This window comes from Tyto alba, unplaced genomic scaffold, assembly GCF_018691265.1.
Source record: "Tyto alba isolate M040663 unplaced genomic scaffold, T.alba_DEE_v4.0 Super-Scaffold_17, whole genome shotgun sequence".
NCBI lineage: Eukaryota > Metazoa > Chordata > Aves > Strigiformes > Tytonidae > Tyto > Tyto alba.
This window is the reverse complement of record NW_024881279.1, coordinates 5070924-5143012: the sequence shown is the minus strand read 5'-3', so window position 1 is coordinate 5143012 and position 72089 is coordinate 5070924.

The following is a 72089-nucleotide window of genomic DNA, read 5'->3' as shown; positions in this document are numbered from 1 at the left end:
CTGTGTATTTAGTAAAGGTATTTAATATTAATAGTAACAGTCAAGATGGTCTTATACCTGCTACTTACAATAGCAAGATAGATGTTCCCTACTGACTTTTTAAATAGAGACTTATTTCCTTGACCTACACTGTACAATACAGTAGAACTCTTCGGACAGAGATAGTTAAAATAAAATCTTCTCTTTGAGATACTTCACTGGGTAATCACAGTTCTTTTGTCACACAAATAATTTTTATCCAAATGCTTTGGAATATTAAGCCTGTGCTTAGGAAAAACAGATTCATGTTCCCGCTCCTGAGGGCTGGCTTTAAATGTGATACAGAAAGGGAAACAGATTCTCTGTATTATTCTATATTTTCCACAGTAAATCATCAGGAAAATTGGAAAGGGGTTGCTTTTTAGAAAAACTATATTCTTGTTCTGTGCTGGAAGAATCCTTCTAAATATGTGGAATTTTTCACTTCTGCTTTGATAAGGTGAAGTGTTGAAACTTTCACTGAAAAAGCTTTTCAGATATTTGTCAGGTATTGAAGTTTTTTTTTAAAAAAGCAATTAAGTGTGAATGAAAAATTATTGTGTCGCCAGTCCTGCAAAGGATAGATCAAAAGTGAATCAGCTGTCAAAGCTCTGGTGAAGTCAATGATACTTCTTCCCTACGTTTCTGCAGTAATGAAGTAAAGGGGGAAATGGCTCATTGCACACGTCAGGACATGAAGGGGAATGTGGGCACATACATTTATTTATTTAAACCAGGAAAATTCACTATGAATTCTACAAAATCCTTCCACTGGATAAATTTCCTGTGACTCTATTTTTGTACAATTCATACGCCTTTGTGTTCATATACTTAGGCTCCATATGGAAGACTGATTTAGATATAAAAATTATGCTCTGTTAAATCTGTCCATTCTGTACAGGAAAGCAAGCAAGGAAAAAAAGGAAACCCGCCTTATATTTTAGCTCTGCAGTCATCAGACAAGAATACTGCAGCTAAAATTCAAATTTTAGTTTGAACACATACTGCGCTAATAAATGGTCAGCTTAGAAGCATTTCCTGTTTATACACTGTGTTAATAAGCATCCATCACCCATGTCACATATACGGGATACCAAATTCAAATGTCAAACAAAATGTAAGAGGTCACACATTTTCCTTTGCTAACTAAAAGTGTAATTCATAAATATTATTGCTACCAAACTCTCCATCTACAGCACTTGTTTAGAAATATGCACATGTAATATAAATTGTGATTAAGTTAAATGGGTATATTATTTCCTGTTTTAAGGGTGAACAACAGCATGAATTATGTTTTACTCAATAGGCATTTCAATAAAAACCTATAGCCTAACAAGCTGCTATCATACAGTTCAGCTGCGCAGACTAACGTGAGAAGGGTCTTATGATCCAACACTGATATTTAAGCTGTTTCTCTGTCTGTTATTTCTGCTGATGCACATAAAAAACATTTCCTTAGCTCAAAACCTCTTTCAATTTTTTTGTTATAAGAATAAAGCCTATTTAATTGTAGGGGGTTTCTACATGCAGAATAAAGAAGATAAATATAATCAGCTACCCTCAATCTTTTAATTTTTACTGTCTTAAGAAATGTAGGACTTGAGAAAATTTCTCTGTGAAAATAAACAACTCCCATATCTTGAAATTACTCATTTTCATTTGTAGAAATCAAACCCTCAAAGAATAAAATAAAACAAAGATTTTAGAAATGGCTTTAAAAGATTTTTTAAAGTGGGAAATGCACTTTCAGTGTCATGTAGCCATTAGATTTTGTAGAATTTTCTGGCTAGCCTTCTCCTATGTCTCTTTTTTGCTTTATACTGTATTTTCATTTAGTTTGAAGCATTTTAGGGCCTGATTCAGAATTCTCCAAGGTCATCTTAAAGACTTGCAAAGCTATGGTAGATTAGACTTAAATGAATTTGAAGTTAAAAAATGTAGCTCTGAAATTGCAAGTAATAATGCTATACTGACAAAATGTTTTCCCTTCAGGCCCAGTTAAAGATTTTTCTAACAAACAAACACAATGAAAACATTAAAATTTAATTAAAAATATACCATTCGCACCACTGGTATATAAAATCTGCCAGAGTTACTTAGCTCTCTGAGCGCAATTAAACAATAGAAGCAAAGGCACATTTTGCTGAAGAAATATCTCAGATTGTATGTAAAGAGGGTTATTCCCACCAAGGAGCTACATAGCCCAAGATAAGCAAGCCCAGTCACTGCTTGTCTTAAACTGCATACAAAACGTGGTTGCAAATACTGTCAAATCAAAGGCTTTCAAGGCAAATAAGAATGCCACACATTCCCAAGTTATCTACTCTTTTTTTTTTTTTCCTCAGCTTTGGTAGAAGAGATTTTACCAAGTCACTGGAGTCTGGTGTTCTGTTAAAAGCTTGTAAAATGGGAGTCTGAATATTTTGTTTTATTAGGAGGAATATAGTGCATAGCAAATGCAAAGAAGATTACTAAAAAGGAAAGGGTGCTAAGTCCTTTAAGATACTCAGAAATGAAAATAAGTTCCATATTCTGAAAATCATAGGAAAACGGGCATATAGGAGCACTGTACGTTAATATAATTGAGACTATTTTACAGTAGTGTAAAATCTTTGATGTGTCCCTATTTATGAAGTGAAGGAGACATCAAGGCAGATACTATCAAAAAGGTAAAACGCTATTCCATTCAAGTATTCCAGTAATGGAAAGAGAGTCCTATTCATTAAAATTCAAACACTAATGAATAACTAATTGTGTTAATTGTACTCTCCATGCTTTGGCCACTGAATTTCCATAGTTAATATCTTAATAAATTGAGTGAAGTTATATGTCATTGATATGTACTACTGAGTGATTTCCTTTAAATCAGCCAACAAATACTAAAGAATTCCAAAATCTATGTTTAGAAGTCCCTGTGCTGAGTTTGTTTTGCTGTGGGGTTATATTGCTTATTTTTCACAACTGTTTAGATTTTTGGTATTCCTGAAAAATTCCCAGAAAGAATTCCCAAGAAGGGGTCTGCTTTTCTACCTTACCACATGGGGACCTGTATTGTCTTTCCATCTCCAGGGTAGAAAGAGAAACCCCGAGGTGGTCCAGCAAGCACACTCTGGCAGTCAGCTCCAGCAGGAGAAGATGCTGGGTGGAAGGAGCAGCATCAAGACTCTAGAGGTGATCTGGAGGAAAAGGGCTCCTGTGGGAGCAGCCAGGCCTTCCTGGATCCCAGGGGGTCCCTGGAGCTTGTCAACCACAGTTCAGTCCACGAGGGAAGAAAAAATGGTGGAGGTGGGGGAAGAGGAGGGCAGCAGCTACTTCCCTCTTGACTGGATGATGTATGGGAAAGACCAAAGGGAAAACCTCTCCCAGGATTTAATAGGGGAGAGGTGGAGGTGTCATCCAGCCCCAGGTTGGGAACCCTTGCATGTTCAAAGGAAAGCTTTTATGAGTAAAGACAATGCCCTTACATGAGTGAAGATCAAACCCTTCCTAATCTTCTGTTGCGATAGACAAATGACTTAATAACTGTCTGCATTTTCTCCACATAAGCTTTTTAAAAATAACTGAAAAAGTTAGTAGAATTGGTATCCTTAACTGTTGAAAAACAGAGACTGGAGTAAGTAAAAACACATTTTCTTTTCTCTCCAAGAGCCCAAGTCATTGCTTTTTTTTCCCTTCCTCACACAAGCAATACCATTTTCTTGGGAGAAATAAATTTTCCTGAAGACAAATAGAAATAATGCAACAGCATGTCTTTCTGATCCAAAAGTGCCCTATGCATGTTCCAGCTGATCCCAGTTAGCTGGCAGATCTTCTACAAAATTTGTTCTTTTTTTGTATGCTTATAGCTAAAATCCCTATTCACGCTCATATGAACTTTTTATACAGTTAATGAAATCTCTTCTTTTTCTAGACATTTTGTGAATGTGCACTGATACACAAGCAAATTTTACATAATAATTTATACAAACTTTGTGAAAAATTAACCAGTGTAAACACCACAGATATTTATAGTAGAGTGGTGTTTTAATGATGCTCATTTCCCCTCCTCCCCAAGATCTGTTTTAATTAAAATGAAAACTCAGTAATTTTAATAGGTTGTAAAATAGCTTTCTGATGCTTTCATTTCATATAGACAATTGTTTAAAGCGCCTCCTCCACTGGAGGAGGCAAAAGTGCTTAACTACTAGGTTTCTTTTGCAGAAGGTAGCTAAAAAGGATGCATCATGTGAGACAAAGTACAACCTCCATGGTTAAAGGTGATTAATATATTATTGTTAGGTATGTTTGTTGGAAAGCTAACTAATTGGAAATTTTACTTTCATAGTTATAACTGGCTTGGAGTTCAGTAAACTGCTGTTGCAAGGCACAAAGGCTGGAATGGACCAAAACTAGAGAGAGGCTGCCTCCAGCAAGGAGCAACTTTTGTCCTTTTTCCAGTAATGTCGGGGCTCTTCCTCTGTGTCAGAGACAAATGATGAATTCTAGTGAAAGGAAGGTTGTGGGACACAAATTTTACAGTAAAAGCCAAATTATATTTCTTCATGTTTGTAACTGCAGAACTCTTCCTCAGCAATGCACCGACTCTTCCCAGGCACTGAGCACGTATACGGCAGAGCTAAATCTGCATTAAGCCCTTAGATGGCACATGTAACACAACTGTCAGCTAACAAGAGAAATTTTATCCATCCATGGTCAATTAAGCTAATTTAATTCCCCAGCAACTCCGTGCATAATGTTTAGCCCTTTCTGTCACTTGTTTTGTTCCTCTGACATTTGATCACTTATTTATCTCTATTGCTAAAGGGCCACACCTGAGTTCTGATTTATGGAGTATAGTTGCAAAGGAAGAGCAGCCTGTTTGATTGTTGATTATTACATTTCTACTTAGTGAGTAACAGGTTCAACCTGCACCAGTAACTTGAAGGGAAATTGGCAACTGAAACTTCAATCCCTCTACCTGCCCAGTTGCATTCCCTGCTTTTGTTCTAAGTAACAAGTTTTTCTTGTTGCCTGTGCAGGCTTTTCATGCACCACTCATTTACCTTGCAATATTTATTTCCAGATATCAATTGAGTGTTTTCACTTTTAGGTTTATTTAACAAGCCTGATATTTCTGGGAAAACTCAGTCCTTCTGTACATGCATTGGTACAGGAATCCCACAGTGTCTTGAACACAACATGTTTATCACTAGTGTAGACTGCATCTGGAGCCCCTAAGCAGTAGGTCTGACTATCCCAAAGCACTTACCTCACTGCACATTTGTGATTGCTTTGATCTAATCACAGACAATGGACAGAGCTGAAATTTCAGGGTAGCCAGCAGCTTAACTGGCAGAATAACCCAATTAAATTGCCAAACATCTGGATATCCACCCCTAAAATTAAAAAAAAAAAAAAAAAAAAAAATCTCTAAATTACCCGCAGACAAAATTTCAAGGAGAAAAGGGAAAAGATGTCCAGGGAAACCCAGATGTAGGAGTAGCTCTAGATTGGATGAGGTTTAGATTGGTGGGGCGGGAGCAATTAGTAATTTTTTAATAGGAAAACAAGGTTGTAAAGCAAGATGAACTAGCAGTGGGCTTCAATGAATAAATGTAGGCTTCTGGTTTCTGGCCCTGTTCGTGGAGGTTCTGAGCACTTATAATTCATATTTAAGGCAAATATAGCTTCAGATGTTCAACTGTGTTAGTCATTGAAGTCTATTGTGTCACTTGAACCCTGAGACATAGCAGCCTTTTAACTGCAACTTCCCGTGGCTCATTTCCAGTAGAGAAACATAAACATGTGAAGTCTGCTGACTCTCTATCTCTATTTAGACTCCGGGAACTTGATAAATGCAAAACATTTGCTTACCTTATGAGAAGAGGAAGTCATGCTCTCTATTGCAAAATTTTGATGGCAGAATGAAGGACTTGCTGCTGTAAACCAAGAAAAATAATGCTAGAAAACTGCATTTTCAGACAGATTGCATGGATTATTTTTTATGATTTCTGACTGTTTTGACTTGGCAAAGCAGGAGTCTAACAAAACAAGTGATGAAGGCTCCTGGCATGTGACTTCTCAAATATGTAGCAAGTATTTGTAAGCTTTATTAAGTCAAGATGACTCATCCATCTTGACTTGCTTACATGTATGTTTCATGTACTATGTTATGTAGACCAATAGAAAGTGTTAGTCATTTGTTTTATTACTGCAGGGTTATATTTCAGCAGAACTATCTAGTTTTGATGCTGTTTATTTTCAGAACAGCTCGGGGTGAATTTTGTAGGTCTACAAAGCCACTGGCCTTTCTAGCTTTTTTTCTTGGCACAGGAGACCTAGAAATGTGAAGTAGAATCTCAGTTTTCAGTTTAAAATTAAAGAATAAGTTGCTTTCCATTTTCTTTAGGGACTGCGTTCTTGGAAATGTAAGTCTGGTAAAGGCAGAGCAATTACTGTTGCCGAAAGTCTTTCACTGCTCTTTGCACAAGGCCAGGTCTTTTGCAGCCAGGAAAAAAGAAACCCATAACCAAAGGTATTTTGATTTTGGGAAAGCCTCCACGTGAGGTAACATTTAGAGAAATGAGAGATAATGGCACAGATATTTACCCCAGGGGATATGGCCATTTTTAATCCTTTTTTTTACTTCAATTTGTCCCATTTAAATGCATTTACATAGGCTCTTCAGAGCTGTAGCAGCCACTGGGTTTGCACAGATCACCTTGCAGTATGTACCTGGTGAAATCAAGTCCACAACACAAATATGGGATTTCTCTGCCTACAACCATATCAAAACTGTACCATATTATTGTGCAACCATTGGAGTAGGGTTTATATCCAGTCCTGCTATGGCTGCATACACTTACTACTTCCATAACTAATCAATGAGGTGAGTCTTCTCCTTATCACAAGTGGCTTGAACAGTTTTTTGACCAGAAAAAGGGGTCAGCCCACTCTGAAGATGGAGGCATGATCTAACTAACTGTTTATCAGTTTGACGAAGGGATCAGATTGTGCTGGTGAAACATTATGAAGTCATACAGGCCACAAGGCAATAATCTGGGACATGAGTGTTCAACATATGACCTAAATCTAACTGAGTTTTGTTCATCTAGCCAGATATTCGTTTAAGACAGTTCTGGAATTACTGTGTGAAGCCAGAAAACCACACAGCTAAACCTTATTTGAAATAAATAAATAATCTGGTTTTTTCTGTGGAAAATTGTTTTTCCAACTAAAAAAAATTCATGGACACCATTTTCCTTCTTCTAAAAGCTTTGTCTTTTCACTAGAAAAAGGAAAAGCTGGGCACTGAAATATATCTGCTGAAAAGTGCAAATTTTTTGTATTAGTTCCTGCCAACAAGTTGCTCTTAATGGAAAATTTGTTTTCATCACATTTTCTGCAGAAAAATCTTGCCCAATATTTTGTCAGCTCCACACATCACTGATTTCTATTTGCAAAGTCTATGCTACATTTCTTCATTCATGTCTCCATTGTATAAACAGTCATTTTTATTACATTCTCTTACTCTTGCAGACCAACAGCACATCTTCAGGAAAGAGACTAAGGGGAAATTAACTGTTTTCAGTAGACATGTCTTTTAAATCTGTAAAAGGGAACAGATGGAATGAATGTGAAAGGTTCTTGAACTGAAAAATATTTCAGTGGTACGTATACATATATATGTATATAAACTGATATATATGAACCAACAGGCACATGTGTATGCACAGATGTACATGCACACACAAATAACATATGCATGCTACAAGGTAAATAAATGCAGATGGAAATAAATTTACGTTTTGTAGCCAAACGCACTTGACAGTATCCAAATGAACCCTGAGAACAACATTGTAGAAGTATATTGTATCTGCAATAGCAATCTCCTTAATCTATTCTGGACCTCATAGGTTTTTGGCTGATGTTTCAGGGTGCTCTAATGCTGCCAATTGTGCAGTAAATCTGCTGGGTCATATTACTAGACATATCACACCATTCACGATACAAATGAGCAATCAGCAAACAGCAAACACCAATATAGATGATTGGGTAAAAAAAAAAAAAAAAAAAAAAAGACAGTAATAAACAGGACTGCCCTATCTTCTTACAGCCGTGTGAGTGAAAAATGAGTTATAATGCAGAACACTTGCGCCACATAATGAAAGTCCTGGAAAGCAGTTATGTTTCAGGAAATCTGGCTTGCGAGCTTAACGTATCACTGCATCCACCATCCAGGAACGTAAAGCACAACAATCAAACCCAAAACAGCTCAGACCAGACACCGCATTTGCCCAGGTGTTTTTCTGATGACAAAGAAGCAGGAACAGTTCAGTGTTTAAGGTGTTCTGGGGGGAACCTTACTAAAAAGACTTATCCAACTCGGCCTGGCAAATGGGTACTGACACAAAGTCACCCCTTTTGAAGGGCCTAGGGAACACAGAAATAAAGGGGGCTGCCCTTCTCTTCGCTCAAGTCAATCGTTCTTGCACCAAGATCAACAGCACATGGCTGAGCTACTGGATGTATTTTTCAGAACGTACGTCTTGAAGAAGCACAGTCTGTGAGGAGAGGAGATGCTTCTTTATTAGAACAAATATTATTGGAAAACAATGGAGAGGTTTGGGGGCACAAAAGCTCTTGCAGAAGCAGCCAACATCAAGCCCAACACAGGCTGAGAAAATCTTCTCTGCATGGTGTCATTTTGTTAGTCATTTTGTTAGTCTGAGCAAAAAGGGTGGTTGGCATATGAGGAGATGAGGAAGTTTTTAACCCTGTGGGACAGAGAGCTGGAGTTTTGGAGGGTTAGCTGGGGAAGGGAGAAAAATCGTAATGGGCAATAAGACCAGAGTTCAAGTTATGGAGACTCTACCATATCCCTTGGGAAGCTGTTCCAGTAATAACTTATACTATGTTTAAAAGTTTACCTCCTAGTCCCAGTTCTGATTTTTACATTTTTGGCTTTGAGCCAGGGAGTTTTGTCTGCCAACATTAAATAGATTTTTATTTGTGATATTTAAGGATTGGTAGCACAGCCCAGAATTTCATTTCCACTTATGGATCTTCCCTTCCACTTAAGGGTCTTTCTACCCCTTTTATATCCAATGTCTTCTTTTGTATGAGAAGAAGGAGTCCCTAATTTTATTCTTTGGGGATCAATCATAATACAGAACAGATTACATAGAAAGGTACTTAGAAAAAGCATATGGAAGGTCTAGAGAGATCCTGAAAAAGCTACAAAACTTTGCAATGAACACAAACCAGAACCGCTTCATGGAAGCTTCTAAAATAAAACCGATGCCTTATTAAAAATTAATATTCTAAACCTAAACCTCAGTTCAAGTGGCAAAGACAGAATAAACCCATCAAAACTGAGAAGTAAATTGGTTTTCAAGGGGCTGGTCCTGCATAGTCAGCTCACTGGCAGAGTGACTGTGGATCTATGCTGTTGTAAATAACAGCAGAATTGTCCGCCTTATCAGGAGATTTAACTATATTGTGCCTTGCACTCTTGTTATTCTTTGGAAGTCCTTTATGTAATATTACTGGTTGTCCTGAAAAAAATGGGATTAACTTGGAAGACATATGTTGCAGATTGGATTAGACTTCAAAGAGGTGTTGCCCAAGAGAACTTTTAAAAGGCTTTAAAAAATGAATTGTACCGATACAGGCTCATTCCCTTTGAACATGAAGAAAAAAACGGCAGTTTAATATTACTTAAATATGTCCACCAATTAAGTTGCTTGATACTCAAGCAAACCACACAGGGAGGTTTTCAAAGGAAAGTGGATATTTTAGTAACTTATCAATGGCCCCATTTCTCCTCAGATTTCCTGCGTTTCCTGCAGTAAAGGCAGTCATTCCCCATTAACAGCCCAGGATGAGCGTGCCAGGGAAGAGAATGGCATGGAAAAGGGAAACTGGCAACCTCTCCTCCACAGGGCACAAACAATCCCCCAAAAAATCAGCCAAAGTGGATAATAAATGTTAAACTTTTGCAGGACGAGGCAGACCCCGGAGGGAGGCGGGCAGGCCGCAGGCTCACCTCAGGCCCTCGCAGGCCCGATGGCAGGCCACTGCCCCTGGGCCGGCGGTGGCCCCAAGAGCCCCGGAGTCCGCCTCAGCACCCGTGTCCGACCCTGCTCTCAAAATATAACACTGATACCTCCATCAGTCACACAGCTGCTCAAACATCTCCCGCCCGATATGGATGCCTCAGCCAGCTTACAGCTTCTCGCAATGCAGAGAGGACCACTGAGATGTTGGAGCCTGAGACTTGGCCCAGGGACTGCCCTTTCCTATTTGGGTGCAAAACGGCCCCTTTGTTTTTCACTCTTTCCCCTCAGATTGTGGCTACCCACTGCTGAGGCTCTGCAAAATGAGCTGGGGGCTGATGAATGCACCTGACTGTGCCAGCACCTGCGGCTCTGAAACACCGTATAGGGTTCAAGCTGGGGACATTGCAAAAGCGGTGGGTTAATTTCTGGCCAGTGCTTCATGGCCAGTGTCTGCTCCAAAACCTCCACGTGTGCCTTGGCTCAAAGGAGCTGAAGCGAGCAGAGAGGAGGTTTGGCTTCACATTCCCCCATGTCCCCCAGCCCCGGTGCTGCTTTCCCTTGGCCATTGCTGGAGGGGACGGCGCAGCATGTTTCATCTGTGCAGGCTTGCACAAGGGATGCCGCTGGCATTTCCAAATGAACATTTATGAGTTGTTGTTGAGCTTTCAGAGTTGTTGGCCGGGCCCTGCCCTTCTGTAATGCTCAGCTTGGAAGCAGCAGGCACAAGAAAGACATGCCTGGGCTTCACCAGCCGCTGTGTACCAAGCGGTCCTGCCTCACCTGCCAGATTTCAATACATGTGTGGGTTTGCCCGAGATGTGGCTCCAGCAGCTCCTGGGTTTCACATGTGGGTCTTTGAACGGTTTTCTGCTCCTCTCCCTCTATTTTTAACCCATCTTTCTTGGGTTTGTTAGTGGGATTATTTGTCAGTAAGGCTCTTAAGTAATTCAGGGAAGGTGAAGCACTGACTGGTGGATGAAGTAAAGTGCTTCTCCAAGCATATTTGGTTGTTTGTAAAGGCATGTGAAATGCATGGTAGAAATGTAAACTGTTGTTATGATAGGGACCTTGGTCTGCTGCAGATTTTCTACTGGAAGAGTAAATACAGAGGGTAAAATGTCATAGTTTTTATAGAACATAATAGCTCCCTTTTGTTTTCTCCCAAGAAGCCTGGGAAATCCAAACACATTTGGTGGCAGGTTTATTAAATGAAAATAGTCATGTATTATATATCTTTCTAGCCCAGCCCCTCATCTTTCTAGCCCAGCCCCTCAAAAGGTCAGTTTAACAAACTGCTCTCTCAGGAGTTGAGGAGGAGTTATGAGCTCACAGTAATCCTCCTAATTGCACTCTACCTTGGTTTTTCATTTCGTTAGTCAGCAGCCAACAAATCCCAGCTTTCAAAACTCATTATCAACCTGCTCCATACTATTACCCCTGCACTCTCCCTTTGGATACACACTCTGCACATCCTTCTGGCTTAGGTATCCACCATGTTGCCTTCTGCGTCTTTCTGGTGCACAGTCATAACCAAATTTTGAATATAGGTCAACTATAAATAACTGGGGTGCTGCTGCACGTATGGATTAGTGCCAATGAAGAAGCAGAACAGAATGAATGCTGGTGGCCAGCTTCGCTCCTGAGGGGAGCTTTAAAATCCAGTCTGGGTTCCAGAAGATCTCTGCCAGTGGAAACTGCCCAGGCCCAACACTTCATCACTGTATCTCCTGGCTGGGTCAGCCCCACCCAACTTTATTAATAGACAAAATTTTACAATTGGAAGCTCAGGTCAATTTTTCACAATCTGCAAATTAAAAAAAAAAAAAAAAAAAAAAAAAAAAAAAAAAAAAAAAAAAAGCAGGTTGAATTCTCTCCAAACTTTACATGACCCTTCTCCCTTCCCTTCAGAGTAGATCTGGCAATTTTCAGGCCTAATGAGTTTTCCAAGTCCCAGTAAAAGGAGAAGCTGCCTGCAACCCTGCCTACAAGCTTCCAAGCCTGCCAGCTCCTCAAAGCTCAACAGTGCTTTCCACTGTGGTGCCTCTTCATGGTATGTACAGTAAAGGTCTAAGTTTCTCCTGGACTTTCTTCTCCCTCCTCTTTTTTGGTTACAGTGTGTCTCAAACACACAAAAAAAAGAGGATTAGAAGTGGAGTTTGGATGAAGAACAATGACATCTGTTTCAGTGCCAGGTGATTGCCATTTTTTGAGGGCTTTCTGACAAGAACATTACTTAAGAGCATGACTAGATGAGAAACATGTCCCACCTCCATCCTGTGGATTCTTTCTCTAAGACTGTGGAAGCTGTGAAAAATCCATTTTCTGCAGCTTCTTCAGAAGCCAGGATTTATTTTATAAGAACACTCAACTATTTTATCAGCTGTTTCAGATCAAGTATCCACTTGTACCCAGAGGAGTGATGGCTACTCCTTAGCTTCCTCCCCAACCCTCTGGAATTATATTCTTAAGAAACAAAAGAGCAGTAGTCATTGTTAACTAGTCATAGTCCATATGTCTGAGTTTCTCCTACAAAGGCCATGAAATATCAACCTTTGCTGTTCTTTTGGTGTCTGGACATTACAGCACATTGTGTTCAGGCAGCATATACAAGAGTTAACCTAGAATAGGGTCAAAACACCATGACAGCAAGATTCAGGGGGATTTTCTGCCTCAGTACTCAAAATCCTTGATTGCATGGGCTTGCAATTGTCATACTCAAGTAGAGAGAGTGGAGATAGTTGAATTTCTTACACTGGGATCTGGGGCTTTGTAAGTCACTAGTGTGATCTGGCTTCATTCTGCGTTTGCTATGAAAGAAGACTTGGTCAGGCACCTCAGAGTTAGACTTAAGGGGATACAGTTTATCCTTAGAATTAAGGTGATGGGATTTCCCCAGGTGCTGAACAGCTATAGACTCACACAGATCCATTGACAAGAGGAAAATATGAAGTAGTATTTAGAAGCAGATGTCTTCACCACTCCTAAACAGCCACACACACTGCACAGTCATATGGACCCTTCTGCTACAATCCAGATTTCATAACATATCACCCAGATCTCCTCACCAGACTTGGCTGTAGTTCCTCCAAGAGACTGTTCAGCCCAGTCTCCCTGCACCTAGAAAGCTTCTCTTACTTCCTGCACATGGAGGCTGAAATAAATAGTCGCCTGCAATAGAATTCACTGAGCATCTCCCAGGAGAACCTATAATGTTACATGCTGCATGTTCAGAAACACTCCTGCAAATCTAAGCACACTAGTGTCCCCTTTCTATATGTAACAGAAAGGCCACATTGCTATATGTCCAAAAGCAAAGCAAATCTTCCTCCACCTTGCACACAGAAGAAAATGGCTGACCGCATTCATCTCAGGTTTCCCCCACTTTGACTCAGATTTCTACCAGTTTCTCAAGATGCAGGTAGAAATCTGAATGGTCTGTTCCAAAGTGTCTGTGCACCTCCTTCTACAACTGAAGGACCTTAAAACCTTGCCCAAGTATTACCCTTTGTCTATCCTCTTTTAAGGACTTTCCACTATCAGAAAACTGCCCTTTTCCATCACTTCTTTTTGGAGACTGGAATCCATGGAAGCGGTGTCACTTGTCACCTAGTTTCTTCACCAACATCTGTTGCACCACCAGCCCTCAGCCCCCACCGTATCACATGAACTGCAGACTCTGAGCCAGAGGAATTATGTGGAGCTTGAGGCAGCCATGATTTATGTTGCAATACAAATCGCACTGTAAGTTATGCTGCCCTCAAAGGCGAGAGATGCTGACAAGAGCACCTGTTGTCCAGATTCCTCCCTTCTCCCCAGACCACTCTCCCTCAAGGCTGAGTCATGGCCAGCATGGTTTAGGATTCAGGTCACAGGACTCTGGAAGCTGAAGGCACTGGAGACAGTTGTTTACCCAAATTGTCAGGGAGATATTTTAAAGATGCTTCATATCCAGGAATAGAGGAATTTAAGTCAGAATTTGTAAAGATGAATAATAATGGCTAGAACTAGCCTGGATCTCTAGTCTGTATGTCCTTGATAAGAACAGAAATTGTAATAACAAACACCCAACAAACAGAAGATGAAACAGAGTACCCATGCACTGTAGTGACTTATCTTTCTTTAACTGTTCTTTTTCTTAGTTGCTAGCACATGCTGATGTACATTAGCAAAGTTGACAAGCTAGACTTAACAAAGGTATTTTCAAAATTTGCATCGTTCACTCTCACACATAATAACTTTTTCAGTCTCCAAGAGTATAAACCTCTGTTTGTACCAATACTGGTGATCAGTTCAGATCGATAAACTAAAGATGAGCAATGGTCAGCCAGGCAGGAGAGATAAAGAGTCATCTTCTCCCCTTTTCTCTATCACTTTATGGGAGTGTTTAGTCCTTATCAGGCTGTCAATGAAGACAGAGTTTCTCCTTCATTTAGTTGGCTTACATCTCACCTACATCACCTGGAAAGTAAGAAAAGTGAGATGACGTGGTGCAATGTTCCAGTGCTAGCATGGCCCCACAAACCAACACCTCCCATTCAGGCCAGAATAACAAAGTAAGCGGCATAGCCATCTGCTGGGTTTTTCCACTGGGAACTTTTTTCTTGGGCAGAATCTGAGGATTTTTTTTTTCAACCTCTCTGGCATAGCCAGTCAATTAAAGTGACTCTGCTCCCAGAGTGACCAGCCGTGGTTATTGCATGTGCCCAAAGCAGCTATTTACAGTTGTTCATTGCAGCTGCTGCAACCTGTCCTGAATGTATTGAGCTTTGCAGTGCACACCCATACTTCTCTGTCTTGTCTATGGCACCCAGAAGGACGTGACCGCATAGCAGAGGTGAGACACAACATTAACAACTGCACTGAGACAGCCTGAATCTTAGACTTTGATCCCCACCAGTGTCCTTTGGACTCCCCCCTTCATAACATGCCTGTTGTTGCGATGCACAAAGACTCATATCTTTGAGAGGAACCATAGGAAAAGGTGTGCCGTATTTGTTCAAAAATTAATTATTGATGTCAGTCAAACTCCTCAGCCTTGAAGGTGTGAAGGGGAAATGTTAAACCTGTGCAAAGGTCAGCTTTACCAGGACCTGCCTATTCAACAAAAGGAACTAAGGCAGAATGATGAATTGCCAATGAGTTCCTGTGTGTTCAAGCAAACGACAAACTATTAACCTATAAAACTGAACATTGCAATACAGGAATTCAGCTTTGGGATAGAATCTTCACTGAAGTATGTAAGCGGGAGGTTTTGTGAGTTGCAGATCAGACCTGTTGATTCCTTCCTCTATATTTTAATCTTATATTCAATAACTAAGCACCAAATACAGAGAAACAAGATCATGCAAAAGAAAGTAGTTTTTGTTGAGAGAAAAAGGGTGGCTCCTCAGCTATACACAAAGGTAAAAAGTAGAGGATGCTTTCACTAGACTAACTTCACTTTTGGTTAAAATGGATATCTAGATTCCTGTGGAGTGAACAAGAAAATGCTGTGGTATGTGGAAAGAAGAAGAAGCAAATGGACCTTCTATTGCTGGATACTGGATTCTATCAATATGGAACCATTTGTTGAACTGGGGTAGTAAAGTACTCCTTTGTTTATTATCTTCCTGTTTCAGAAACAAGCCACTTGTGAAATAGGAAAACTCTTGAGGTCAAATCTTTCATTGAGTTATACTGAACGATTAAGTGCAACTAAGCCCCATAAATTACACAATCATATAATGATAAGGATGGAACAAAAAATGGAATTTTTGACAATTACCTACTTCAAAGCCCTGAAACCAGCACTCTTCCCAAGCTCCCCCAGTTATTGGGATGAAGATTCTGACATGAATCTGTTTTTTCTGCTATAAAATTGGAACACTTGTTGAGAGAAGACTCAGAGGCTGAAATAATACACAGCCAGCTGCCACGTTGGCGTGTCCCAGCTCACAGAGAGTTTTTAATGTAATGATTCTGCAGCCCCAGCGCTGTCACACTTACCTGGATATGAACAGACACTCACACACTTGGCAAGTTAGGAACCTAAACCAGACATGTTTTTTTTTTTGTTTAGCTCCTTAAAAGTTATTCCCTCTATTTGCTTTCATTAGTAATCCACGAGTGCTGAACATCTGGGACTCATCATCTGTTTTCCGATGACTATGAGGTATCTCATATTTTGAGCAAGTCCAGCAAATCTCAGTGTATCGCCCAGTAGGTTGCTAGAGTATGTCAAAAAAAACTCAATGGACAGACTCCTGATTCATACGGGCAAGGTCTACCTGATTTGGATGGGAAGTCATATCTGTTTCAATCTCTCCTACATGGTTTTGGTATGCAACTGCTAACACTAACTTCATCTAGGACATAAGCTTACACCAAGAGACTCAAAAAAGCCAAGAAGTATTCCATTTTCGAGATAAAAACTAATTTTCAAGATGCTTCTTGGAAATATGTATACATTTTAAAAATAAACCACACCAAAGAAAGCAAACAAAGCAAAAGGCTCTGCTAGTTTATGATACTAATTTCAGTCCAAAGTGAATTCAGACCTATGACTTGGGCTATGTCTGCACTGAACCCCAAGGTCTGCCAGAAGGCCAGTGTTAGACAAAATTTCCTGTGTGTCCAAAGAGAGAACTTGCAAGCACAGCTTTGTGCAAGGCTATGGAGTAGCTTTGCATCCTTCCCCAGAGTATGTAGAGATCTTAATCCTCTCACACTGTGGTGTGTGCATGGTCCAGCTGTGTGCACAGGGGATGGGTGTGCAGTCACCTAATGTGCCCAGTGCAGTCCTCAAGGGTGCTCTCTGCATTCACGACTGACACAGGCAACAATCCCCAGGAGGCAGAAATGCTAATGCAAAAACAGGCCTGCAGGATTTTAAGGGGAGCTGTGGTGTCCTGGGTTAAGTGAGTGGTGGAGTTTTTTAATGGCAGGGGAGGGGGCTATCGGGGCGGCCCCCTGTGAGAAGCTTCTCGAAGCTCCCCCAGCTCCACGTCAGCTCCACTTCTGTTTGGGAAATTGAGCCAATCGGCTGCGCCTCTGCGATAACGTATTTAAGAAGGGACGTGGTGACGTGCAGGGGGACTGGTGAGGAGGAGTTGCTGCAGCTGCATGAACACCAAGGTCAGTGGAGGAACGGAGGAAGAAATGAGGGGGGAGGTGTGCCGGAGCAGACACCCCCCTGTATCCTGTGGTGAGATGGCAGGGCGGCCCCCCCTCTGCCACCCATGAAGATCTACGGTGGAGCAGACATTGATTTATGGCCTGTTGCTCCTGCTCAGCTGATCAAGGGTCTGTGCCCAAAGAAGGCCGGGGTCTCATGGGAAAAGGTAGTCCCACTGCTGTAATTCAGTGCTGGGAGGATTGCAGCATGCAGGGGAGTTCCACGCCGGAGCAGCTCGGGAAGGGCTGCAGCCGTGGGAGGGAATCCAGTCGGAGGGAGTTAGTGACCCATGACGGAGCAGTGTGGGGAACGCTGCGGCCCATGGGAGGAACTCATGTCGGAGAAAGTTTGTGGAGGACTGTCTCCTGTGAGAGGGGGACCACGATGGAGCAGGAGGAACAAGTTCTGGACACTCCCCTCACCGAACATGAAGGAAGTGGCAGCGCTGACTGCACCCCCCATTCCCTGCCCCTGCGCCACTCGGGGAGGAGGTAGAGATATCGGGAGCAGACCTGAGCCCGGGAAGAAGGGAGGGGTGGGGGGAAGGTGTTCTCAAGACGTGGCAATGCTTCTCACTGTCCTACTCTGTTATGTGTTGCTAGTGTCTGTAATAAATGTATGTTCTTTTTTTTCTTCCCCTAACGAGTCTGCCTTTTGCTCGTGATCATAAAAGGGGGATTTTTCCCCATCCCAGTCCTATCTTGAACCCCAAGCCTGGCTCTCTGTCCCTTCTCATTGCCGGAGGGGAAGGAAGAGAGAGCTGCTGCATTGTGGTTGGCTGCCAATCAGGCCTAAACCACAACATGTGGGTACTCACCACCTTGTTTAACAGGGTCCAAGACTATAAAAAGCAAGAAAAAAAAAATATTTCTATTCTCATTAGGGTCTGCAGACTTGGCCTGCCTGAGAACTGAAATAACTTACTGCATTGCAGCTAGACAGGGTTGCATATGCAGGGGAATACTTAGACCAATGCTTGTATTTCGCATACCTCACAGGTTCTGAAGCTTATGAAGATCAGCTATGTTTGGCTGTAGTAGTAACCAGCAGACCTGATCAGACAGATAAAAACGCACCTGGGTAATGCCACTTCAACTTGGAGTTCAACACAGATAAGTCACCTGAGTCAAATTTATTCACATGTGTTTTTAAAGATCTCAGTTCTCAACTGGAGCAGCCAAGGCTCAGGACAGAAGTGCTGACACCCTTAGTGGAAAGACAATTCAGCTGGCTACAAACATCAGTGACTATATTTGTATCTGTCATCACAAATGTATTTCAGTTTTAGATGGGGGGAGAAAAGAAAACAAACACAACATTTTCTGGTTAAACAGAAACAGAGTATGGAATCACTGAAACTTTCTAAGGGAGAGTTTATTTAATTTATTCTTCTGTACACACAGCTAGTTTGCTAGGATATTATAACTCAACTCATTTCTCTGGTGACCCATGGCAACCTCTGGATCAAAAGGATTACTCGTGACTCATAACTTACCTTGGCTAAATATAAATATAGGGCTTTAGGTTAAGTAATCTAGGCCTTAATCAATAAAACATTTAAAGTGACAGTACAAGAAGGGATTTCAAAAGTTGTGCTATTATAATGTTAACTCCTAATACCTGAGTTTCTGGACCTCTCCTTTTCTGGTTTTAACACAGATGCCCCACATCAAGGATTTTCCGTACATTTTGCACATACAAGTACAGCTGCATCCAGTTTGAATGTTCTCCTGTTCCACAGCGGACATATGCTCATTTTTCTCCACAGGAAATCCAAGCAATTGCCCCTATGTGGAATACCACAATTAGGTGACCATAATTGCATACTTAATGAGCTTGTATATGTTTTGAGTGCCAGTTTCTCAGATGTGGCCACCTAAATGGATATCTAGATCTCACTTTTGGGTGGTGAGGTTGAGAAAAAATGTATGAAAGTCTTATTTCATATACTTAAATTGAACCTTTTAAATGCCCAATACTTGCTTAAGTGCCTGTATTTCAGTATCAGCTCTTACTTAAATCAGCCAGCTCTGTGGCTGGCAACCAGAGGTTGAGAAAATACAAGTCAAATAAAATATGATTCCTTTAAAAAAAAGTCTGGAAGCCTTCCAAAAAACTACAAGGATGTAGAGATTACAAAATTGTTTCTTCTCAGGCTGGGGAACCTTCAGGGTCATTCCTGGTTATAGCCATGGTGGCTGGTTGGGGGAAGTGGTTGCCAGTCCATGATACCAATCCAAACCCTGTGTATCCCATGAGCAGGGGGTGAGCACAGGACAGGACTCCCCACTCACAAGGTCATGCAGCTTCCACAACCCATACCTCCCCTTCTTTTGCTGGGTGGATTCATGGGGACCTGTTACAGCACTTCGCAAAGAAATGCGGTACCATTCTGTATGGCTATCCCCAGGGCGGCGGAGCTGTACACAGGGACAAGCTGGAGTCTTGGATATCCAGCATTTTCTTGCGTTTGTAGTACAGCTTAGCTAGCCTGGGGCAGGGAATGAAATACAGCCTGGTGCAACCTCATTAATGTCCGTTTTTAATACACAGATGGATGGGACAAAGGTCAGATTTCCATCAAACCATCCAATAGTGATTTCCAAGCGTACAGGCACCAGTAGATTAGACTTGGTATGAAAATCATTTTCTGACTCAGTAGGAAGTTAAAAAAATGATAAACTGCAAATCTGTAATTATTTTAGTGTTACTGACTAGCTGGCACTTTACAAACAAATATAAACTACGCTGTCTGCTGTCCGTAGTTCCACAGATTTCAAGGGAGAGAGTCTGGACTAACACACCTTCCTTAGAGCTTGTCTAGTCCAATTTATGAATAGAGGAACTACTAGTTTCAGATATTAAATAACTATATTTTTTTCCTTTCTGAAGGAAAGAGCCAAATTTGTATCTGGCTTTTATTCTTGCCCAGGGTAATGGAAAAGAGAAGATGAATTGCAGCCTTAAAAACCCTTCCATGAGTTCTCCAACATAGATTATTTTATATAATTCACAGAGAAGGTGACATGATTTACATCAATATATACAGTTAAATTGTTCAATATTGTAAACCATTAGCAAAGAGGGATGAAGGGCTTATGAAGAGGAGTGGAGAGACTACAGTGTTATGACAGAATGAAAAATTTCTGGACATGCAAGAAGACATCACATTGTTTCCATTGGAAGATACTTGTGTATGTTTCCTACAGCAACTATAAGATCTTTGGCCTGTGCACTGGAGACTATTCTTTGTTTATTTTTATTATATACCATAAACTGTTGTAGAGAAGAGCAGGGCAGATTACACTTCAACTCCTAAAGTATGGGGGGGTGGGGCGTGTCCATTATGGAGGCATGTGCAGAGGGATGTAACTCACAGCTGATTGGTATTATCCAATCTACATTGTTCATCCAAGTCCTCAACAGTGCAAGGATAATTTTTACAGCACCTTCTGGTGCTTGCAGAGATTTGAGACACAGTTGCACCAACACCTCCATTCTCAAAGGAAGAAGGTATGTTCTCAGTGTCAGCAGGTTGGGCATCAAAGCCAGAGCTGCTAGAATATGAATCCCCTGAGTCTGGGGAGTGAGAAAAAGCAAAGTCCTCTTCCTCCCTACACACAAGAGCTTAGCAGCATGATGCTGCATGGTCCAGGCTAAGAAGACCAGAAGCTGAAGTGGTATCCCCCAGACCCCATGGGTAGGTTTGCTGTTGGAGGTTCTCACAGGAGATTGTGGGTGGGGGACGGGTGCGACAAACCCACCAAATGTTTTAATTTGAGACATAGAACTCACCCTGGAGAAAAAGGACAGGAACACAGCAGCATTAGGAAAGGAGCTGCAGAGTGATTCTCTTGTTGCTGATACAGACAGCTTTGTCCTTTTCATCGACTAGTTTTGTGGTCTGCTACAACTCTAGGGAAAAGAGTAGTTTCCAACCTGACACAGGGTTCTGATACTCTCTTCATCTTGGTAGTGGCTTCAGCCTTGCTTATTTGTTGTTTTCTGTCTAGTGATGAAGATTCCTGATGAAAAACAATCTATCTCCCTCTTAATCATTCTAGCAACTGTGTTTCAAGAAACATTTTTGTTTTCTAAAAGGTGTTTAATTTTTTCCCCTTGGGGACCCATTTAACTTTCCTTTCTAGTCTCCTAACAATCTGGAATTAAGACTTTAGTAGTTCTGCTTGTTGTGAAACAGCTTTCAGAGATAACTCCTAGTCCATGTTAACTACACTTCAAATAATCTTTGTGTAACTGTGATGCAAACCCATAATCTCCCAAAGCAAGTTTATAACCATTTTAACAACCGAGACTTAAGGAGGTTATTGCAGGATGGGCAGGGAAAAGGGGGTGAAGAACTGACCAAGGAAGCACAGTTCAGTTTGTCTTCCAAACATCCCTGTATCTCTTAGAGCTTTACAAGGATGAAGTGACTAGTGAACAAACAAGGAGGCCTAATCTCAAATAAAGAAAGGGGGTCCCATTCTGACCAACAGTCTTCTTCTGCAAGGTCATATAAGCACTTGTGTCTTTGCAGTGAAACAGATGCTTGAGTTTTATCGGACTCAACACCTTCAAACATAAATGAAACATACCCTTGGGATAATGAGTATACCTAACTGACATCTGAATGCACACGCATAGCAGCTGTGTGCTGTCCTTGGGGACACCAATGGTGAGTGAAAAGAAAGATAAGAACTTTGTATTTGAACACTGGAGAATATATTGCATTAAACTGTTCCTTAGACGAAGTATAGCTCTGACTACCCTCTTTGGCCTGCATTCTCATAAAAGAAACCTGCACATATCAGGGACAGAAAATAGATTGGGATTTAAAAATAAGATGGTTTCAACATCCCTTTAAATAAGTCTCCCAAGAACATAACAAAACATGCACTAACATACAGGGGCAGAACTGCTTCTAGAAGAATATAAAAACCTCTAAATATAATTTTTGACTGCTTTTTGTTTACTCAATTGCTTTTAATTAAGCCTCACTTGGTTTGGGGAGCCAGCCAAAAGTGGAAGACAAAAAGGAAAGCAAGAATCAGAACCCCTCAAACTTTTGCTCACTAGCTGAATTTTCAGAGCTTTAAAACACAGTCTTCCTCCATGGAGGCACAATGCTTCTGTCTAAACCTGCTTGTGAGAATTTATTATCCCTGTGTGCAAGTCTTTGAAACCATGACTTTAACGGTAATAATTCCTAAGCAGTGAAATTCATGAGAGGCTGTAATGTAATGCCAAGTCTATCCTATTATGGTTTTAATTGGAATATACATTTTATGTGTTATTAGAGAAATGTTACTGTCCTTCTTATGCTTAATACTATATGAATAGCTAAAGCCCTCTAATGACCATGTAATTTATTGTCCCTATAGTTATGGCATTAAGCTACAAGTCACCTAATACTTGCAAACATTGTAAACTCCAATTACAGCTACACCAGTGATCCTTCTGTCAACTGAGCTAAAAATGACTGAATGATAAGGTTAAGCAGTGAGCCATGTAACGCAGTTATCTGGAGCTCAGCACCTGTACTACAGAGAAATGTCCAATAAACTATGCTTAAATAGTTTTACTTTGTTATCAGATATATGTATAGCAAATACAACCAACTTCCAAAATGATGTTGATCACTCTGATTCCACCAATCTTTTATGTATTTGTCAGCTTTAGCCTAATTTACCGCTAAAAGTCAATCACTGATTCTCAAGAACTTGAAAGATTTCACAGGTACCAGGGTGGATTCTGACTACCCCTACAGAAAATTTCATGCAATATTGCTTGCAGTTTCTATTCAAGGTTGGGTATTCTTTTCAAATATCCACAGCTATTTGAGAAAGTACCAAACTAGCTGGCAATAGAATTCAGACAATTTGGGAACAGATTAGACAACTTTTGACGTATAAAGGACAAGAACTAGTGACCATTTGAGGGTAACATTTACTTAGAAAGCAAGGTAACCTTCAACAACAATTGTAAATTGCTATAGTACAAAAGCAGACAAATATGAATAAATTTGGCAACTTCAACCAAGGAGTCAAGAGAAGTCAAAGCACAAGGATACTGTAAATACCAACCAGAAAAATCCCCTCAAAATGGAAGACCTCAAACATGATAACTGGAGATACAGCTAGTGTCAGAAGACATTTACAGTCTTGATTCTTCATTGTTTTTTCCTAAACAGGAAGGTTATAATCTGTAGACCAGAAGAATAGCAAGCTAAATGCATGAACTAAATCACCTCCATGCAAGGTTTGTTATGAGAACAAATGGTTCTTCAAGACCATTAATAATTTTATCTTCAACAAGATTTCTATTTTTCTTTGCTGAGGAAAAGGGTGGGTGGAAACAAAAAAGGCTATCTGAACTGATCCCCTTTCTGAGCAGTTCTGCACTCTGTAATTTTTAGGAGGCTTACAGATACCTAGCCCTAGTGTGAGCTTTTCAAACTTCTGTATTCCAAAAGTAGAGTTGAAATTCAACTTCAGAATTGACCTACGAGTCCTGGTGGGCTCCCAGAAAGAGAGGGCAATGTAAAAAGTTCATTGCATTCAGGAACTCTGCACTGTACTGCTCAGGTACCATACCTGGGTCACAGTCACTGTAATTTCTGGTGAAGCTGTAAATGAAACACACACACGGTCTATCCTGGGGACATTCTGTTTCTATGTAGTAAAACCTTTCCTACGCAATCTCTTTTAAATATTCCTGACGTGTGCCATTACGCTGAGTGGGACTGTATCCACAGTATTAAGTTTCATTTCCTTTCTAAAGGTAGAGGTGTGTGAGAATTATCACTTCATTCATTGACGATATCATGTTTACCTGCAGAGTCACTCGTGCTGCCCAATTTGCTATTTATCACGTGCTTTACAATACCATAGTGTACAAAAGTACCATAAAACCCCATGTTGGTCTTTTTTATTTTACTTCTTATAAAAAGACAAAGATTATGCGTATGCATATATATTCCCACAAACTATAATTTATATTTGTTTTGGAGGCTTTTAAGCCACACAAGAGGCAATAGTTAAAGAGAATCCCAGCACCAGTTGCACTGAGAATATTACAAATATTAGAGGAAACTGTCTCCTGGATGATCCATAATGTCTGTATAATTCCTCTGGTTAGGCATTCCTTTCAAAAGAATACATGTAGCAAATCAAGTGCATAAAATGGATAAATCACCTTTCCTCACTCATGATTTGTGAATGCTTACTTAAGCCACCTAAAATTTCTGCAGCCCAGAGAGGCGGACTAAAACTTGCGAAAGAGGAAAATGGCAAATTATGCATTTCAACTACACATTTCTAAAAGGAATGAGCACTCAAGCTACATTTTGTGACACGTTTGAGATTTGTGTGGCTTCATACATTTCCCATGACCATCCAAATATTCATGAAGAATTAATAACATGGTCCTGCTTTTAGCAAGTTCCATTCATTCTTATTTGTATCTGGCTATAATCAGCACCAAGACCCCAAATATTGGATGACTGCATTTGATTCTTGAATTCTTTTCTTTTTGTTTATGTCAAAGCAAATTAGCTGGAAGGAGCCTGATGAGGAAATCGAGCAAACTGTGGAAGGTCGAGAGGGCATTTCACTGAAATGTAATATAATAAGTACAATTTAAACAATGACAAATCCCATTCACCTCTTTTGTTTTCTTGAAATGTTTAGAATTATTTTTAACCGTCTTTTTAATAAATAAAATTGTTCTATTCATTTGTCATACATTTGGATTTCATTAATTTTAGAACATTTTCCAGGCATCTAAAATTAAACGGATGTCATTGGGCTCATTTAGACCTCAAATAACCCTTGAAACAAAACCAATTACTCAAGGGTCAGCTGGAAGTTGGAATTTTATAATAAAGAAAAGTTAAAAAGTTAAAGAGGAAAGTGAAGAAGAAAAAGAAGAAGAATCAAGGCAAATTCCTTGTCCAGACAATTGTTAGCGCGACAACTGAAGATCTGGTTTATTGTTGGGGGAAAGGGTGGAGCCAAAGAATGAAAGTTCAGGAAAGCTGGTTTGTTCCCTGAATGTCCCAGTTGTTCCCTTTCCCATGATGATTAGTCAAGAAATCTTTCTTCCAGCTCTCTAGCCCTATCGTGGGGATGGATAAGGGGACAAAGGTTTGATTTTGTTCTGAAAGTTGGTCCTGTTGGTCAGAGTAATTTCCAAAACAACATGATCATGTCTCAGAAAGTGCAACCCAAAGAAACACAGCAGAATAGACAAAGACAGAACCTGACAGTCCTGAGTACAATCCCAATCTCTAAACAACACTTCCACCTACTGTAAGAATTAAGGGGTTTAATTTTACCTTGTAAGCACAAATTGCAATTTGTTGGGGAGATTTTAGGCTGCAGAAAAGGTTTGCATCTCTACTAGCCTCTTTGAAATATCCACCCCCACAGCTAGGACTTAGCTCCATGAGCAGCTGGTCTGATGTTTGGCACAAATGGGAAGGCAGGTCTGCAGGAGGAGAGCTAGGGGAGAGGGAAGATGCTGACATCAAGCCATGGCAAGGACACGTTGGAAACGGACTGCAGAATGTGCCGTGGGAGCATTCCCTGACAGATAACTCAGGGGGCAACACTGAGCCTGTACAAGGTGCTTGGGAGGAATAAATGGCTTCTGTCATCCCTATAGAACGTGAAGCTTAAAAACATGGTAGAAAGCCAATTGTTTTCCCCTTTCCTGCACTTTGCCAAAGAGGTAACTGTGTTCCCAGCTCTGTAAACGCCTCCAGATTTACAGGGAAGTGTCTGAGATCAGACCCAAAAAAATCCAACCATTGTGATTTCTTCGCTGAAAATTAGGAGCTGGGTTTTACTTTGCTGAGCAGGAGGGAAAATGAAAATTGCTTTTCCTTTGTAACCTGAGAGGTTTAGCTGAGTTCTCCTGCCAGACTGCAAAGATCTGCAGTGGCCTCTGCCCTAGACTATACCATCCTACTTAGCTGCCAGGATTGCTGAATGGAGACCTAGAAAAATGAATAATGTATTGTACGAGAACTATATTACCATAGCTTCAAAATCCTGCTGCTAGCGGCTGAAGATCTCTCTGAAATACTGTCAAGCACAATGGAAAGGGAGCAGAGGGCTAACATCTGAAAATAAATTTAATCACTGACCTCTGAAAAACAAGAGTTAGCTTTTTCCTTTTTTTTTTTTTTTTTGTATATACGGTAGCTGTAACTCTCCATCTGACCCAACATTAACTCTCCACAAATTATAATAGATGATTTATAAAAACACCCTTTATTGCCTTGACCTCTTTTATGTCTGCTCTCACCTCCTACACAGTTGTATCCTGTGGTCTCAGTTAACTGAGTAGATGTGCTGGCTTGTTATTTTGGGACTGGAGTTGACAGCTCAAGTCGTTCAGGCCATTCCCAGAGAGGCACCACAGTCCAGCAGAGCTTCTGTCCACGGTAGGTTTATCCCTAACACAAAAAGAGAAAAGAAGGTGGCACACTCGGTGGAAAATTCACATTGATAAGCAATGGGTAGAGGTCCCTTGAAGAATCCTAGCTGTTCTGAGCACAGCTGGGGAAGGAAGGAGCGCTTCACTTTGAAGATCCTTCCAAACCAATGTCAGGGCTCTGGCATCCCGCCAGCTGAGCTACCACGGGGATCAGTGTCCTAAACAGCAAAGAGTGACTTACAGCACGAAGGGATGCAAAGTTAGTAGAGAGCTCTCCAAAACAGCCACATTGCTGCAGAAGCTCTTAGGCAGAGGGAGCACCCTGAGCATCCCTCTTCTTAAAACTCCTCCCCAGCAGCTGAGAGGGTGCAGGGTCTGCCCTGCCTGCTGGCTTCTGCCTACCCTGGGCTTGGTACCTGGGCTTAGGTCTCGGCTCAGGTTTGCAAAGCCAAGTGACCCAAACCAGTGGCATCAATAATGAGCTCATCTAATACCCCTGCCAGGGCTTTCCTGCCGGGCGAGCCAGTGGGTTTGCTCCAGGGAGACAAGGGGACAGTCAAGACATGGAAAGTGTGGACATAAAGGGAACTGAGTGAACACAGCAGCAAAATGGCAATTGCTGCCCCAGTGCAAGAAGCTCCCCTGTTCCTTGTCTCTCATTGCTGCCAGGCTCCAGGGCACCAGGGACTCATGGCCCTAAGGAGGACAAGAGGGTTCAGACACTCGTTGGCTGAGGGTTTTCTCCCCAGAGCAGACTGCAGCCAGCACTGGGCTTAGGGTATTTCAGACCTACTCAGCCACACAGAGTTACAATGCAAAGTCAAAGTGCTACAATAGTAATAATTCAGTTTTCAGGCTGCTCCTTCATCATACAAATACAGAAGAAAAATAAAATAAAATAAATTTAAAAAAATTGAACTTTTTAAATTCCAAGATGCTGAAGAGCAGAAGTTTAAGGAAAATTGCACAGACTGGGGTCCTCGGTGTCTTTGCTGGGCTGTGTCAGGCTGTGAAGCTGCACAGGAGCCCGTCTCCCATGAGCTGAGCACAGCAGATCATGAGCCTCAGGTGCTACACCCAACACCAGTCAGAGGAGACTTTGCTTAGCACAGCTCTGGTCAAGTTATCAACCTATTGCTTGTAAATAACCTCAGATAACAGATGGCAGCAAACCAATGACTGTTGTGAATTTGTACTGAGTTTTCCTCGCAAGAAGATTCCCAGACCTGCCAAGAGTTTGTTTCAGTTAATGCAGCAGATGCTGCTGCAGAGAGAAATGCATTGCACTAACTTCAGCCTTCACAGAAAGCAAACATACCTCTTCAGATTTCAGTTTTCTGATAGTTTTTTTTGTTTGATTTTTATATTTTCCTCCCCCTTTTACTCAGTGCTTTCCAGATTTAAAAAAAAAAAAAGGCTGCTCATGGTGGAGGAGGAATAGTGGCTTTCATATTTAATAACTCTTAAATCTCGTTCAACATGTGGCAATTGTTAGGTAGATTTGAGCTGCAATTAAAGAGGCACCCTTCTTTCTCTTCAGCAACAATATAGGCTCTTAATCTGACTAAAACCATCATATTTTAAGAGCTGAGATCATCCCGAGGCAAATGGTATCAAACTTAACATGGATCTGTTTTTCATAGGGAAGTTTAAATGTTAAAGTTCACTTTCCTAAAAGTCTTCCATTAAAGAGACGGCAGCTCTGAGAGCTCTTTTCAAGTATCCACAGGTACCTATATCATACAAAACAACATCTGGGGGACGAAGGGGAGAGGATAATTACCGAAATTCCTTCGTGAAGTCCCTTTTTCTTTAAGAGCCTGAATTGGGACTCTAAATAGAAGCGAGATGAGGGAGTTTTGTTGCCTGATTATAGATTTGATTGCAGATAAAAGTACTATTTGTGTGACTCAGCCCTCGCAGTGCTCACAGGTCTGATGCGGATAACTGATAAAGGCTGTGAAAGACAGGAATAAACAGTGATAAAACAATCGAGCACAGTTTGGCTTCAAATCAAAACACATGTTTAATAAAACCTGCATGGTTCATGAGGAGACATTGTTGTTTCCTTTTGTGGTGCCGAAGTGGCTGCAATTATCCAGAAGGAATCTGGTTGTGAACCTCGTTTGTACCGTCATTGCGGTTCAGTGGCCGGGCTGTGCTGTGGCTTGTGCCCACAGTGGCATTGTGCTGGGGTCAGGACACCAGGCTCGGGGCTTCAGTTAGTCTTACAGCTTTTGGGTTTACAATTCAGTTTTTCTCAGCTGCAACATGAGGAAATACCTGTCAGAGGACTAAAGGCGGGTAGCAGAGCTAAAAGCTGATAGCAATGGTGATGCACACAACAGGGTCAAATAAACACAACGATAGAAGGAATATGTTTCCTTTCCAGTCTTTGTCCATATTTCACATCCTAGTTCCACTTTGCACCTCAGAGTATTAGTTCAGGTGCTTCAAATTCCTGTTTTCCCATGATAGTTCCACTCCCTAATCAGTTGCTATTCCTAATGCCTTACTCTCTTTCCCTTTTTCCTTTTCCATTTCTCACAGACCTTACACTCCAGAGCAATTTTAACAAAAGACATGAGCTTTTGCTCTGATTTACAGCCTTCATCTGTGCAAAGGTAAGAAAGCCACTGTGACAGAAGCAGTGTCTTTCAGAGGATCTGTACCAAGAGGTATCTATTAATATCCACTAGTCATTCTGCTAACCCCCTACATCCTCCTTTGAAAATGTAATCCCGTATTGTAAAGGCTCAACAAATGAGAACACCAAGGGACTTCCCTCATTTATAATACCTGCAAATGACTTGAATGAAAATATCTCCACAAACTATCAAAGTTTGTGGAGGGCACAAAATTGGAGAGGGAACAAATAACGAGGAACAAGGGATTTGAATCCACTGGTTGCCTGGGCCAGTGAATGGAAAATGCAGTTTAATGTACAGAAACATAAAATAATAAGTCTGGGGCCAGCAAACCAGACAGAAGGATATTATACTGAATGGTCATGCATCATATTGACCAGTGGAGGGATTTAGAGGTCACTGCAGAAAAATCCTTGAAGCCTTAAACTTGGCATACAGCTAAAATGAAAATAACTATGGGAAAACAACACAGCGGTGGAGGCAAAGGGAAGGGACGCAGCCTTCTTCCACTGTCTGTGCAGGAAAACAGCACCAGGACTTTGCTCTAATTGGCACAAAACAATCTCCTCCTGGGCAGCATAACACGGAGACGCTTGGGTCACCTGTTCCCCGGGTACCCCAGCCCCTGTCTCAGCACAGCAAGCCGTCCCGACAGCTTGCCCTCCAACAGGCACGGAGGAAAAGGCAGCCCAAGGTGTTCACTTATTCTTGGTGAAGCACAGGGGGATGCAGTGCAAGTCCACGCCAAGGCTTAGTGATGCTGGTCGGCAGGAATGCAGGAACTCAAGCCCCCAGCTCATTTGGCTCATCAGCTTGTTCTTTGCTTTTGGTACTGACGAGCAAGAAAAGCCAAAGCAGCAAAGCCCCGGGCCCCCTGGGCACAGCAGGTTTGTCCGTCTGAGCACGGAGCAGTCGCCCGAATCCTGCAGCCACACAGGGGACTCAGAACCTGCATGTTTGTCTCCATATGACCTTACTGATATATTTACGATGACCTGTCAGAGATAAAGTGGAATAATGAAGGGTGGGAGAAAAGGAACAAAGGTGATATGGCAATTAATTTTCTTCCCCATTTCCCTAATGAGCTGTCTCATTTAGTTATTCCCTTCTCCTTGCTCTGCCAGAATACTTTATGCCTCTTCCCTCACAGTTTACTGCAAAAATATCAACCAAAAGAAATTTTTAAATCTGTTCCCCTCCCAGCTGATTTCCTCTTTGTACTGATACCTTCTGCCATTCCTTCTTCTATAATTATAAATACAAATCAATGACCTTTAAGCTTTGCTGAGCTGGACTGCTGGTGAGCTGCAGGTAAAGGGCTCCATAAACTCATTAAAAATATCCTTGGAGTATCCTAATCCCCATGGGTGATAACCTGGGACATTGAGGAGAATATGTAGTTATACATAATGGAAAATGGTGAGCAAATTTAGCATCAGTCTGATTCAGCATTTCACACACACACATACACCCAGCCTTGTAAGACAGATTTGTCAGAAGGACCAGGTGGGGAAGTGTTTTCTCAGTTCTTAGCTTGCTGGGTGAGTGCATTACCTCTGCCAGCTGCTCCTGAGTTAATTCTGGTTTTTCCCACCTGGGGGAGCAGCAGAGATTCAAAGCCAGCCTGCCAGACTGACAGCACAGGTCCTTCCTCCATGAGACAGGTAGGACAGGGTAAATACCCTTGGGGTTATGATGAGCATCGGAGGATTCAAGCACTGGAGGAAGTCTCCATTCCTCTCCTTTCTCATCTGTCCATCTGCAATCCATTCGTCTCTCCCTCTCCATCCCTCCTCACCGCTTCTGTCCTTCCTCAACTGCCCAAAACCCTGCAGAGGACAGGGCCAGGAAGGATGGGGGGTGGTGGGGGGGGAGGGGAGCAGAGGGGGCCCCCAGCTTGCTGGTGAGCAGGCAGGTACAGCGGCTGGTGCCTGGCAGAGGTGCCTGGGTCCAGCCAGGCAGGATGAGGGTTATCGGCCAAATGGGGATCTCGCTAGATGTGCGACATCTGGCAGTCTCCAGCACTGTCTGTTCTTCGGCTGGTCTGCCTCTGGCTGTTTTCTTGCATAAATGGATAGATAATCTGGATGTATTCCAGCTGAATTAGTGTACACGTGATGCTCAAAATGAACTTGAGGACAGAAATACATTACTGGCCTATTATGATGCCTAAAATATAGGACCTGGAATTGCTTCCAAGTCCCTGGTCCAGATGCCTGTCCTGGCTGTCTCCCAACTCCCGTGGCAGGTGAGACAGATGTCAGACCTGCTTTCTTGCCCTGCTCCCATGTTTCCATTGGGAAAAAAAATGGGGACACAGGCCCAAAGCCACAGTAAAGCCCTAAAGAACTAATGTGGACAAGAGTCCCAGTGCAGATAGTTGCCCACAGCCAAGGTGGAGCCCTGGCATAATCCCTGAGGTCTAGGTTTTACCATGCACGTTACATGGAAGCTTTAACACATACCAGCTGATAACCTGTCTATTTGATCTATGACAATTTCTTATTGAATAAATAACATTTTCATGCTGTCAGTACATTTCCTTTTCAGAGGCAGAATGACTTCCATCCTGCACAAACATCAAGGAAAATGAAACTTTTTTTGGTTCTATACTACTCCATCTCTGTCAGCTGCCTCTGTTGATGCACTTTCTCTACTACTCACAATATTTGAAATACATATGTATCAGCTAAATTCAAGTTGCCCTTTTTCCTTTTTGCTTGTGTTCCCCAGTCAGCAGAGGCTTGTATCTCCAGTCCTTTGCTACAGATCACTATTTACCAAAGCAGGCTTTAAAACAAGAATCAAGTGACACAGAAAGATAAAACTGAATGCAATCTTCTGTACTAGACTTTCAGAGATTTTCTGAAAAGAACAGTCAGAAAAGACTTAGGAGCATGTAGTTATTTTCTGCACCTACTATTGATCCCATCAGGAGCTTAAAAAAACAGCCCTTAAGGTGCTTTATTGTTTTAATGAATTCATTGCAATAGTAGAGCAAAGATGAGCAGTTTTAACTCCTGCTCTTCCATTAGTGTATAAACTGTTAAAAGACAAGAAAAACTACCATAATAAACATGAGCGAGCTTGCTGCAGCTGTGCTTGTCAGCTCCAGACATTAGTGTGGCTAATGCCGATTGGGAACAGTTCCTGGGCTTGGTGATAAATTAATCCCAACTCTGATAGTATGTAAAGATTTCTCTATGCATAAGCTGAAAGAAAACTTCCCAAACTGCTTACAAAATCCCCTTTACAATTATTTTGGTGACTATGCACCAAAATATTTAGTCTGTGTATTTTTTTGGATACAGTGCAATCAATTTTCTATTTTGATTAAATGATATTAGAATAGGATATGCTTCATCCAAAAGAAAAAAAAAGAAATACACACAGGCTTGTACTGAAATTGCAGAAGTATGAAGTACAACCGATGTGGGTTATGTCTGTTTTCCTAGAGATAAGCCTCAACTGCTTTATAGGAAAAAAGCAGTGCCATTGAACCCCTTCTGAGAACGGCCTCAATTTTATTTCAGATTGCTGTTTTTGGAAAAACTCACGGACTGACTGCTAAATTCAGGAAACATAATACCATTCACTGACTTTTTTTTTTTTTTTTTCCATCCGTGCTCTGTCGGTGTTGGTCTGTTGGCAGAAGGACATAGCCCAGAAGACAAGGAGAAGACCCACTGGCTAGATGAAAATCCCCAGGACCATGATTCAGCTTGACCAGTGCCTAGGAGAGACACCACAATAAGGATGCTGGGTCCTGGATAACCGGGCACCTCCTGCCAGCTGCATCCTGCCCTCCACCACCTCTCTAATTCCTGTGCTTTCTCGCCGACATTCAAACTCACACACCACATTCATTTTGCAGTTGATTTTGGTCACACTCCTGCAGGAGCTATGCGTTTCAGGAAGCTATTCACCTGGGCAGTTTCATCTCAGCCCCGATGAATAGCTTCATTCTGGAATAACAAATATAAACAGAAGGAAGGCTGCTCGCCACAAGGATTCCTTTATGCTGTGCTGTGAATTGTTGGCCAGTGGCCATTTAGCATTGAAAGGCAAGAACCACCTGTGTCAGGTGTGTTTAAAGTTCGTATTGACTCCTGCCCACCAATATTTGCATGATGGACAACATCAGAGAAAGGTGCATTTAGTCATTAATTTTTTGCCTGACACGGGGAACAGAAATGAAAAGGAGCCCTTTTCTTCCAGGCACAGCTTTTGTTTCCCAGTGTGATCAGTCAACTACCAGCTCTGCGGCATCCGGCACGGGGCAAACCCAGGTCTAGAGTGTCGGGGACACTTCGGGGTCCCCTCCTGCCCCGGCAGCCCACACCCAGTGGGACCCCACATCCGTCTGGTCCCTGCACACCCTCCTCCCTGCCCCTTTCTGCCTCCCAACCTTGCTGGATGTTAAGATCTGCTCAGCCTCACACAATGCAGCTTCCTGGGAATGGATTAGAATGTAAGCTGTGTGGTATATTTGTTATGGCCATGACTTTCATGGAGAAAATTGTGACTTCTAGAAGGTTTTGTAGATTTTGTAACCCCATCCAGGCTGCTACTGCCTCCTTCATGAATTTTTACAGCTTTGGCTCCGTTCATGAGCGGTATAGTAGAGAACAGAGTTTTTGAATGGATTTAAGTTATTAGTTACGTATTACCAAAGGGTGTAACATTCTTTATGTTGTAAAATAAAGTCCATTTGTCTTCTCTGCATTTCCCACAGCACACAATGTTAAATACAGTGCACCATTGTTGGTTTTCTCTCGGAAGGTGGCCGTGGGGAGTTTTGGGCTGTGCCAGCGCATCAGCCACTGTTGCAATGGTTGCTGTGGATGCAGGATACCATACCAATTGCAGCCCATAGGAAACTCTGCAGACTTTCATCCCATGTAGGAATCCCCTTCTCGTGAAAAAGGAGGGACCATAGGTGGGTGAGTGCATGGTCAGTTGGGAGAGCTGGAGGGACTTGTAAATGGTTTCGGAGCTGAGGGCTCAGCAATAGTATGTGCCACTGTAGGATTTATGGGATTTCCTTTCTGTTCCCTAATGGGAAACTTTGGGAGGGAAAAATTAGGGTCTCTAGCCATCCTGGTGTACCTTGACAGTGAGCAAAATTTCTCCCCTTCCTCACACTTCCCAAGTGGCATAAATTTTCACTGTCTGGCTGCAAACTTGGCAGTGGCCTTTGCACGGATGTTGCGGAGGGGAGAATTTGCTTGATTAGTACAAATACCATCTGTATGCTTGGTTCAGATGAGTGCAGTGTTTTAGAAACAACTCATTTTGCTTATATAAAGGCAAGCGACATAGCCAAAATCTGCAGCACATATCTGGTTTTCTCAAACAATTATTGGTAGGTAGCCAATATTTGCTACTTTTCTCCAGAAAATGAATAAACTACGGCACAGAAACAACTGGCCACTTTATTTGCTAATGTCAGACAACAAACCCTGTGCTCTGAATGACTTAAACCAATTTATCTCCAGTTAAAAAATAGAGACAGGCAAGAAAAAGCCATTTAAATTCTGTTTAAAGACACTCAGAATATGTTTTAACATCATTACACATTGGAGCAGGGAGATAAATCCAGTCACTTTCCATAGGCATTGTAGGTTTATAACTGATGCAGCTTTAGGTTTTTTGCTTTCTTGTATTTTTCCTGACTTAAAAGGTCCTCTTTGGTCTACTAATAGTTTAACAGTTAAGCAGTTGTTCCAAAACCTTATTTCTTTACACAGTAAAGTTAAGGGAAGGGCTCTTTCAACCCTCCTACAGCTTCTCTCCAACCATCATAAACATGAAATCGGGCCTTGCAGAAAAAGCAAAGTTCAGAGACCTGTAGGCAAGGGACGATTTTATGGCTGTTGCCTGTCTGTAATGCACAGGATCTTTAGGGACTGACTCCTACACGTCATCTGTCACTTGGAGACTGCAAAGAAACAAAAGAAACCAGGGAAATTTTCTCCCAAATCATTCCAGGCCTGATCCTGCAAACATTTATTACGGGGCTTTGGTGGGATTATTCCCTGAAGCAGTCAGCCATCAGTCCCACCGGCGCTTTGGTATGCATCTAGCCTTGCACATCTTGGCATGTGCACAGCCTGCGTGAAATCCAGGGGGGCTGCTCACCTGCCTGAGGTTTCCATGTGTGCTAAAGCATGTCCTGGCTCAGGGCACTGAGTGCTTTCAGAGCTGCCCCTTGCACTTGGAAGGAATCCACCTAAATATTTACATGTATTTTGCTCCTATAGTAACAAGAAAATTGCAATGGTGGGTCTCACAGAAACGCACCGATATAAATTCTAGCATTACGTTGATTTAAATAGCACTCCTACACAAGCGTGCGGTTCCTTGTTAGCAAGGAAGGACGGGCAGCTTGCAGGAAACATCTCACCGGCATCTGATTCTTGGAAAAAAAAAAAAAAAAAAAAGCACAGAGAGGGGAAAAAATAAAAGGGGGAGTGGGTGTTTGCAAAGCTGAGGGCTGCCGGGCCGGAGAGCAGCCCCTCCGCTGCGGCTCCTGGGGCCGTCCTGCTCTGCTCTTCCAGCACAGCTGGGAACCCCAGCGATGTGGGAGGGAGCTGAAAAATTCAAATTGAGCCCATCAATTCCTGTGACTGTTCCTTGCGGGGAATCCCATCTTTTGTCTGAGGAGATAAGTAAATTCCTATATTCCCTCCCAAACCTGCCCTGATTTAAATTGATTTGGAGTTTTACCCAGCATCACTAATTGCTCTTTTTATTCTGGATTTGAAGGAGAGAGCTGTTATCCTCAATATTTCAAGGTTTACTCTGGTAAATCTTGTATCTCTGCTAAGGGGAATTTTGCCCAGATATGGTGGTAAAATCTGAGATTTTGTTAAATCGTGACATGAAGCAGAGTGAAAAGTGGGAAGAGGTATTTGAGGAAAATGCTTCATTTCTCTGTGAAGAGTCTGAGGATTAAGATGGGTGTTTGTTATAAAGTTGGTCAAACTCCACAAAAACATTCCTCTTTCTTTATTTCAAGTTTACAACAAGATAATTTGTCAATTTACCTCTCTGTACCTTAGTCCCCTTGCCGACAGACACAGTCATGGAAACAAGGAATTGTATGCAAACACTACAGAAAAAAAAAAAAAAGCAAAGAAAATAATTTCTGAAACCATGTTTGCACAAATTCTGAAATCATATTTGCACCAAACTAGCTTGAATTTCCAAGAGTAAATGCTAAGAATAACTCTGTCAGAGGGAGATTGACATTAAAAAAAAAAAAAAAGTAATATAATAAATTGATTCAAGAAAATCATATTTTTTGCTCACCAAAGACAAAGCTTATGAAATAACCAATATTGAATCACTCGCAGAGCTCTGATCCTATAGTCCTAATACAAGATCTGTCCTGCAGTAGCATTATTCTCAGAGGTACTAAAACCCCTATACTTTTATATAGGTGGTTATAGATCTCGTTTCTACATAAAATTTCATGCTTTTATAAAAACAAATTCCAAAGCAAATGTAACTCTTCAGAGCTATCACTACCCAGGGTTTTATTGCCAGGCGTATTAACCCTGCCAGTAAACATCAGACCACTTCACTCAGTCTCGGCTCTTCTTCAAAGGCTGGTAAGTTATATTTTCCAAATAATACTAAGAACATGCTGCTCACTAAATTGTGCTCTCGGTGAAACTCTAGAAAAGAAGTCCTCTGGTTTGGTGGCCTTATCTGGAATTTTACAGGTGTGAGGAAGAATACTGAGAGCCCCACAGTTGCTTAACAAGGGAGTTTTTTGGCTTTGCCAGAAGATAATTGCTCCAGCAGTGAGCTGCTGTTAATCCTGGGCTGTGTGCTTGGTGCTGACCTGCAGCCCTGCTGTTTACATCAGCGGGATTTTTAGGGCCAAATTTTGCAGTTAATTGCAGTGGTATAAATCTGGATTCCTAAATCTCCCTCCCTAGGTGTGGAGCTCCTTTGGATTTGAGAGCGAAATTTTCGGGCTGATGCTGTGGCCACTGAAATCAGTGGGCCTTGTCTTGCAGGGAAACACCGGAAAGCCCTGGGCTAGGCCTTCTCCCAAATTTCCTAAGGGCAATAAATGGGAGCAATCAGGGGCTCCTCTTTCTCGGAGGAGCAAGGGCTGCCTTATCTCTGCCTGCCACAAGCCTTGGGACATCGAGCCTGGGAGGTAAGGGGAGGTGTCACGATTAGAGAGGCTGTAGAGGGGATTAATACTGCTGTGAGCTACATTCTGTCCTGTCAGAAATCTTTGCAAAAAGAGCAGGAGCTGGAACTGCAAGCTTTCAGCCCTGAATTTAGGGCTATATAACAAGATGAAAGCATCAGTCTTTTAATGTTTTCCCATAAAGTGAGAAATCTCAATGCATTTAAAGGCATTCCCCGTTTTTCAAGAACCAGTTGAGGCAGGAGACTGATTTGATGTCAGTGCTCGCCATGTTCCCTCATTACACACCCTGAAGTGCTACACCAGCCTGGCATCTGCCACACGAGAGGCTAAAAACCTTCAGCAAAAAGGCGTATGGACCGGTGTTACAGCCCAGGGGTTCACAGCCTGGAGTTCAGGCTCCCTCCCCAGCCCTGAGACCAAGTCTCGCTGCAGATATTGCACGCTAGGACTTCTGCAGAGTGAGCTGAAGTATATAAAGGCACTAGAGAAAACTCTAAACATCAAGGTCGCTGCTGGAGGAAGGCACGGATTAAATCACTTGGCTGCTGTGAAGTGCAACGAGAAACCGGTAGACAGCGAAGTGATGAAATAATTCATTAGAAAGAGAAGTTTTTTATTAGCCCTGTAGAATTTCCTAGTTTGTTGGTAAATCATTTTTAATCGTCTCAGCTTTGCTGTCACCCACTGCAAGGAGCATGAGCATGGGAATGTTTTGGTTGAAAATTATTTACTTGACAAAAATGCAAATTCTGCACTGAACCCTGTATTCACAATTATGAATTTGACACACATGGAAAGCTGCACAGAGATTACAGGTCAGCTGTTTTATCCAGCAAGTTTTCCACCTAAATTAAACATATTTATCCTTACCCATGCCTGATGAAATAAGATAATACGGAGGGTGATTTTCAGCCCTTACACCTGGAAGCACGGTGTCCATCTCCCCAGGTGTACATTTGGATGAACACCGACACAGCGCAGAACCACGTCACTGATGTGCTTTGGATCAGCTCTACATTTATTTGACATTCAGAAAATACAGCATTTGGAAAAAAATAGCCATGATTTCAGAGAACTCGGATCAGGTCCTTTTTTTTCTGAAGGCAGTTGCTATCCTCTGTAATGTATAATTATTCAGTACTAAATCTGCCATTAGAGAATTATAGAAAGGGCACTTACCAGCCACACTGAAAGTACCTGGTAACCCTGGCAGGGTGATATTTAATTTTTGTCAGGAAACAGATGAATCAGTCAGAGCAAAGCATACAGGTTAAAGCCAGGACATTATATTGTAATTTTCAATTCAAAAAACTATTGTGGAAACAAGGGACAGAAGTGAAGGCAACAATTTCCCCTTTTTAATGCTTGTGAAAACAGCCTCATGCTCTTTTATTTCCCATGTATGCATACAGAATATATGCATGCTTTTATTTTGTACTTAAAATTTAAGACACCTCCCGGAGGCTGGTTTGTAAGACAGAAGAGAGAAATAATGAATCTAAAAAGATAAAACTAAACTTTCTTTTTAAAAAAAAAAAAAGTTATTTTTCTAAAAGCAAACTAGATTTGTCAGTGGACATTGCACTTTAAACATGCCTGTTGAGATGTTAAAACTGATGAAGACTGAATGTAATAAAGCAGTGTATCCAGGATCAAAACAATGGTATTTTATTTGAGCCAATCTTTCTTAACTCACCCTGACAAGCAGACACGATGACTTCAATGAAATTACTTGTGTAAGTAAAATACACAGATAAGGCTGATTATTAAGGTACATATAATTTTCCACAAGTAGCTGATATTATTTGAGGAATTGTAACATATTTAGTGGATTTTAACTTCAAGCTCGTGTGCACACACCTATGCGTATCTGACTGTGCATTATGTTTAATCACTGTGTGTAAACAGCTCAGAAACACTGGAAAAACGATTGCCTTAAATTATTTCGTCACATCTGTATCAGAAAGTGCTTGCCCTTGCTCCCATCAGGGTTCATGCCCCATTGACTTCAAAGGTAACAGGAACAGCCAAAAATACATAAATATTTGTCTTGTGTTACAGACTACAGAAGACACCAGGAAAGGTTGCCTGTGTTATTTTGTCGTTATTGTATGCAAGAGGTGCTGTTTGTTCTGTAGGGAAAAATACGTCTGTAATTAAACCCAACAAACATTTGTTCTAATTTAAAACAATATTTTTCATCACCAAAAATATATAAAAAATAAATAAATGAAAATCTAGTCTAGAGGTTTAATTAAACAAGCAATTAAAAATGCCCATGCTACCAAGCCTTTTTGTGTTCCTATTATTTATTTTTCTCTAAGAGAAATCTTTATTTTCCAAAGGTTTATCTTATGGAAAATCACTGCCTTAAATTAATTTTCCTTTCATCAGATATAACTTAAACCACTGAATATACTGTTGTACAACGATGTCTTGTGTGTTATTTCAGAAATAAATAGCCTCTTCGTTGTTTTGTTTGGGGTTTTTTTAAGTACCAGTTTCAATAGAGGAGGGAGATTTATTTAAAGATAAATTTTCCTCCTCAGAGAAAACAGTTTGAAAAGCCACACACACACATTGAGTCTTTGTCTATCACAGCATCTCAGAGTTGCTAAAGGAGTTTAATAATCTGAAAGGGGGAGGGTGTAAAACCTAAAGATGCTTTAAATGTGTACCTTTGCCAGGTTTGTGCATGGAGGGCTTGCTTCCGAATGAAAAATTTGGGGCAGTTATTTGTTATTTTTAAACATGTTGGACAAGGCTACCAGGTTTCTCTCTCTCTCCCTTTTTTTTTTTTTTTTTTTTTTTTTTAAAGTTATAGAAGCAGTGACTTTTTCAGCTTGATTTTTGCAATAAGGGGCACCTGGTGACTCTGAGAAACTCTGCAGCGGTTGGAGCTCCTGATTCTTTGCAGGATCAGGAGTTTTAATGAGCTCTCAGCGGCCTGATCCCGTTAACACTCTCTCAAGTAAGTAACTGACTTTGGTGATATTGCTTACATGACTGAAATTACTAGTCAAATTAAAAATTAACTCCAGCCTTTTGGAATGATCTTGAGTATGAAGCTGAACTTTGCACATGTTTCCTTAAAAAAGCAACAGTAAGAGAGAATTAGGGATCACTGGAAGAGTGCTGCCCTTGTAAAAGTGAATAGGGGTGAAACCAGCACATCTGAGCACAAATTATATCAAGAACTTATAAAAATTTAACAGGGAGTGGTGTCCTTTCTGGAAGTATTTAAGCTGTTCCATAGCAGTGTAATAGTTTATACTCCTGCAATGCAATTTTTAAATCAACTGCGGAATTTTATAGAAAGCTGACTTCAACTCTCTTAAAATCTACAGGGACGCTTCCCTGGGCATTTGAAAGGACCTTCCATAGGAAAGATTTTTGCTGGAGATGGGGCTTATTTTGGGGATCTGACAAACCCTTGGTTACCCATGAATTCCTTTTTGGAGTAATCCTATTGCATTGCTTTGTGAAGGGTCAGTCCTGCATGTATAGCTATTAATTGTGCCCAGGGTCAGCAATTTGCACGCATAATGCTCCTTATACATATCTGTTATTTATAAGATTGGACCTTTTATTGAAGCTTACTCTTAAAACAGCCCCAGAAGGGTTGTACATAAAACTGAAGAAACCCATTTAAGGAACGAACTTGCTTCCTTTGAAAACAAACGAGAGCTGGAGCATGTGGAGTCAGGAAACTATATCTGGCCATCAAAATTGGACACACAAAAGACATGTCAGCGTGGCATTTCCTACCTCATGAAGCCACTTTCCCCTCGATGCAGCTCTACAAATACAATAGTGCATTGATTGAATCTTAAACTCACCAGACTTCAATAAATTCTGAAAGTGTATGAAATTAAAATTGAAGCAAGGGACACGCAGAGTGTTAGTCCTTCTCAAAATAATAATTTAATAACTCTCCAAAAAGTATAGTGGTTTAGGAAAGGCAACCCAGATGGGAACATATAAAATAAAGCTATAAAGTTTCCTTCAAATGTATTTTAATCATTATTAAATATTTACATTTAATAAGCACTAGATTTTATTGCAAGAAAGATGTAATTACACTTATCATTCATGGAAAAATGAAGTTTTAATAGCCTGTACATTGATTTGGTAAGATGAAATAGTGTCCTGAAAATATGTCGCTCACTCTCCCCTGGGAATTTGTTCCATATGTGAATGCAAAACAGATGAGGATTTTTTTTATCAGTGCACAAACTACATCAACTTTATTTCTTATTGTCTCTGTTACATTTAACATAAATCTTACCTCTTATGCTTTGTTAATTAGAAGCACCTTATCAAGCTTTTACAGCCCCTACTAATAAGGTTATTTATTTAGTAAACACTAACAGGAGGAGTAGCAACACCTTGATATTAACTTGGGAAGCTGTTGGTTGAGGTTATGGCCTCACACAATTTTATCAATAATTCATGGCTGTGTTTGATGCATCAGAGACAAAGCAAGCTGCTCAGAAGGACTGCACATCTTCACAGAGCTGCACCTCTGCTTTGCCAAGCTGGCTCAATGAGGGAGGAAAAGTCAATTAGATGCAATGAATAAGCAAAAAATATCCCTCATTATTTCTCTGGCTAATATTTTTTCCTTCTTTCTTTTCTCTTTTTTTTCCCTGGTTTCCCTGCTCACAGCACACGCAGTCCTGGCTGTCAGGAAGTTTTACGTCAGCTCCCCTCAGCCGACACAGCAGCTCCCGCTGCAGCCCTTCCTCCTCCAGCCGCTCCACGGCAGGGACTAGACTGGCTTTCTCAGAACCATCCATCACCTGTAATTCTTCATCAGTCTTTCTCCCTTGAAATTTGTGGGCATAAAAAAGACCTAATAGAAGGTCTAATAGAAGAAAGAGCTGGATTTTAGGAACTCATGGCAGCGGCACTGTGGGCATCAGTGCAGGGAACTGCTTGACCTGACACCTTCTGAAATATTCACCGTCGTAGCACCTGGAAGCCTTTGGTCTTGAAAAGATGCTCAGTGTTTGTACTCTGTAGGCAGCCATGAAATTCTCTATTAACATTATATACAAGGACTGACTAATGAATTTTTTATTTATTTTATTTCCCATAAATTGTGACTTTTCAGGTGAACAGTAGAAATGAGGAGGAATAAGCTAAACCATTTGGGGGATATTTCGTTTTGTTACTGTAGTTGTGAGCTCTGCATTTTCCCAGCAGAAAGATACTGTTGTAGAAATATACTGGCAAGAAAGGCAGAAGGAGCACATAAATGTGGAGAAAAAAATATAAAGTTTTTAAAATTAAGCATGTGAAATGGTCCCTTGGACTTCCCACAGCAGTTCAAAACCCACTTGGGTCAGTAAATGGATAGAAGATATATGGAGTGGATTTAGGTTAGCTGTGGTTTTATTGCCATCCTCTTTCACATGAGCCCATGGTTTCAGTACTCCTAAACCAAGTTTTGCAGGCAGGAACAACCTTCTTGAGAATTAAATGAACTAAAACAAACATACCCAAGCAGGATCTATTTTTTCTAGTGCAGATGTATGTCTTCCACCACTACGTGGTCCCAGGCTCTTGTGTAAGCTAAAATCTTCATCCTTTGCTATAACCCTGTAAGAATTGAGTTTCAGCACAGAAATTTAGCTCATTTGAACATATTAATTACACTACAATCACAAATACCCACAGCTTGTTGCTAACAGGAGTGTTTGCCTTAAGCTTATACCTGCAAAGAAACTATTTGTCATTGCACAATTTCCTGCACACAGGATCCCTCGAGATCCTGGTCATATCCAGCATTTCTAGATAGCTACAGAATTCTTACTAGAGTTTGTAGCCTGTGCCATAAGGTAATGATATACTTGAGAGTAACGCTAGATAGGTAAATACTGGAGCCTGGCATGCAGTGTTACTTCTGCTTGTTGTAAGGTACCATCATTTGGAAATATTAAACAGAATGGACTTGTGCTCACTGTTAAATGAAGGTTAATTGTCCCTGTAGCCGTCGTTCACATGTGCTAGCTATTACAGCCTTGTTTTGTCCGTATTCCAATAGTGGCTGTTGCAGTGAATTGAGGAACTGCTGCCAGGAAATGTCCTTCTCTAAATGACATAATTAGGGTATGGGGGAGCCCAGTGAAAGCAGATTAGGGGCATCACCGCTGTTCTTGTTGCAAGGAACTATTCAAAGCACATAAGCAAACACTTAGACTATGCAGATGATTTAATATTGATTAAACTCTGATATCTGATACTCCGTGAAAAGCAGGTACAGCATGCTGGAAGGAAAACAAAGCCCTGAATTCACATTTTACATTAGTTTAAAAAGATGAAGTGTTCTCATTGACCTCACTGACCAGAAATTAAAAAACCAAACCATTATTCAAATTAAAGCTATTGGCTCAACTAATTAAATTTACCAGACTACCTGATAAAATTAAATGATGAATCATTAAAAAAACTCAAAACCACACTTTCTGTTTTATTTGGGTGTTCTTAGTTTCTCTTAAATTGCCCAGCAGGTTTGGGTATAGCCTTGTGCCTGTTGATCTGTGCCCACGCCTCCAGCCACACTTCCAGCAGGGAGATGCTTTTCCCTCCTTTCCCTGTCTGGTCCTCAGCTCTGCGAGAGGTTTTGTTGGTGGAAGAACATGGCAGGTCACCAAGGGGAGAGTTTAGTGATGGCAACGCACCCTCCTCTTCCCTATTAACATGGAGGCACACCGGTTTTGCCAAACTATTCTTTTGTACCTTTATTATTAAGGCAAGAAACATGCATCCTCGTGAAATGATGGGTAGACTGCTAGGTGGTGTAATTCACTGCTCTGTTGAAACCAACAGATCTGCAGATGTCAGGCACTTTGATAACTCTACTCTTACACATAGGTTCATTGACTCCAGTGGGAATTGTTCATATGACCATGAGGTTGCTTGTTTAAGTGTTTATTTACAGGACCAGGACCTACAACACTAGTGGAGCTTTTAAAGTGACCATCTTGGCTGCTGTGAATGGCTCATTAAGTGCTGTTCCTCCTGTTCAGGACTTCACAGTTCATTATTCAAGCACCTTACTTAATACTTTGTGCATTTTCTCCTTTGGTCTTTTATTAAATACCTGTGAGGCACTTGTGACAATATGGGAAATTAATAGATGCAGGTATGACATGATTCTCCATCCTGTCTGTCTGCTTCCAGCTTACAGAAGTTCTGGCTTGTGTTTAGCATTCTTGGGTGCTGTGCTGATACAGAAGCCTTTTAAAATATGATTTGTTCTTGTTAATGCATAGTGAAAGGTCAATCTAAATAAAAGTGAATCACAGATATGGAAGGAAAGTCTAACACATAGGATATTTTTGCATGTTCATTTGCCCTGCTCTTCTCGTTAGATTTTGGGAAGCTGAGTTCAGAGTTCAGAGCTGGAGTCCTTGAAAAACCCCACACAGCACTGGCACCGCAGCACTCAGCCCCAAGGATGCTTTCATGAGCTTAGAGGATGCAGCCTGCAGCTTTAGCACTACACAGCTATTGCATTTGTCTCTGCACATCCCCATTTCTCTCCTTTGCTCCCAAATCCCGTACTCTCCTGGAGCATGCCCAGCCCCAGTCCATCCCATGCCTTTCACCAGCCTTCCTGGAGCCACTGCAGCCGGTCACCACCTTTGCCAGGAAGAGCCCAGAATGCTCAGCACCAGCATTTAACCACCAAAGTTCAGGTGTTCTTTGCTGCCCAAGGCCAGCTGGACCATCCTTGACAGCCCCACGACACAGCAGGACACATGTCGGTGGTACCACTGCTCCAGGAGGATGTTAAAAACCCCTTCCATTGGGTAAGGTGTGTTTGGAAGCAGCCAAGTTTGTGCTAGCATGGCACAGAGCTTGGTGTCCGAAGGCTCTGATTTCTTGTTCCTTCTATGTTTTGCTCTTGAAGTCACTCACCACCCTAATTGCAGCACTTGGTGTGTGCATACTTTGCCAATTACCTTGCTTCCCCTCAGCTGCAGAGGAAGAGCAGAGTGTGGATCCCGGGAGAGCAGCAGAGCCGACAGCTCTCACAGCTTTCAAATTCCTTCTCTTTTCCATGCCCCCTCCCAAGGCTGAGACCATAGAGTGCTGCTTTTCTACACTGCCCCCAAACAAGTGTTTGATGGAAAGGCAGAAACAGGCAGCCTTTCAGAAGACAAGAGAAGCCGTTCTCCTTCCTGCCAGGTCTACCACCAGCTCTAGCTGCTCTGAGCTGCAAGGCATGAAGACAAATACCTTAGCCTGCGGGACATGTTAAAATCTTGACTAAAGTTCTCCGGTCACCAGCAGCAATTTTTCTTATCTACAAACTGCTGGTCTGCTTTAAACAGACTGCCTTGGCTAAGCAATAACCACCTCCCATTGTTCAGTGGGGAGGAGCATCTTCTACAACTCTGCAGCGCTGGTGCAGCAGCATCTTCAACCCAGGCAAGCAGAGCTACAGCAAGTGACCAAGGAGGCTAATTCTCCCATGAATCTTTGCTTTTCTTTGCATCTTTATCACATTCCTGGATGCAAGCCATGTTCCTGCAGCTTCTTCACCCTTGATTTTACAAGAGGAGGGAAATGGAAAAGCAGCTGTAATATCCTTGGCAGATATTGTTTTGCAGTAGCTTAGTAATTATAATATCTCAGTGGTGAGATGGCTGAACCCCTTCGCTTTTGCTCTGGCAGCAGCCAAATGAAATTCTCACAGGGTTTATTCAGTGTTTCCTCCTGCACAATGCTGGCTGAGTGGATGCAGGACTGCAGGAGCACGCACCGGGCAGCCACGCACAGGGCTTTCCAGAAATCCTTTGGCAGCGCAGGGGAGCAAATAGCAGGTTACACACCATGAGAGAGCCAGTGCCTATGTCACTCCAGTTTGTAACGAATGCCACGAAGTGCTGACAACGTCTGAGTTGAAAACGCACAGTTGTGTTCAGCAAAGGGCATTTCAGCAACCTGCTTTGCTCCAGCTCTGCTCATTGGCTTTTTCAGATCCTTGTTGGGCTGTAGCAATGAGCTTCATGGCATGCTCTGTATGCGCTAAGATTACTTGAAGTGATTTCAGTGAAGCAGGATATAATCAGCAGTGTTAAAAGCAGAGCAATAAGTCACAAATAATATCCAGTGAATCCTTCAAGATACCCTAATTCCTTCCCTTTCTCCACAGCTCCCACAGCGCAGCCCTTCCTTCCAGTGCAGTTCTGGCTCTCTCAGTCTAGTGTCTCTCCAGACTCAAAGCACTGCACTTTTGGCTGCTTTCCATCTATACCATATGCCATTTATCTTAATTGAATACAGCAGCATATCAATGGCTTATCTGACAGAGGGCTATTTAACACTGAAAGCCCTGGAACAGATTTGTTATACATGATCTGTGAATATCTCCATCCCTTGGCTCCTTGCTCAGTCTTGGGAAGTTCATCAAAAATGAAGAAGATGTGCAGGGAAAATAAAAAAACATTGAATTCTCTTGAGGGGAAAAAAATACATAAAAACCCTTAAGAAATTAATCATTAAGTAGAATAATATTTACCACTGCAATCAGTGCTGATGTTCAAACCTGTGATTGTTTCTGAGAAGAGCTTGTACAGGACACAAACTACTTTATTTCAGTTTGGCAATAGTTAGACTCAGCTGAAAGCCTTAATAGATGCTATTTTATGCTTCTCTTCAGATGATTCCCAATTCACTTTGCATGACTGTATGATTTCTTCACCCCTATATGAAGTTAGATAATTTTGAAAGATGCTCTGCAAGTAGAGTCCTGGAGGCGATGGCATTGGGAGCTTAACCAGTGCCTGTTCACTCAGATAGAAAAAGCTGGTGTTGGTTTGAGCCACACAGATCCAAGTAGAATTTAACATAAAATAAACGGTCAGAATTAATTCAGCCTCATTCTAATGGTGATTGTTGCATTTGATCACTGACCTGTTGAGTCAAACTTTCACTAAAGCAGGGAGCTGAGGTGCAAATGCTGGCAGACCTCCTCACAGAAAGAGCAGTGCTGTGTCTGCCCTACTCTGCATCTGCAATTTTTACTGAGGGGTTTTTTTATTTTTAATTTCTGTAATATTTATTGTTCTTATGAGACGTGTTCAAAGCAGCGAATCAAAATATCCTTTTCTGGGGAAGTAAATCTCCCAGAACTTAATTCATCATTTTGAAGTAATACAAAGCTTAAATTTGCCTTTGCTGGAGCTGCATACTAAGTATTCAAGCATAAATAAAGAAAATATAAATAAAGCGGGCTTGAATCTATTTCACTGTGTTATTAAAATTCCATTGTTTGTTCTGGAGGAAAAGACCTCCCAAAATGACAGTGGTAATCTGGGCAAAAAGCAGATTGTTGCCAAAGGGTTCAGCTCTTAAAGGGGGGAAGCATTTTAAAAACTGCCAAGGAAAATATTTTCATTCATGAGTTCACCCAGCCTAAACATGCATCTAATCCTCCCAAACTGACAGTTCAAAAAGGCAGCCACGGTTGAGACAGGCAAAGTGTTCAGTTCAAAGGCAAAAAAAAAAAAAAAAAAAAGGACCTAGGGATTATTAGCATTATCACTTTATCATGAAATGACCATCAGCTCTGGAAGCGCATAGCTCTACCTTCCCTTCCCAAACCCAGGGACTCGGTCCCCATCACGTTGCTAAAAGGGCAGCAAAGCCTTCCTCAGTGATTCACTGGAGAGAGAAGAGCCTTCAGAGGGGTTAGGACTTGCTCCCATCTGAAAATGTAAAGATTGACACAGATGGAAGCAAAGTGCCCTGAATCTGCTCAACAGGAGTAAATCGGGAATCTCAGATGGTGCCCCTGGTCAAGGACCCTGCTTTTCCTGAAATACTCATTGCAGAGGCTGAAAAAGAAAAAATTTCCACACTTACCAGATACGTAAATCTTAGCATATTTATCAAAATAAACCATCACTCTCTATTTTACAGATATTAAATTAGAGCATAATAAGTGACTTGCCCACGGCTGCAAGAGACAGCAGTAGCGGAGCTGGGAAGCAAATAACCAGACCTCTAAAAAAATAAAGCAGCAGCAAGTTTAAATTGACTCCCTGGGAAACATGACCCTTCCGAAGGAATTGAGAAGATATGTTTCTTTTGTTTGGTTGGTTTTGTTTGGAAGGGCTGATCTGGGTTTTGTCTTTCTTCACCCAATACTCAGCCTTGCCAGCCCAGTGTGAAGCCACCAGCCCTCCCATCAGCCAAGTCATTTCTTGTTCATTCTGTTGGTATCAAACCAGTGGTCTCAGTCAGCCAAATGTGACAAAGCTGTAGAGGTCTCACATATGCTGAGTTCCCACAAATTCTGCAAAAATAGGCATAAGAGACTTCACACCATGAGCAAAGTCTGAAGTGTGAGTTCAGTTATGTTTTGAGACATCAAAATACCTGCATGAGAGATTAATGAATATCCCAACTAGTGGGGAAAAAAAATAACATTTAGCATTCATTAGGAACAGAACAATCCAAGAGAAGCAAAAACTGACTTCAAAAGCTTCATCATCCCCTGAACTATTTGGTGCCGAAGTCCACAACTGTTCACTCTTGCAGCAGAGACACAAGGGATGGGAGACCCAAGGGAAGCGAGCAGCGATTTTTCATCAAGGGATACGCTTGTCCCTCCTCCATCCCCTACCAACAGCCACTTCTCATGGCACAGGGGACGGAGGTAGCTGGAGACACGCAGAGGGGTCGAGCTTCTCCAGCTCCTTCTCCTGTTTGAGGCCCCACCATGACTCCCAGGGCTTCAGCCTCGGCCCTTGCATGCTCAACAGCCAGCAGAGGGGGCGGAAGAGCCGGACCGATAATGGCTATTAGCAAAATCTCTCCATTTCTGACTTGTAAAATAGATCATAGCAACAGAAACATCTCCCTGCCCAGCTGAGGGAGGAGCAACTCCCTCAAAATTGCTCTGTCTCATGAACGTGCTTTCCAAGTCCCGCACCGGGACGTGAGCAGCAGAGAGATGCTGCTGCAAAGCAACCAGCCTGCACACGAGCATCTGCAGCAATATGTGCGTGACCAGTTGTAGGCTGGGGGGTTTTTAACATTTATCCTCAGATGAAGCTTTCCTAAAAAATTTCCTTCCCTTGTTTAAAGCGCAACAATGCATGCTTTAAATATTGGCAAACCTTTTGAATAGCTGGCAAAGCCACAAAGCCGTTGGCTGGGCAGCGGCTGCAGCCCCATTCTGCAATCGGCCACTGGACTGCAGTCATTCCCCTTAGGGCTCAGCTCTGTCATCTGTTTGTAGAAATAAAAAAGTGAAAAGCTAGCGAGCATTTTCAGCAGAGTCTCCGCCCCTCTGCAGAGCAGCCAAGCTGCAGGCTCTCCATCACTCCCCGCCTTCCCCACCTCATCAGGAGCCGAGCACATAGCTCGGCCACAGGTTTTCCCTTGGTCTCTGCTTGGGATCTCTGTGGGGACACTTTGATTGCACCAGGAACCACCTGCAGCATGAGTCATCAGGGCAAATGAGGTGACCATTGGGCAACGTGCTGTTCTCTACCCTTGACTTGGCCAAGTATTGCACATCAGCCCTTTGGAAAGACAGCAGCGTCTCACCTGAAACCCTAGTCCTGGGAAAAAGCTCTTCCCTCCAGGAACATGAGACTTCAAGTTCATCTGAATGCCAGTGTCCCTCCTTTGTCTCCTGCAAACACATGCACTGAGAGCCCAGAGCTCTGTTCACACGTGGCTGAGCCCATGGGAGTCAGGGAAAAAATTCCCATTGACAGTGACAACCAAGCAGATGCCAATGCAAAAGCACTTTCATGAACATGATGCCATCTTGCCCCAGTAAACGGTCACCTTCAGTGCTGAATCCCAACCCATTTCTCTGTTTTGCCTTTAAAAACAAAGCCCAATCCAAGCAGAAAAACATCTAGCAACAGGAACACTGTTCCCAGCTGCATTTTCCTTCATGCTTCTTACACTGTTTTTATTACAATGTGAATTTACCATAGGCAATTAACTTCCTCCCCTGTGAGCTTTGGTGTTCTTTTGTCTATTTGCATAAATTGGTAATGATTTATTCTAGAGAAAATTAAATGTTGATGGAAAGATATCTCAAAAAAACTGCAATTGCAGCACCACATGTGAGAGACCCTGTTGAGATAAGCATCTGGTTACAAGGTACCTCAGCAACCTGGTAACCGGCAGCTCGCCCCTTCCACTAGAAAGGACCATGGGAGTTTTGAAAGAGCCAGGTGAATAATTGCATGATGTGTTGAGTGTTTATTTTGTTTGAAAACATACCTGAAATATCCTGCCAAATGCTATCAGGCAGCTCCAGCCTGTAACGAGTGTGTGCAGGTAAAACCTCTGCCAAGGCTTAGTCCGGAAAGCTCCAGCTCCCAGAAGGAGGGGTATCTGTCTTACCAAAGTCACTCGCTGAGGTATCTACTACTGGCCAGTGTTTGTGGGATCCTTAAGTGTCATCATAGGCTCTCAGCACACACACACTCAGCTTGTGACTGGAGCAAGCTGAAGAGCGTCACCCACTTTACCCAGGAGAACAATCCTCTTACAGCTAAATGACATTCATGGTGCTACTGCTAAGCAGGCATGCACAAAATACACACATTACTCCCCAGCTCAAGACCTTAAGCCTCTTATTATGCAACTGATGGGGTTTTTTTTTCCCCTATTTGAAAGTTAATTCAGATAACAACAGGATTAGCCACTGTAGAGCTCCTTAACCGTATGCTCACAACCTCATGATGGGCGACTGCTGGGCTGTTGCTTGGCAGGATTCCTGTTCTCACCAGTCACATTTGATACAGATTAATGTTATTTTGACTGCCTTTATGCTTTAACTGTATATTATGATAGTATCAGATTATCTGTTGCCTAAAACGAGTTGTAACAAGGGAATATTTAGACGAGCAACCCACATAACACCACTAAGGCTGTTGCATAATTTGGTAAACTGTAAGACATGCTTATAGTGAAGAGCTAACACAGGATCAACAGATGGGAACACAGCATCATCTGCTAGATCTTAGGGCTTGATTTGAGTCACTGCAGTACAGAGCTTCTAAACTGAGCTCAGTATTATCACTTCGGTATTAATTTTCTCTTCCTTTATGTAGGTTTGTGGTTATTGGCATTTGGCAAATCAAACATTACTAGCTAATATTTTCAAACAATATGGACAACCAAATTTCCTACATTTTGGAAGAAAATAATGCAGTAATTGAGAAATTTTTCTTCCTTCGTGCCCTTTGAATGAATGTTTCTATAGCATTGAACAGAATATCAGAGCTGTCTATTCACAGCTTTGAAGAGTCTCATAGATGAGGATTTACTGTGCAGCACATCTATAAACTGGAACCCCATAGGTCTAGTTTGGGTTCCCAAGATTTCCTATTAATTTCCTATTGATTTGGGTCAACTGCTTGATTTCCCTGAGCCTCAGACTCCCATTGTAACTTTTTTCAATTTAGATTACTAACTGTAGAGCAGAAACAACCTCTCCTGATATATTTAGGTAATGCACACACAGCAGAGATTTGCTTGGGCCCCTCACTCTTACTGTAATACAACTCATAATATTTGCAATATGGTACAATTAAATAATCTGTAAATATATTTTCTGTCAAACCTGATTTCATTGCCTATTAAATTCCACAAGACATTAGAGTAGCCCCATGGTGTGCACTTATCTCTCCTTGCCATATATCACTGCTCTTTCCAGCAAGCGTGATAACATGGACATCCTTTGTACCAGGTGTCCAGCACATTCAGGGCTTAGCCATAGTGCAACAGACCTTTGTGGGGTCACAGCTCTGAGCACAAACACAAAGTCCTTCTCAGATCCTTGGCAAACCTGGCCCTCACATCTACACACAGGAATCCAATTAATTTCAAAGAAACTGCTGTAAGTTTTTCCTTCCCTTTCCACATCTGCATGTCTCCACTTTCCTGACCTGGCAAGATGTTTTGGCAAGAGCAGAGATGACCAGAGAGAGCTTAGGCATGAGAAATATTGAGATGGGAACTGTTATGACCATGGGCTCTCACCAGTGCCACTGTCACCCTAAAAAAGGGTTGTGCCTCCCAAAGTAAAAAAGAGTATTTGGCATCTGATTATTCTTAGTGTGTCTCTGTAACTCTTATGAAGTACAGAGTCTCCTGAAGGACTCGTTACTTGCTCAGCCTCTCCAGTAGTTTTTAGTATTTAGTGTTGAGATGGGAATTGGCTACTGGCAATAGAGCAGATGATTATGAGAGCTGCTGCTGAAAGCACACCCCGATTCATGACTCCAACTGGCCATCAGTTCTACCTCATCCCAAAACCGTGCTGAAATCTAGGAACCTCTCAAAGCAACAGGTTTTGTGGAGTTTGGAACACTTTCCCCCGTGTGACTGGTGAGGTCATTTATTGTCTGCGTGTGAAAACCTGCTGCAGTGACTCCTGGCTTGCTCAGACCCACCTTCAGACAGATGGCCCCGAGCTGCCTGCCGCAGGCGGTCTCTTCTCAAAACCCACTTGATGGTTAGGGACATCCAGCAGTGTTTTGGCTGTTGCTTCAGCTGGTGGGTGGCTCAGCCATGCTTTTGTATTCGTTTCTGCTGTGATAAAAGTAATAACAGCTGAAGATGACATTTCCATAAATCATCAGGTCACACTGAGGCTGCTGCGGTGGGTACCAGCAGCAAAGCACCAGCATCCTTGGGAGCATGGGCACTGGTGCCCAGCTGGGAATGGATCAGGATCAGGCATCCCATCCTGCCATCCCCACGCCACACATTGATGATGAGAACACTTCGGATCACTAATGCTATCTGATATCTCCCAGGATTCAGGGATGACAATGGGACAGCAATTTTTGGCTGTGTTTGCAAAAACCTCCTTATCTTGAAAGCAGCTATTTAGGCTCCTATCATGGCATGCTTGGTGGTGCCAGGATCAGAAGGCTATTTTCTAAGAAGTGGAGAAGGCAGTACACTGTGATTTTTATGGCGCTGATTTATTTCAATACATGGACAGAAAATGCTCCCATAACTCAAAAGAAATTGCGAAGAGGGAAAAACGAGGCATGTTTTTTTATGCACACAAAATGGAAAGAAATAAAAAATGCTCTGTTTTCTGAGACGTGTTCCAAAAGAGTGGGTTGATTATTTTCAAGTTTTTATGGGGTTTGGGTTTTGGATTCTGTTCACTAAAAGTATACAAATACTTTTGAGAATGACATTTTTTCCCCCCATCAAAAAAAAATTCTAAATTAAAAATTTAGATGAGTTGCAGATGCAAGAAAATAACTGGATGGGAGATGACAGCAGGCCAAAGCCAGAATGGCTCCTTTCCCTGCTCCATCCTGGGCATCTCCTTTTGCTCCTCATCAACTAGCAGTCTCAGACTGACACGGACATACCCTTTCACAAAATTGCCATAATTCTTGCTTGTATCACCCAGAAAACACAGATATCACTGTTAAGGTTTGTGAGGACACCAAGGCTGGACTGCAGAGATAGACCTAATCCAGGTGGATTCCCCCAGACCTCTTTTGAGGATACTTGCAACCATCTTCTGATGGTTGACCTTTCCCCTGCATGGACCTACAAATAAGTCTGGTCGACTTTTCTCTGCTTTTTAAAGGATCCTATATAGCAATGAATACAGTGCTTAGCAACCCACAAGGTCTCCTGCTAAGCCACAGTCTATAGGCTGGGCTATTAAAATAAATAAGAGATTACCATTGGTCTCAACATGAGCAGGATTTGCTCAGATATGAAAGACATGAGGAAAAAAGGAAATAAAATACAGACACATATATTAAAGTGAGGTTCCTTAAACAGTGATTTTCCTGGTGATGCCTATTCAATCCTCTACCATCTAACACACTGTTTTTCTTTTCTCACAGGATGAGTGCAGATCGAGGCAATTTACATCAAACTCCTTCCCCAAACCTGACACTGGTAATTATTCCAAATTACAAGATTTGACAGGAGCCTGAAGAAGTGGCACTTAACTCCACTATAGCATTATGTCTTTTTTTTCTTTCTTAATCCCCTTCCTAAAAGTAGAAAAATGATATGGCACTCTAGGCTGAAATGAGTGACTGAAAATATAATGCTAAAAATAAAAACATAGCTGTCGATATCATTTTACTCTGCTTGCAAACAGGACTACAATTATGCCTACTTTGACTTTTCTAATGATTCCTTCGGTCTGCACTCAGGTCCCTGGCTTCTCTGCTCAACACCTGCCTATGGACCGTGCAGAGGATGGCAATGCTGAGACCTGCAGACAGCCCAAGATGCCTGGGAAATTTGAAGAGGGAATGGATCCATCCATCCTTATTCCTACAGTACCAGATTTCCAGCTCAGGAACATTTTTTTGCCACTTGTTCTTCGTTATTGTCTTTGAATGCAACTGGAAGGTGGTGCAACTGCAAGTGAATCTAATGCCTTACCGTAACGCTGCAAGCATGTGTCATTCTGGCCAGATCAGCTGCTTACTCCTTAAACATCCCTTAACATTTTATATAAATATTCTTTAAGAATTCCTCCAGACCATCAGCTGCTTAGCTAAGATGATACCGCTTACAGAGCTTCTTAAAAGATTTCATACCTGGGCAGTGTCCAGATATCAGCTCTCAGTCTCTGGTCCGAATGAGAAAAAATGTTCAAAACATCCCTATGCAGCCCTGGAGAGAGGCCAGGAGAGGTTCCAAGTGGGACAGAGCTGGCTAGACCTGTGGGCACAGCTTCTGGTGTCCCCCCCCCTTTTCTTTACGGGAGTTTCTATGGACAGTGATCCGGGCAGCTTTGGGGAGAGGCAGCTGTCCCCCCTTCAGCTTGAACTCAGCTCCCCAGGTGCAAACCTGGGAGCTGATGGGACCCCCCAGCTGGCAGCAAGGCCCCATCCTCCCCATGGTGGGGTGTCCTGGCAAGGGGTGGGATTGCTCAGCCATTTCCAGGGCCTTCAAGGCAATGTCTCATTCCAGCACCCCCCAGCTTTTCTGCTGGAGCACCACAATACTGGGGTACTATTACAGCAGCAAATTGGCCCATTAAGCCTTAGGAATAATGACTGCTGTTGGTAATTACCCCTAATCCACTAATGAGCTATTGTTTGCTTCGAGCATTAAGTGTAAGCTTAATGATGTGAAAAAAAGCAAAATAGACTTGCCCCAAAACTTCTAAACCAACTTAATTGAACAGATGCTTGCTTAGCACCTGCATTGTCATGCTGATTCATAGAGAATTGTTTTAATTGCAAGATGATCCTCAGCGGATAGTGTTTCCTTCACCTTAGGGTAAGTTCAGAAGTCAGAAAGTAGGAATTGATTAATTTGGTGGCATTAGTATTAAGGTTTAGCGCATTCAATGTGGCTTTTCATCTAAGCTGACCAACACACGGATGATATGAACCAATAGCAGTGAAAAAACACTGTAGCAATAATACGAGAGCATTAAAATCCCCTAATAGGAACTGTAAAATTGAAACCAAGTGTTGTACAATTTAATTTCTGTCCTGTATGAATTATATACTTATTAAGTAAAAGAAATGTTAAATGAAATGTATAAATTATTATAACAGCACTTGTGTAAAACAAAGTTTTGCTTTGTAAACTTTTGAATGCCAAGATTGATGGTTTTCATGACTTTCCCAAGATCTTGCAAATTTAGCCAGGGTTGCTGTTTTTGCAAAATTTAGTCAGTGAATTTATTACTTACACAGCAAAATCAGTGCAGTTCATTACCAACATAAGAACTGCAAACATGTTATGAATTAGGTGAAAACAGCTTTTCCTAGAAAGATGAGGCATTCATGCTGTTTAAACATGACCTTTTCTTGTGGAAAACCACAACAAATTCAAGGTCAGACTTCAATATTCCTTGTTCTGCCCCAAACTGCTAAAAATTACTCTATCAACACAGGCAAGAGGATACTTTGCTCCCGCTCCCCTAATTTATATACATCAAAACTGAACACTGACATTTTCCTTCAAATACTGTGCTATTGATGATATCGCTCTTGAATAAAACATTTATGTTTTTGTCTGTAGTAATTCTTTAACTGCTGGCTTTGAAATGCCAGCAGCAGTGAAAGCTGGTGAAACGTAACAAGGAAGAAAAAAACTGGATTAAAAAAACAGGAATTATACCTCTAAGGAGTGCCAAAGAAAATCCAGGCAGATAGTGCCAAGGTGTCCCTCAAAGTCATCTTTTCACCCTCTCTGTCACTGGCTCCCGGGGTCCTGAGCCCTGCAGAGGCAGCATCAGCAATTCCATCGCCAGTCCCACGCTGCACATCTCTCATGGTGGCGTTCGCAGGCACTCACACCTTGTATACCTATGTGAGATATTCTACTTCTTTTATTATTGTTCTTATTGGTTGAAATACATTGTTTTGTTTTGAGCATCAAAAAATAAGCAAATTTTATGTGCAAGATAACTCAAAGGACTGCTGTTGTTGAGCTTAAAATACTTTTGGGGAACACTGCATGTCCATTTCCCCAACCTGATATCGCACTATGTTTCTTAATAAGCATCAGTTATGAGAAAAGCTTTATGTACATGGTTTCATCTTCACCATGGGTTTAGAAACACAAAATGACCATTACAATCTTTTTGAGCATCCTAGAGAGAATACTTATGTTACACAGGCAAATAATAATAATTCCTATTCTTCCTAGAGAGTGTGGCAGGCACATGGTTTGAGTACTTGTCCCAGAAATGTCCCAGGTTATTTCCATCTCTCCCCTCAGTTTTGTCTGCTAAGCACATAAACACCTGAGATTTCCAGCTTTCACTCTGTCAGTGGTTTTTTCTTTTCCTCATCCTGGAGGAGTGGGAACATTTCCTTCAGGAAAGACAGCTCAGGAAAACCACTGAGAGCAGAGGGAGCAGCAATGCCCTCCTGCTCATCCCGCTGCCCCCGCTACAAAGAGCACCCATCAAATTCAGCACAGACTCTCCCAGGATGATGTCTTCAAGAATACTTTGAATAAAAGGCCATGTCCTCAGCAGGTGCTCAGGGCCTTACACCAACAAAGTCAGCTGATAACCAGGATAGAGATCATAGCACCAAGATTGGGAGCTGGAGGGTAATAACTCTTCTGGTATCTTCAGGCAGAATTGGCAATACCTGTGGAAATCACCACGCTGTTTCTGCCATAGCTATCCCCCAAACCTCTGCTGAGTTCTCCGAGGTGGGAAAAGAGACTCAGACCTTAAAAATGTGCTTTCTGATCTCAAATATTCAACCATTGGTCCCAGTCACAGGGTCTCCCCAATGCCAGCGCTCAGCATCCCCCTCTGCTTGGTGTGAAAACCAGTTCAAGCACATAAATCCACACCTCATTTGTCTGCATTTATTCAAAGAAGGTCTACAAAGTACCCCTTGTCACAAGTGTTAAAATCCGAGTTGTTAAAATCTGAAGTCAAATCCCTTAATATTCTGCCATACTTATAATTCCTCAATGAATGACCAATCAGAACAGCATAATAACATCACAATTCTTTTGTTTCTACCATTTCTTATTCAGGTGAATTTCACCAAATCAGACCAGGAGGAAGAGTTTTGGGGGTTGCTGTTTTCATCTTTCAAGCACAAGTTAATAAGAAAAAAAGTTGTTGTTCCTGGCAGAAGTTCAGGCTAGAAATAAGATGTTCTCAGCTGAGTACCCAGTTCATGACTTTGAATACACATTGACATTTTCTTACAGAGGATGTTAAACTCATTGCTTACAGCCATATGAAATAGGAAAATTCCTACTGTTTGCCTTTCGGGAATCGCTTACTCCTGACTCTCTCTGACACCACCACACAGCCAGGAACTGACTATCAGCTCTGAATTGTACCTCCCTTTTTAGATTTATTCAGGAAACCTGGAGTCGATTCCTATACCAAGAATAACTGCTGTTAAACCAAACAGTTTAGAAGCATGTAAAATACAGGACTTTGGGTGAAATACAGGGTAGCAGGGGGTGAAAGAGAAACAATATTTCTGAAGTTGTGCTCCTGTCATCTCTCTTATCCCCAGAACTAGATATAGAAAGGGCTTTGCATGAAGGAGGGAGAGAGGGAGAGCTGCTCTCCACAAACATCACTTCTGTGAGCCTTTCAGACCTCAACTCTCACCTCTCCCCTGCCCCGCGGCAGGCATCCCAGCACGGCTCCCGTGCGTAAACCTGACGTCAGACTTTAGAGCGCTCAGAATTTAACTGAAAAACCAATTTACACATCCCTCTTCCTTAAATTCCTTCCAAATCCCCAGTTAAGTGCTAAATATTGTCAGGTTGAAAATTTCACCCGAATGCTATTTGTGTGTCAAACATTTTGATGCAAAATGTATCCTATGATTGTGGAACCTCCTCTTCTCATTAAAACATTCCATGCTGCAATAAATCTGTCTCATAGGGGATAATTTATGACTAAGCAAATGATTTCCCATTTTTTTATAATATAAATGTTTAGATTGCAACATTCTCCCCTCTCTGGAGATTCTGTATCTACATTCACAGGAACAGCAATCTCACTAACACATTTTCATGTATACTACTTTCACTGTACCTTGTTCGCCAGGCCAGTGGGCTCTTCAGTCCTTGGTGAACACTTTCTGGATCATACAAATATCCCATGCCAGACAGACAGCACTACAACAGAAACAAAGGTTACATTTATGGAGTTTGCAAAGCAAAGGAACACTTTTTCACTGAGCTGCCTGGAAAGGCAACTTTGCCTTTTCATAGCAATTGAGAGAAGGAACGGGTGGTCCAGGCTTTTAGAAGAAAAAGTAATATTTTCTGCTTCAAGCTCATGCTGTTTATTGAATTTTGCATGTAATCTGCTAAAGGCTATGACCTCTGATTATAGCAGACTGCATTGGATTGATTTTAGATGTGGACTAATATGGCAACACTGTTTGGATCCAAAGGCAGAGCTAAAATTGTGGAAGATATTCTTTGTGGGCTGATGTGAAGTATTTTAATAAGACCGTTCCTGTACTTAAAGGCACCTTTTCTCATGCTTATTCATTGCCACGTTCACTTTGCTTTGGTCCCATGTCCCCCATACTGTGGGTCTCTTCTGGACCCTGTTATATGCAGTTACTGCTACACTGGACCTTCGTTCCCTACAACGAGACAGTGGTTGTGCTTTTCTGTGAATCTGGCCAGGCATTCCAGCACACGACTCTTTTGGTATTAACAAAGAGGTTATTTTCTCAGACAACAGATCACAACCTCATTTTCCCTTTCTGAGGAGATTGCCCAACTAATAATACTGAACTATGAACAGAAAATTGTGTGGGATTATCAAGGATTTTTAATTCATTAATTTGGATACATTTTATGTGCAGAATCACCATGTGTTCAAGCCAAGGCTGAGCTAGAACCACACAAATATTACACACCGCCTTGTTAATGCCAGCAAAGCCCTTTTTATTGCATTATTCTGCAGCCTGTCTGTAGTTTTTATTTCATTAATTTTCATCCTGATAATTGGAAGCAGCTTCTCTCCTTGCTTTTTTAAGGTTTAATGAGCTACATAACTTCATGCCTCCCACTGAGGGGCTGTAGGTCACTTTGCACTCTGGAGAACTGCAACACCTTTCCCTATTTCCCTTTTACTCTCCAGCAATAGAAGACAATGCTTATTGTCTTCCAGCAGAGGTGTATGTGCATTCATCTATGTGTCAGACATGTAAGTATGATATTCTCTGCAGAGAAGCACAAATTTCTGAGATGGGAAAGATTCCTCTTTGCAGCAATAGTGAGACACGATCCTGCAACAACACTGAAAGACCTGGATTCCTCTGCTTCAAATACACCTCAGCTATGAGCTGGCAGTGGAACCTCAGGTCTCAAAAAGACTCACAAAGTGACACCAATACCCAGCTTCTTCACTGGAGAGTAATTTCAGCATCAACAAAAGAAATATTAGAGAAATAAGTCAGTAGAGATGGAAGTGAAATACTGTTTTCATTATTATATGCTTTTCCACTGGGATTGCTTTGAAGGAAAGATTGAAGCATTAAATATGAACACCAGTAATAAAAGATAAGAAGAGATAAGAGGAAAGTAACTTCCTCTGCAGAACATGACTGAGGGTTTCCAGGGAACATGAGGTGCTGCCTATCCCTGTGCACCTCATCTGGACAAGCCTCCTCAAACTCCCTTGAAAACTCAGTTTGGTCAACCCTTCCCCAAGAGCTAAAATCTTCAGGCAGCCTGGAGATGATGGAAACTTTCAAGTCCAGAATCATCAAGGAAACAGAATTAAGAGCTCACAGTCATGCCCCTTTGACTGGATGCTAACTCTATAATGACTTAGCCTGAACACAAAGGATGAGGTATTACAGTCACTTTTGGATGAATCTAATAGAAATTTTAAAATTTGTTACATTTTTAAATCCTTAGAAACAGATACAGCTCCCTACACTATTTCAATTTCCAGTGCCAAGAAGTAAGAAACAGCATTTTTCAAGCATATTTGATGCAACTTCTATTTGCCACAATTCATCTATCTTCTCTAATCATTGCAAGGCCTCTATCATTGATTAAATTAAAACAAGATGATGACTGGCTGTTCTAGAACATTCTGGGAAATGAAACACCATTTGGTAGGTGAGAAGAGTTTTGAGAAACTTTCAGATTCATTTCATTCATGGAATTACCATTTTTATACCGTCTTGATGAATCAGTCTCCATCACAAGAGAACCAAGGCCATGGGGAATCACATTCTTTTCTACATTTGTAGGTATGTATCAGTATTGGAAAGTACATTTTTCTGGCCTACAATACAGAAGTGTATCTATGTATATGGAAAACCACAGTATTGCATCTCTTGCAGATTCTAGAGATAATGACCAACCAACCAGGATTTTACATGGGCAACCTTACAGGGTAGGTGGCCCAAAATACCTCAGATGGTTTGTCAGCTAAGGTAGAACACTGCTTTTCTACAATCCTTTGAGAGGCAAAATAGAAAGATGGCTTCATCAATGGAAAGTCAGCAGGAATTGGACTGAAATGTCCCTCAAAGCCATAAAATCAGTGGAATAGATGCTCATAAATATGTTGTGTTCCTTGAGATATCCAGGACAGCCATCAAGTTGCTTCATCTCATGTTATTTTGCTTTTTCTGATATCTACCTTGTAATGTGGGAGCAGTTCAGAGGTCCTTGAGAAGCGTCACAGAGGGGAGTCCGGTTCAAAAATGCTTTTGCTAAATTTTGAGTGTTTTTAAGAGAGAAAACATTATATTATCTTTTTTTTTTCCATGTTGCTGACTGTTGCTCTTTGAGTTTGCTTTGTTTAGTTTTTGAGGGATTTTTAATTACGCATTGTCAACTGGATTAAATACCCCCATAAATGGCTTCTATCGCCCCAGAGAAATACTGCCCTAACACAAAAATAGGCTGTATCCCCCTCTACCAGCTTGACTAACATGAACCAGAGCTATGAAAATTCTACATGTACATGTAAGGTCCAGTAACTGCACCATCTGAAATATAATTATCTTGCAAACCTTCTTACAATATGTTTTTTCTAACAATCCCAAAACTCATGAGATAAATGAAGATACTAAAAAATAAACCACACAAGCCCTCATATTCAGGTATGTAAAAAGGCATCCTAAGCTGTCCTGGTTTACTTAGCTCGTCTTTAATGTGTTTACAATGCAAATTAAAAAGCAGTCATAGCTTTGCTAGCTTTTAAGGGTGAATTACTCTGTACAACGGAAAGACCATTCACACCAGGAGTCTCACTCCTAAAAAGCACATTTATGAAGCAAAGTGCTAAGTGACCTAGAAAAGCACACAACAAACAAGAGTCTTGTCTATACAGGAGCTTTGCATTGTACTGTGGACCATAGCTGTATATGGATCACATTGAATAGGAAGCTATTTACTTATTTCAGTACATAATTCCACCTAAGATGAGTCAACAGCCAGTGTAAATAGAAGCTTTATTACCATTTGTCACCTGAAAGAACTGCCTCAAAAGCTGTCAGTTGAATTTGGAAGGCAAATGGTGCCCTGCACATGAAAATGAAAGCCCATGTGTTTTCTGCCTACTCGGCTCATATATAGTTGTCATCTTTTTCCACCAAGCTTAAAATTGATCTGCCCTCAGGGCACTTTCTGCTCCACATTGTGGGGGGTCCCACCGCACAAACTTGTTGGTGCAGCGAGCGCCACAGCCCGGCATGTCGCGCTGGCTGGTGCGGAGACGCTCACCTCCAATGTGCTTGGCTTGGGAATGCTTTCAAAGCATGTCTTCCCCCTCTTCCTCCTCCTCCTCATCCACACATTCCCCTCCCAAGAGCCATTTCTGGAGATGGGCTGGGGATGGTCCTGGCTGTGGTCAGTGCTGCAAATCCCTCTGCAACGAGTTAATGGGCTGCCGCCTGCAAAAGGGTTCCTCCACATTGCAAAGCATCCCAGGCTCTACGCTGGAGTCCTGAACGCATCCCAAAAATCCATGGAGGCTACAAGGTGGTGTCTTGTCAAAAATACACACACAAAAAAAAAGGTATTAGGTGATGTACAACATCCCTGGTGGCTGACATGGACATTGAATTTGGGAATTCTCAACTGGTGACGATCAGCTCCTGCCCTGTTGTTGCCACATGAAGCAGCAAGACGTGTACAAGGAAGTGCTGACACAGCTCTATTCCCCTTCATTTGCTTTAAAATTTTAGATCTTTAGTGAAAATGATCATCAGACGAGAATACCCAGTTAAGCTTTTGTGATTTCTGAAGGAAGATAAATGTGATAAAGGAGTAGAATTACTTTAAAAATTCCCTGGAATTGGAGGAGTTGCATGTTTGCAACTGCATCACGGAAGGAACAGTAGCTACATTTGAGGAATCTCCACACCCTTATTTAATTTAGTCTTTATATTTCTTAAAGAAAAAAAAAAATCCCAACCCACAAGCTTAGTGCTTTTGGATTAATAACAAATACTTGTCAGCAAACAGTACATTAGCTGGCTCTTGGCAGTTCATCAAAACACATCATGGAATCGAGCTGCTCATGTTTACAAAGAAGGGGAAGGGCAGGACATGCTGTATAACGGGTAGCAACTCATTCTCCAGCCTGTACAAATGGGCTAAAAGGCTCAGAGAAAGTATTGCTTGAATAAGAAAGAGGAAATATTTTTTCAGTTAGTCAAAATGGTTTATGGGCTGTGATTAATGAAACATCCACCCTCTTATTTGCATTAACAATAGTAGCATCCATCAAGCAGCGTGCAGGTTTTTAATTCGAGCTACTGGAGCAGGCGCTGCAAGCGCACGGTGCGGCTCAAAAGCTGTCTCCTCCCCAAGAAATTAAGGAGTGTCACAAGGGAGGGACGTGGCCCATGTTTGCAAATGAGAAAATGGGCTGAAACCACTCTCACAGGCAGATGCACAGGCTGTTACTAACAACAGGCAGTGCATGGACTTCCTACCAGTTTTATCGCCCACCTGCAGTGTAGGACCGTGGCTGTGCTGGAGGCAGGTCTGCACAAGCAGGATCTGCCCCGTGGCCATCGTCCCACCCGTCCCCGATCTGGGTGCCAAAGCCACATCAGAAATAAGGAACTGCAGCATCCACGATGCCCAGGAGCTCCCAGGGCCAAGCAGAGACTGGGTGTGTTTTGTTGGATGACAGCAGTCAATTCCAGTGCCTAAATTTCTCATACATCTGCCTGGGATGTAGAAGTACGTGACTCGTACATGTTGCTTATGTGGCTTTTAAAGTTAACAGCTGTCTAGTGGTTTGGGTATATGAGAGAGAGACAAGACCCCAGCCCTGACACCAGCTCCTTGCCTGGCCTTGGGCAAGCTCTGCAGTCCCTCCTCATCCATTTTCCGTCTTAATAGTATTTGCTTACCCATCTCATAAGTACATAGAGAGTTTGTTTATATTGTAGAGACCTTTGAAGTTGTAAATCTCTGTGAAAATGTCAAGTGTCACTATTATTTTATACTTGGTTGGTATTTCAGATTGAATGAGAGCCTTAGTACATGTAAATTGAATGCATATTAGGAGATTTCAATTTAAAACATCAGCCAGTTATTGTAGCCTGAAACATCTTGCTCAACTTAAGATAACTATATACTTAAAGCAGAAAAGACTGCCAAAAGCCAAAGATGAAAGAGGTTAGAATAACATCTTACAATGCAAAGGTGAGGAGGCAAACGTGGGTAACCCTGAAGATCAGGCATGTAGTGGGATGGGAAAGCTTCCTCACAGTGACTCAAATGTTTTATTAGCTTTATCCAGCAATAACATCCCAGCACACAGGTCTGTGCCATTCATCTATGCACACGATAACTGCAGAGCAGGGCAGGAGGAGAGGTGCCGGGGGTGTTGCCCTGAGGTGGGGAGGGCAATTTTGCAGGAAACCTGCATTCCTGGAAAGGCAGGTTGGGCTGGGACATATCTGTGCCGTTGCTGTCCCCACTTCATTGGACCCCAAACATTTGTTAAACACCTTTTCTTTGGTAAGTGCTGGGGGATTTTTGCTTTTAAAATGTTTGATCGTTACCGTGCATGCATGATAGTGATGGGAAATGGAAACACTGCAGCAAAACTGGAGGTGGCATAATTCTACTGCCAAAACAGAGAAGCTGAAGAATAGCTTGCAGCATTTAAACTTACTTCTGAAATCTAAATAGGTTGTGTATAATGCTCCTCCCAACAGGTCTCTGAACATTATTGTTACTTGTCCTTTCCTGAGGTAGTATCCCAAAGATCTGAGTTGTTTTTTTAATTTATGTTATAATTAAGAGTGAGGTATGTGTGTTGTTCAGGAAGCTACAATGGCATTTAGAGTGTAGAAGAGTTGCATTTGCTGTTGCATCTAATCTGGGCTAAACCTCTTCTCAGCAGGCTTGATGGCCACAATAAAACTAACAAAAAAAAAAAAAATGAAAAAAAAATATGGCAGTGATGATACAGAAAACACTCTTTTTTTAAAAAGTGAACGAAAGAAGGGCTCAGGTGGGATTGCAGAGAGCAAATCTGTTGAGAGTGGTCGAGCTGACAATTGGATGTGAGTACCATGCTGAGAAATTTGGGCACTGAGGACAAGGGTTTGCCAGATGTCTCTGGGCACATTGTACCTGCAGTTTCCTAGTTATTTCTCTATTTCTAGTTTCCATTTTCCCAACTGGACAGCTGCCATGCAGCCAATGGCTTGAAAATTAATAAATCTTCATATAACAATTTGTGGCATACCACCTGGAATAGACTTCAGGGCACCATGAAATGTCCAGCCCCGTGTATTCAAATAGCCTGTGGCCAGCTACTCTTTGGCAGGATCTTGTCATCACAAGAGCAAGTTTGTTCTTGCCTTGTTTCATCCTACAGCAGCTCTAGAAAGTCCTCACACACCTCCAAAGAGAGACATAAACATTCGAACAGCAACAGCAAAAGGTTCGTCAGTGGCTCTGAATATGGAGTGATGTTCACATACCTTGTTGCAATTTTATCCTATAATTTGGCTCCCTTTAAGCACCAAAGGGAAAAATCCCCCCAGAAAACATTTTTTCCCAGCTCATTATACAACTGAAACATCACCCCCAGTGCCCTTGCGAAGGCAAGGCTTACAGTGAGCAGCACCTGAAGAAAACCTCTGCGAGGAAATGAGAGGCAGAGAGAGGAGCAGAACCAGTTTAGAGTGGTGCAAGGGGGATTAAATCCAATAAATTCAGCAGCGACCATCTCTGCCCATGCAGGAACAGCACCACCTCTTTTTTTCTTCTGTTGTCACCTGGAAGACAATAAATTATCTGGTGCTACTATTTCTCTGCAAAGTACATGAAAATCAAAGGCCAGCCCGACTCTAGGTAACAGCAGCTACTTCCCTCTGTCCCTGTTGTTGCGTTGAAGCATGCAGCTCATTGCTGCTGCTTCCCAAAACTCCCTGTCCTGCACCTCTCCTGCACATGGACACGAGTCCTGGGTGGCGCGAAGAGCTGACCAGCCTTTTGGGTAGGGGACAGCTTCTCTGCAAGGCAATGCAGTTGCATTTTGAAGCGACAGAGCCGTCAGAGGAGCAAGTCAATGCACGAGCATCTTTGCAGAGAGCTCTCCCCCGCCTTTGGCAAGCCTTCACAGCCACATGTTCTCTTGCTTCTCACTCAGCGTGGGAGACAATACCCATTGCCACACATACAGTCTGCTTGGCAGCTGCGGGATATCAAATCCCATCCTCTGGAATGGATTTTCAAGCAGTAACTTTTATTTCACTCCCTCCCCGCTCCGACTTGTGTCTTTTTAAAGAGTTTTCTCCTTTGGCCTCCTTTCTGTTTGCAAGCATGGCTGAGCCACCGCGCTGCAGGCAGGCTTTGGATGCGCAGCAACCATTTTGATCTAAAATTCAAACACAGGGTACTTTGCTGGGAGGCATTCTTGCTGGGAAGAGCAAAGGGAAATAACTGAACCTTCTTTATTTTGAACCATATGATCTGGCATGAAAGTTTAATCCCTGTTGTTCAATGCACTGCTCCAAACAGGGTTGGCTGCAAAGCAATTGTGTTTCTTGATGGAAACTGGGGCTTGACCTCTGGTTCCAGCCCAAATTGATGCCAAGTTTGGTTGGCACTTTTCAAGGGAAAAATAGGTGCACAGGAAAATTCTGAAACCTAAATCCCCTTATCTTTGGGAAATTATATTGGCCAGTGTTTTGGATGGGCTGTTGTGCAGGAAAAATGACAGTCCTTGCTTTTTCTAGCCTTGGCAGGAAACTACATCCTGGATTTCAAAAACCTTCCTAGCAAAGTTTTTTTTTTAAATGAACATGTTCATGCAAAAACAATTGCAATTTGATGAAACAGAATTTTCCAACCAACCCCCCCAAACCCTATTTTATTGGATGGTTTCCACCTGTGCTTTGCATTTGGGATTAAGCAGGGTTTCTCCTCTCTGCCTCTGTCTTTGTAATCCAGGGAGTCTGTCAACAACTCAAGACAAATTTGCAGAGCAATTCCCGGCTGACCCGCAAGCAGTTTTCATTTCAAATTCCACCAACTCCTTGCAAGGTTCCTCTGCCTAGCAAGGAAAACCAGGGCATTTTGGATCAGCAGATCAGCAGGTAGGCAGCAGCATGGCGGCAAAGGAACAATTCCCAATTTTCTTCAATGGAAGGTCTGGTCTTCACTTCCCTGAAATGAGATAGAAGGGAGCACACTTACAAATGCTTAGGAATATTGGCATTTAAGGCAAAGAGGACAAATAGATGTCATCGGCAAAGAAAAATCACCATAAATAGATGTATAAGTTTTATCCAACAGCTGCAAAAATTAATAGTTACAAACCATGATTTTTATTAGGTTTTTGTTCTATTGGGGCATTTAGCACCTGACTCTACTAACAAAATTGTGACAAGTGTTTCCAAAATAGCTACAAAGCAAGACTTTTCTAAAATATGCAGAAAAGGAGGGGAGGGGGCAAAAAGAGAAAGTTTTTATTCTCATTCTAATCATCTGGGAAAAAAAAAAAATTCTTGTTGGACCAGAATTAGGAATTTTAATCCTTTGAAGTCAGCAATGTTCAACAGGAAGTTAGATGCAAATGAAAATATCTGATTGAAGTGGAAAAAATATCACCACCTGTTTGCAGAAGGGCCGTAATAGGTCTGTAATAAGGTACATTTTTGCTGAGAACAGAAAGATGGAGAAACAAAAGTTTTACTGAGTTTTTAAATAATAATTAATAATCCACTGCAAAGCCATGCAAGAAGATATTCTTTAGCCAGACCACTTAAAATAATACTTACTAAAATCCTCTCTCCCACCAATGCAATTTAGTGTAGCCACACTGAAGTACTAATAAAAGTTCTGACCCTGAAACTTTTTCTGATCATAAATTATTACTTTTATTGTCTTGAAATCAATTTCTGAATATTCTTTTCACCCAGACATTCCAGATTTTTCTTTAAGTTATGTGACAGTTCACATCGCCTCCAAAGACAGGAATGAGATGGGATGCCCACGCTCCAGGCATGCATAATATAAACAGAAGTGTCACTTTTGCTTGTTTTCATAAAAATATGAATTGACCCTTTTGCTGTTCATTCAGTGTTATATATTTAAGGAAGTATTCTCAATTACAGACTTTGGCTGTCAGCCCTTTTCTGTATAAAAGACAAATATGTTTTTATCACTGTTGAAGTGTTAAGTTGTTAAGTTCCTTAATATTTCCTCTGAAAAGTAGACTTGCTAGATGAGATTTCATCTGAAATATTGTGATATTTGCAACTCCTAAGATAAGTACTTTCCAAAAGTGGTCCTGCAATGGGACTACTAAAGCTAAGAAGGATTCAGCTCAATGGTTTGGGCAAAGGAGCACTATTCACAGCTTGTCCTGAGCTGTAGGTCTGGATCTGACCTCAGTTCCTTTAACAATAAATCACTTCAGCTCTGCCTCCTTTTTGTAGTCTTTAAAACCCAGATTATATTTGCTTGCACCAACCCGACAACACAAGTGATGGAAAGAAAAAATAAAGTGAGAAAGGGATATAAACACCTTAAATATTTTGAGGGAAACTTTGGTCACAAAAGAGGACGACACCATAGAAGTTTGGTGAAGGAGCCAGGCCAAAGCCATTTATAGCCTTAAGATTTAGGACCCAATTTTCATTGAAATCAGGGCATGACAGTGTGTGTTTGCACAGGGGCTCCTGCAGCCTGGGAAATGTGGCTGTTGATCCAATGAATCACCCACAGGGAGGGTTTTCAGTTCACAGACGCACAAATGCAGACTCTGCTATCTTTCTCCTGAAAAACCTCATCACCAGATGTGGTGGAAAAAAATTCCCAGTTCATGAGTGAGGGGATTACTGTATAGAAATTCACGATGGCAGTCGTCTAGTCATGCACATGGCTTGGCCAAGGCTCGCCAGGGGAGGATCAGGAACATCTATTTGCGTGAGCAGATCCAAAATATCCCACTTTCCATGTCTTCATGAAATTAGATATATTTGAGGATTACTTTTAGCCAGCACCTGGAAATCCAGGTAAACCAGATGCTTCAAGATTTGTAGAGCAAATTATAAATTCTCCCAAAATGTCTGAATGTGAAATCCCATATGAAAATTAAGAATCATCATCTCAAATCCAAGTGTCCTGGGCTATAATGCAATGCAAGGAAGGTATGAGGTTCCTGACTGTGGTTACAAAATGACATTATAATAATTTCCATGCTGATAATTGCTTTTGCTTTTTGCACTCCCTGTGACTATTGTCTCCACCAACTTTTCCTCCACTTTCCTGGAGTCATCCCCTCACAGGCCCTTCATTCTGCTTCTTACAGAGTTTTGTTCAGCCCTGTAATAAAATGGCATCTTTTATTTCACATAGCTGGGATATTTTGTGGGAGAGGAAGATTTGGGACAAGCGGTTCGTTATCATTTTAGCAGAACATGGCAATAACAACAAAGCAGGACAGCTGATACAAATCATCCATTTTATAAGTTCTAATACAGATAATGCAAGGAAAAGAAACACATAACAGAAACCAGATATCTCAGTGGGGCTGCTACACGCCATCGGCGGCTGGGTGATTTCAGCTTCTTCAAACGTTTCACATATTCCTCATTAGTTTTTTAGGGAGAGTCTGGGCAAAAGTAAGGCTTCATATCCGGCACTTAAAGGGCAGTTGGTTTCAAACTGTTGAGTTTTTGCTACAGGCCCATGTGGGGGAAAGAAATAGGCATCTGCTGGTTGAGAGCAGGGGCGAGGATTGGGGTTTCGTGGGGAATTCGGTCCCGGCGCAGCAGAACAGACGATTCAAGGCGGTGAAAATCAGCCACTGCTCCTGAGCCACGTTGTGCAATGGCCTTGTGAGACTGCCGTGTCCCCATGAGACAACAAGCCAACCTTAAGCTGGAATGCAAACCCTGATCTAAACTTGGTTGGGATTTCAACCACCTCTGAAGATCGACCTGTGTTATGGGCTACCTGCAACAGCTGCTTTCATTTGGGAAGAGAATAAATAGGAGACACTGACAGCCATCTCTTTGTTATGCCTCTGGATTGTCCCAGGAAATGGTAAAGCAGCTTTGCCTGGTTTTACTGGGCTGAACTGGAGACATTGGGGAGCTCCCAGGAGCCGACGGGTCCCCTGTAGAGGCAGGTGGGGCATCAGTGGCTGGCCAAGGGCCACAAGCGTGTCGTGTCACCACAGAGCTCCAGGCACACAAAGAGTTCCCACACACAGAGGAAAAATGTCCTTACACACCCTCAGTTAAACGGAGCTGTTTGAAAGACCACTGTGAAACATTTGTTTTCTTTTAAACTTGTTTTTCTTCCTTCCAAAGGTCACCTTAAGTGGGTCCCAGGTTCATTTCTCCAGGTTGTTTTTGAGCCAGTATTGACTGATTGCCAAATCTCAGCCCTGCTGATTGCCGTTTTATAGCACACTGATAAAGCTGGCTTAAGCCGCTTGTGCTCCCCCACCCCAAAAATGTCCCCTGTCATTCCTGAACCTGTTCCTCCACCACCTCCCACATCCCACCCCAGCTCACCGCCCGAATCCCCTCCATCCCCAGCTGCCCGGGCAGCGATGCTGATAAGGTCCAGGGATGAAGGTGGCTCTTGTCCCCAGCGCCGGTGCTGCCACCTCCGCGGCCAAGCAGCAGACACCAGTGCCCAGGAGCTACGTCCTCCAACAGCTTTTGGAGCAAACATTCTACTAAACACAAATTTTCAGGTGGAGGGGGAAATAAATTAATGAGGGTCAGAAAAGCCTACAGTTTTTGTTTCTGCATTTTTTAGTTGAAATGTGCTTATGTTTCATTTTTTAATTATTTTTGATGAGCCAGGAATTTTTTAAAGAATCTGAGATGAACTAAAAAATTTAATTTCATCTCAGTCAGGATAAGCTATTCCGAGTCAGTGAAAATTGAATCTTTGAGAGGGAAAGAGGTTGTTTCCCTAGAAAATGAAAAACTTTCTATTTCTTGGCATCTAATTTACATGGATTTTGCCACTGAAGAAAATAAAAACAATTCATTCCTTTTCCAAGCATACAATTTTCCTCATTCTGAAGTCAAAATATTTTTAATTTGTGCTCATTTTTCCCTTCTTTTTAGAAAAATAAAGCCAGGGCTTTGAGTGGCTGAATTGAGTGTCCTGGGGAAGAAGCATTACTGCCCCGAAAGATTACACGGGATATTATGAAGATGTCGTGTTTCAAGTGAGATGTAAAATTGTGTGCAAGCTAATTGTAGGCAGAGGGATTTTATGGCAGTCATTTTGCAGCAATAGGGATATCAGTTAGAGGGTTGTAGCCTAATTTCAGTATCATTCTGCCCGCAGAGGTTTCAGGCTATGTACACAAAGAAATTCTTCATTTTCTATAGTTCTGCTTCACACTGCCCCGTGTTATCCCCAGCATTAGCTACCAACAGCTGCTGGCCATGATTTTTGTCCATGCTATATATTTTTGTGTAGTCATTTGGTTGAGTTTATGAAAAGATTTGGGGCAAAATCCTGACACAAGTCAAATCACTGCTAAAATTTCCATGGACTTCAGTAAAGGCAGGATTTCTCCCATACGATTAAAGCAGAGGGATGTAAATCTGTTAGTAGTGGGATAAAATTCTGGACAATTAATTTCCTGACTAGCTATCAACATTTTGCGC